A 56,246-nucleotide genomic window follows, 5' to 3' on the forward strand; every position below is an offset into this window, starting at 1 on the left:
TGAGCTGGGAGCTGGCAGGTCATCACCAGCTTCTGGTCACCGCTTTGAATAGTCTTTGGTGAATTTTTATATTTTCAACATAATTTGTTCCGTCTTTAAAACAAATCTTCCATTTGGGTTTCCTCATCAAAGCAGGTGTCTTTATTTGTCTATTGGATTACTTCAAATTGAATTTATAATTATAATATTTAGATTTTAGTATTATTTAATTTAAAAAGGAATTAGACTTGGACTGAGGTAGTTTTATTGTATCTGATAAGCCTTTTTGATGTTGTTACTTATTTTGTGAAATAAATCCATAGTTTAAGAGAATAAGAGTTTTTTATTTGTCTAGTTTCATTAATGCAGTTTTTACAATTTTAATGTTCTTTCAGATCTTTCCTTTCAGCTTTTTCATTTTTCCTGTGTTAATCTGAGTTTTTCTTTTTCTTTTTTGGGTCTTTCCTAAATACAGTTTATGTCTTTTACTGATCTGGTTCCTCCCTGCTTCCTTTCTGTCTCAATTAGTGTTTGAAGTCCTGATTTCTCCTTTCATCTTCTGGTTGAACTTGATCTTTTCTGTTTGTTCAGTTACATCTTTATCTTTTTTATGGCTCCTTTTTCACTATCTTCTTCTTTTCTATGCAGACTTTCCTGCATGCCTCAATTCTGTTCGTTCATTTTTTTTGTGGTCCCATCTTCTCCAGTGTACGCTCATTCTGTTCTGACTTTCATGGTGTTCGTTTGCCCCATCTCACCCATACTGCAATCATCTTGCCCCCTCCTGTTCTGCCCCCTCCCATCCTTTGTTCCTGTCACTCTTCCTTCTGTGTTTGCACTCCTCGTATGTCTGCTTTTGTCTTGTCTGGTCGGCTTCCATCTTCTCCTGTCTCATCCTCATCTATTCTCTGCCGCTCTACCGGTTGCATGTTCTTTGACAGCACAGAGGAGACACCAAAGCAGCGGGGCACTCACATTCTGAACATGCATCTTGTTTACGAGTCCTAAACGACAGACAGCCCCGCTGGAGCCTCGTGTGTCAGAGGAGGGGAGCCGCCGATCTGCTTGGTTTGAACGTAGGAACAGTATCACATTGACAGCACACACGAACACACTCCAGACAATTCATTACATGAAGGTGCACGCAGGTGCAGATGGAAAGGGAGGCTCTCTCCATCTGGTCACCAGTGCCAACGCACAGCAGTGAGGAGGCCTCTTGAACATGTTTATACACACACAAGGGATTATAATCCCACGGATTGTGTTCATTTACGGGTGAGGAGCTTCACTTAAAGGAAGCTGTGCATACTAATGAAGTAAATAATCACCAAATTTGAACCTTAAGGACCAAAAGAATCCACAGGTTTGCATCCAGAAAGACCCTAATCTGCTTTCAAAGTAAAGTTACTCCAAATCGTCATTATAACCACTTGGATCATTTGTAACAGACTTTTATTTGTAATGTTTGTTTTGTAAAATCTGTATTACTTTTGTTTATAATCTTGAAAAAATGTAACAATATTTTTGATCAGGCACTTGATAAAAATAAAAACTTTAAATTGTATGAATATATGTAAGACTCCATTATTATTGGAACATTATTGCCCCAAAAACGGGTCTATTTTGTTTAACCTGGCGTAAAAACTTAAAAATGTTTTTCATTAAAAACTGTGAGATCTTTTATTTATTTATATGTTTTTAGTCTCTGACTGCTTTCATCCACTTTTGCTTTAGAAATATTATTAGTATAAATTTTGTGTTGGTAATTTTATTTCAATTGTTTTCGACCAATTTCAATGACATCACATCACAAGTTACTAAGCTTGTAAAACCCAGACTCTCCATCTGCCTCTGTACATTGAGTTATTTCTATAGGATTACCTGAACATCCTCTGATCTCACTTGATATAAGCCTGTTTTAATTTTAAAGCATTTTGCTCAACCCTACACCATCACAGTAATAAGGAAGGAGGCATCTTAGTGAAAGACTTTCTGAAAGCCAGAGCCCCTTTTTAGTCATTTTCCGACTAAATCTCATTTGAAGTTACAACCATTTATTTCACTTTTTGTTCAATATCATTGTTCAGCTCATAAAAACCAAATAGATCAGAAAAATTATTTGTTGTGTGCAAATTCAATAATTTAGAAATCCGTCTATCTTCTTCTCCCGATTTGTCCCACGCAGGGGTTGCTGGAGTAAATCCCAGCCCCCCTGGGGCAAAGGTGAGGTACATCCTGGACCACACATTACAAAGAGACTATTCAGAATCACCCAGCAACCTATAAAGCGTGTTTTTGGGCTGTGGGAGGAAGCTGGATTTCCCGTAGAAATCTCACACATAGATGAGGAGAAAATGCAAGCTCCGCACAAAAAGGACCCACCGAGATTCAAACCACGGCCTTCTCACTGTCAGGTGACAACGTGCTGCCCCAATTTAGAAATTATATTAATTTTTTAATTGAAATTGAAATTTAATTAAATTGAATTTATGGAGTAGATAACGTACTTTGCTAATTCTTTCTTTATGAACTTGTGAATACGCGTATATCTTTTGGAACTAACTTTATGTCCTTATAAGCTGTCTGCCCACTTATACCTTAAATGCTTTTATTTCTGGCTCACTTTTTTTTCTTCCTCCTGAATGTGTCTGAACGTGTTTTGCACACTTGCAGATGTGCTGATAGTTTTAAAGACTCAGCGTTGTTGGATGTCCCAGACCGTCTCTGCATCTCCACAAGGCTGTTAATTAATGCTCTTGTCTCTGCTCGGTCTTCATGACGCAAAAACGCAAATGCTGTCACTTCTCAAACCGGCGTTCCTCAGCAGCCATTCTGCTTGTTTACGGCTTGGTTTCGAACTCGTTAATGCTCCGGATTTCTATGGGAGTCTGTGGTGCTTTAAAGCTCTTGTTAAATGTTGCCGAGACAGGAGCGTGGAAGAGCAGGACGCCAAATTCACTCCACAACCGAATTAGGAAAGGTTGCTAATGGAAGAATTGTATTTTAAAAAGTTGTAAACAGAAAAGTTTAAAAAGTCAAGTCCACAAAGCATGAAGTGGACTTTTATTTATTATACACTGAGTCCCAAATCTCCTCTAATAAACTGAGATGTTATTCCGATGGCTCAAAAATTAATAGACGTGAACTTTTTAACATTGTGCTGTTGTGTTGTGGAATAAGTCAGAGCGGATGTTGAGCACAGAATGAGAATCATATGCATTTATGCAAGTGCGCAAACATGAAGCTTGAGGAGTGTTTTGTGAATTTGTCTAAAGGCCAACATTACCATACAGCGACAGGCCGACAGAGGCTTCACTTCAACTTCAAATCCCCATCCCACAGCAGTCTCTCTGGTGATAGTCAATCACTGCCCTCATGAAATGAACCAAGGCGCTCATGAAACGGACCTTTCAAACCTGGGTGAAAGGTTACAACCGTTCTGCCACAAATCTCCTTGTATCGTAGCAGTCAAGCTTTGAAAGTGGAAAAACAGGAACAGGAAAACTGAAAAAAAAGAGGAAAATAAGTTTAGACGCGGAGCAAGTTTTGCTCCAGTTCACCCAACCTTTAAGCCGAGCGTCCCCCCGTGACTCCAGTATTCCTGATTAGTTTACAGTATACTCCCAAATCAGCATAATAAAGTGTGTGATGAGGCTGATAAGATCTAACAGCCTGCTCTTGTTTACCCTGCTGCAGCACCAGCTCCCTCTGCATGTGTGTGTCTGACCCCGAGGCGCCGAGTCACTTGATGCGTCTTGCATCTCTGTCTAACACACATTTACATGCACACATGTGCACATACACCCACATAAGCCCCCCACTGGTAGAAATCCTGGTTGTGCTGCCATATCTCAGCGGAGGCCGGGAATCCACATCCCCTTTAGGCTAGTCCTGGGGTGCATTTACTCCGAACACACACACAAACAGCCAGATCCGACACAAGCCCACATGCAAGAGCCAAACGCACACAGACACACAACGTATCTTAATGAGAGAAGGAGATGGTGCTGAGACGGCGACAGCAGAATGAAACCTCCTCACCAAGGACTGACCTGTGGTTCAGGGGCGGCAGCAGCTCAGTGGGGAGCTCCTCTCCACAGCACTGATCAGAGGCCTGCAGCGTTGAGGCTGCTCACACTGACGGCGCTGCAAAAAACCAACTGATTAAACGCCACTGTCGCCTCAGCTCTGCTGCTATATGGAAAGAAAGCTTCCTCTCTTTTATGTTTTTTTTTTCAGTCACTGTTTGTTTGTCAGTCTCCTTTGTTTTCTTTGTCCTCTGCTGAGACAGCGGTGCTGGTGGATTGGAGCTGTGAGCGTGAGGGATTTGCGCGTAATTAGCTGAAACGTTCACCCAAGCAAGCACAAAAAAGTTGGGTTTTAAACTTTTTGAACTATACTCCTTTTTAGCCGTATTTCACTGACACTCTGTTTCAATTCCAAGATCAAAACCTTTCTTCACGGTGGAAATATATTTCATATAAGTCTTTAGAGTGTGTGTGGACAGAAAAACAGTTTTGCCAACTTGCAAGCCCCATTAACAAGTTGTGCAAAGTTAAAATTGTGCAACGTATGCGCTAGAAGAAAAGTAATGACTGCATGAATACAGAAATATGGAGACAAGTAAGAGACAGATTAATTGGATGCATTGACTCCTGTTTTAAAATGACCCATATCCACTTAAAAACTTCCATTAAGTTTACTGCACTCGAAAACAAATTTGTCTCCACGTTAGTGAAATGTTCAAATGGGATATATCTGTGAGTCTGTCTGTTAAATCCGAGGAGCAAACTAACAAGTAAAACTTCCTTCCGACGCACAGGCTTTATTTGAACAGGAGAATAACACAGTCACATAAACAGGTCATTGGAGATGACAGTTGGTCTACAATAGATAGTGCTGCACTGGGTGACAGGTTAAGGGCAGCTTGATTTGGCCCGCCTCTCATAGCCTCCATCTGCAGCCAAATCGCCGTTTTCTGGGCCTGATAGTCGCCATTCTCTGTCTATCTGACCTCGTTAGGTGCCGATGTGACATTGTTGAATACAGAGACATTTTGGCACAAATAAAGTGAGGGGAGACAACTCTGCCCAGTAGTTGTGCCCTCTGGCCTGGTTACACAAGTCAGCCAAGGATGGGTGGCAACTCTGCCAGACTTCAATGACTCCTAGTCCTCTGATGCCACATGCTTTACCGGGGGCCTTTGTTTCCTGGTCCTCATGGTGTCTATAAAATACTTCTATTAAAGACCCACTCCAATGAAAACTGTTTTTAACCTGTTCTTGTAGCATTTTTCTTATGATGGAGCACATATATGAACAACATTAAACAAAAAATTAGATTTCTGAATATTTATTCATTTAAATTGCTGTAATTCAGGAGCAGACGAAAAATGTCATTGATAGACGACCTACAATGTAGGAGCTACAATGGCACGCCACAAACTCCCTGCGCCACTCCATTCTGACACATCCACTTGTAGACAACTAGATCTATCTACGTTGGTTTTTGAGACTGTGGAGGTTTTTAAGAAGAGGCTCAAGACCCACCTTTTTAGTCTGGCTTTTAGTTGATTTTGACTGCTAATTTATTCTATTAATTTTAGTCTAGGCTATTTTATGTATTTAATTTCATTTTATGCATCTTGTTCTCAGTTTTATTTATCTTTAAATAAATTTTATGTCTTTAATTTTAGTATCTTATCATGATTTTAGCCCCAGTGTTTCTTGTGGGGATCTTTTCCTCCAGGGCTTGCCGGCTTGGTCAGCGGTTGTTGCTGCAGTTGTCGCCCTTGCCTGGGCGGCTGGGGTCTAATTTTGCAGCTTCACGGCTGTGAAGTGGACCCCAGTGTTGTCCTAATATGGGTGGGCGCTGTGGCGATGCTCCCGTGGCTGGGCTGGCTCCTGGTATGAAGAGATTCCCAAATACCGTTTCCTCACAGCAGAGTCAAGTTTGTTTGTTTGCTTATTTATTTATTTATTTATATTTTTTTTAAACTTGCATAGTCAATATTCATTGTCGTGGGTCATGTGTTTTAATGGAGGGGAGTGGGAAGGGTGAAGGGTGGGTTGGGTTTTTACAGTAATGTTGTGTTTTTGTTTTTAATGTTAAAGCGCTTCGAGCTGCACAAAATGCATGATAAGCGCTAATTTATAAATAAAGTTTGATTTGATTTGATTTGTTTCTTTTACTTGTCTGAGGTGGGATCTGGCTCAAAACTGTATGTCTGGATCTCTCTGATATTGCTCGCCATTTTTGTGGCACCTTTAATGTTAGGGTGGGGGTGTGACGGGCTGTAAGCTAGTAAAGAGAGTGTCAACAAAGGGATGATGGGAAATGAGGGGAAGGCTTACTCAACGGTCCCACTCATAATTTAGAGGTGAATTCCTAATGAACTCCTGCCGCTCTGCAGAAACTATATCCTTGAAAATGACAGATTTCTTTATTTTGGCTAAAAACGGCATAATCATAATTAAAAGATCCATGGAAATATTTTTACTATAAATCAAAAGATGATTGGACTGAGATTTTAATGTTTTCATCTGATGGTTTCAGACAAAATGTGTGCATATGAGGCCAGAATGTAGAGCAACTCTAGCTTAGCCCCTTCACTCATGGAGCATCTCTGGCCAGCAGATCATGGAGGAGCTGGAGGAAATACAAGACGGGGGCAAACAAAGAAGGAAGGTCAAAGCCATGCCCTTGAATGAGCGAGAGGTGGTGCTACAGATAACAGCCACCTTGCAAATCCAGCCAAGTCAACTATTCATTTATATCCTTCAGTTGTGTATGCCCCTCTTTTATTTGCCATTTGAAAGTTACTCCTTCTGTTTCTCAGTCACTGTGCAGCCTTTGCCCCCACACGAACTGCCAGGAGAGGAGTGAATAAGTCAAGGTAAAAGAGAACCAAGCTTTTTTTTTATGCCGCCTCACCCATAGGAGAAGGATGGAGAGAAAAGAAAAAGAAAGAAAACGCCAGGTAGAAAAATAAAGTTAAACAAAAAATAAATGAATAAAAAAAGCTGTGTGTGAGCTGGGGGGGGGGGGGGGGGGGGGGGGGGGGGGGCAACGTTAGCAGCTTACTGAAAAAACAGCTAGCAGCACAAAGGATGCTTCTCTTTTTGTTTTCAGCTCCAATAATATCGGAGCTGAGCCTGCATGCTTCCTCATACATTATTCATGAACTGGCCAGGAATGAATGCAAGCAGGGAGGAAGGTGTGGAAGCAAAGGCCACAAAGAGCCCCAATCAGACCTGCTTTAAATGACACAACCTGGGGTTTTATAGCCACTCGTGCCAATGATGTACTGTGCCGATGTAAAAGGTCCATGCTGGCCCGCCATAAATGACTAGCAGTACATATTAGAGCCTGCACCACTCATAAAACCTAGCTACCACACTGAGCAGCAAATTTCCCCAAACAAACTTATGGTAGTTCCACACAGCAGCACTGTGTGACACTACCACATACGGCACTAACCTGCTCCTGACCCGAGCCAAAAAGCAATTATGGAGGCTATCAGGAGGGACTTGATGCTTGTTGTGGTTATTCACTCAGATGTGTTTGAAAAAATTTAGAGAATGTCGGTGGCTCTGAAGCGCAAATCACTCAATATAAAACATATCGACAATTAAAAACTAATAGTAATAGAACTTTACATTTTAAAATATGAAACAAAATTCCAAAGACCCAAATGTGGAAAAGAATTTTTGTAAAACAAAAATAATTTCCAGAAACAAAATGGAATTTTAATAACATGAAACAAAAGAAGTACCTAGAAAAGGTAGTTTTTACAGAAAACGCTGGTTGGATGATGAGGTTTTCCACCAAATCGCCTGGAAGTTATTTACCATGGCGATATTTTCTGCCAAATGTATTTCTTTAATTTTCTGGCCACTGCCACTGATATAGTTTGGTGATTGCTCAGTCAACTTTACCAAAGTTCGAGCAAAGCATCCTACTGCTTTTCCTTTTCTTCAAAACTTAAATGTCATTATCCAATCAGCGATGTCCTCTAACTACCTTTTCCAGTTTCTATTTTTCATAACATTTCTTTTTGATCTTTGGAAATTGGTTTTGCTTTCCAAAATCTTTATTTTTTTTACATTTTTGAAATTTTGTTTTGGTTTCCAAAATGAAATGTTGTTTTTAACTGTGGTTATGATCTTTATTATGTTTTTGCATTGATGATGTGTAAATGCCACTGTAGAAAACAGCTTCAGAAATTGGTCAAACTAAATATGAAATTTTGTACAAAGATTTTAATAAGTGTGGGAAAATGACAACTTTAGCTATCTGCAAACATTTTAAAGTTCAACATTTTATACCATAGAATAGCCAACAGTAATGTACATTAATTATATCCAATATATTTGGTATTTATGTGTAATTACAGTTTTAAGTTACTACAATCTATAAGAAGTTCAGCAATTAGCTTGAAGGTTTCTGTTCAGCTAACGTGAACTAGTTTAAAAAGACAAATGTGCTCCAGAAGGATCTTTGAGTTGGAGAGCTTAGGATGTACCCACCAGTTCAGTCACACAAATAACTTTTAAAAATTAGAATGACTGTAAAAGAAGATGATAAAAATATTTTCCAACTGATAAACTGAATGATAAAAATGAAAGAGATTTTTTTCCTATGAAATCACACAAGAGGCAGAGGCATATAGAGTTTTATAAACTAGTATTTATAAGATAAAATCTCTTAACATCTTCAGTGGCAACCTTGGTGTGTTTGGCATTTGGTTCATTTAGTCCTGTTTAGTTGATTCTGTTTTTTAAATGTTTTAGAACCAACTACTGCAGCACTTTTATTTTATATATACCCTTCATCTATGATAAATAATACATACAGTAATCTGGGCCTATAAAGTCATATGTGATAAATACTTTAAATGCATGGAGAGTTTACGGAAAATAAAAACAGATTAGGTTTATTCGTGAGTGTGGAATCTCAAAAAATTGTCAAATTACCAATCCCAGAAAGTTCTTTAAATGACATGTAACCCTTGTGCTATCTTAGGCACTTTACCATTGGGAGTTGGGTCATCTAGACCCACTAGACAGTGCTCTGAACCTTTTTTCTTCAATGATTTGTGAACCTCACTGGTGTCCATGGATTACATGAAATCTTTCCACCTTTATCCACCTTTGTCATGGTAGGGAGAACACGTCAATGTAAGGGTGGGGTCATCTAAGATAGCACAAGGGTTAAACAGGAAACATTTGAAGTTTTGGAAGCCTCTTTGGCTGCACATACTGTATCCTGGTTCTGAACAAAGATGTATCCTGCATATGGAACACCATATTCTGATGGCTGTAAAGCATGTGTTAATGAAAAATGCATACTAAATAAATGGAAAAATCCAACCATAAACCTTAAGACGATGCTACAAACCACCTGTGTAAATATATGTCAAACAATATCATTATGAAGACCTGTAAATATTAGCAGATGGTGTTTCCTCTCCGTCTTGTTCCGTGTAATGCACTCCAGCAGTATTGTGTACTAATCCCTTCATGATTATGCATTCTTCCACTTAATATTAATATAATTCCCCTCTGCCTCTTTGTGATTGAACATTCTTGAGCTGAACTGGATTTGGTGCTTAGTCAGATCTGTGAAGTCCCTGTCCCTCAGGCGCTGATGTCACTTTAAAAATGGCGCACGCCCTCCATGATCATTGTTCTGAGATTAGTGAACAAAAATGAAAACAAGCCTACGATGAATACGCTACACTAAAAGGGAATTTTCCAGCAGGATGTACAGTAAGCATTTTGCAAAAGACTCAAAAATATTTTATCATCTCAAGGGGTATCTGGTGAGTATTCCTTCACTGCGTGTGTGCCTGAGTGTGTGTTTATGTGTGTGTGTGTTTTCTGAAGTCTCAGAAATGGTAATGCCCCTAACCCCATTGCAGGGGAGACTTAACAGTTGGTATTGACTTGCGAACATTTACCATCGAGGATTCAAACTATTCAATTCTATTTCAACTGAGGACTGCAGACGGAGAGGGAGGAAGTCCCCAGGCTCCATGCTGCGCACACACAAACACACACGTGTACACAAGCCAGACACACTCACTGCACACTGAGCAAGCTATTCTCCAGTGATATCGACTCAATCGGATTTTAACCCCTCTCCGGCGTACAGAGACAAATGCTCTCAACATAACAAAGGCTGTGTGTGTGTGTGTTTCTGTGTGCGCGTGTGTGCTTTTTGTTTGTGTCTGATGTGCAGCTCTTTGAACGTTTGCCACACAGGGGAGACTAAATGACATTTTCATTTACACTAATCAAACCGAAATGATGATTTGCATTTATATCCACATTTCACTTCATTTTCAAACACTTCAGAATTAACTGCTGATGACATTCACATCAGGAAAATGTATTCAGTTCTAAACGAGAAGACTGAAAGTCAATCATTGTGCTGTGGATGCTAAGGGATGCAAACTTGTCTCTAGTGAGATTACTTCTCTGAAACTGGAGGTCATCAGAACAACAAAATGTTGTCTGTCATACCCCTTTGATCTTCAAAAAAAATGCCTTGCAGGATAAATTTACCAAAATTAATTTCCTGGAGTTTGCTTTTGACTACTTTGAATTGAAGCCAGAATTATCCATGGACCCCCTCCTCAGCCCTTTGAAGCAAATCCTGGACAGACATAAAAAATAAAAGTGTGAAAAAATGTTGGGACTTTACTTGAACCACCTGTAGCCCAGCATTTACTGACACTTATGAAGCTGGCAGGAAAACAGGTCAATGTAAACTCTGACATTTGCCTTTTTGTTGTGTCTGACTCCTTTCACTCTGTATTTATGCATTTTCCTTAAAGACCCACTCTGATGAAAACGGTGTGTTAAGGCTGTGGCCTGTTGTCGAGACCAAGAGCTTTTTGAAGGAGCAGTTGTTGTTTGAGCAGGGAGTGCTCCAACCCTCAGGCAGACCTTGGCTGGAAACATCAGTTGGAGGTGGTGTAGGTGACAGTGTAGGAGTGGAGGCTGCTCCATGCAGTGGAGGGAGCTGTTTTCAATGCCACTAACTCCGATCAGGCGGAGGCAGGTGTGGAAGTTCCTCCAGCCGTAGCCGGTGCAGGGGCTCACCCAATTGCGTTGCTCCAGGCTGGGGTTACCACAGAGGACATCCACTGCTCAAAAAGTTTGTGAGTAAAAACATTGCTCTTAAGTTGGAAAATCTGAAGGATTTGAAACAGTTTTTGAGTGCATTGTGGCCTCTTTCGGCTGGCCAAAACACATGTGCAGTTGGTGCTTTGAACACATTGCCAACATTTTCGTACTGGTAGATGGTTAAAAAGAAAAAAAAACTGTTAACCAAACTTATGTTGAGCTCTGTTTGCAACATTAGTTTTGTGTAGTTTATTTTGAGTAGTTTTATGTGACTAGACTTGGGTGACTAGTCTTGAGGGGCGTGTGCCTTGAGGGGCTCGCGTCCTGAGTTTGTGTGGCGTGTCTTGAGGGGCGCACATCTTGAATTTGTGTGGTATTTAAAGTCTTTTTGCTTCACCTTCTAAGTTGCTGTTGGTTGTTATTTATTAATATGTAAATAGATTTGTTGTTGTTGTGTGGAGACAATTATTTGGTGTTTTTGTTGCAGTCAGGCAAAACTTTACTTGTGTTATGCTCCTATAGCGTGGAATGTTACACGGTGAAGCAAAAAGACTTCAAACGCCACACAAACTCAAGATGTTCCACACAAACCAAGGACGTGCGCCCATCAAGGCATGCGCCCCTCAAACTCAAGAAGCGTGTTTCCCCAAAGCCTCAAGACTAGTCACCCAAGTCTAGTCAAACAAAACTACTCAAAATTAACTACACAAAACTAATGTTGCAAACAGAGCTCAACATAAGTTTGGTTAACAGTTTTTTCTTTTTCTTTTTAACCATCTATAAAAATGTTTTTACCATTTCAATAGATCAAAAGATGATTGGAGTGGGACTTCAATCTTTCATCTCTTCCTCAGCCACTCTTTGTTTTTCATCTAATTTTTCTGCATGTGATTTTTTTACACATTTTTTGGCCTGTTCCTGAAAGCCTCCCATGATCTCTGAAGACTGTGTCCACTAACCACTTGCAGCCACTCATCCAGCCACATCCTTCAAACATGAGAGGATTAGAACTTGTCACATCCTCTCAGTCAGACCCTTTATCAGCTCAGGCCATAGATTCTCATTAAACTAGTGAATCCCCAGTCCTTGACACTTGGGCCATCACATGTCCCCCCGTGCCATCTCTCAGCACTGACCATTCATCCAACATCGTACAATCACAGAGGATTGTTTGAATCTCAGAATTAAAGTAAGAGATTTGGTGCAAGCAAGTGGACAGCTTTAAGCAGTTTGTCCAAAATATTTTTCCCTCTGAGCCTAGAATGCCCTTCCCTTTATCTTTGCTTACTGTAACTTGACTGGACAACGGGCTAATCAATTTAACCGGGTCAACTCCGGTCAGTAGATAGACAGAGCTGTGTGGTTACTAGATAAGAGGCGCTACTCCTCAAAGGCCGGGGTTGCTGCCTTGTTAGTGCTGGGTCAGTGAACTGCCGTGCAGATTTCTAAATGGCCACTCAAAGCTCAGAACTAGATTTGATGTAGTTGTGTGTGTGAGATTGTTGTTAGCTCAGTCTCTCTGGACTTTCTCAGGGAAGGACGTTCTGTTTACTGCAGTTTTTAAAGACGTGCATGTCTTCACAGAAGAGAAGTGATTAACAGGAGGTTTTGCATCCACATCCTGTTACTGACTTGTGATCAGAGTCAAAAAATGTTCACCTTCCGTTGCAGGTGGACATACAAACACACAAGCACACACAGTCCTAAGGTGTTTTGTTGCTGCACCGAAGCAAGTCAATATCAACGGCATATAGTATTTAGTGGACCTGAAGTCCTCCCCCTTGCCCAGCCCCTTGACCCCATGTTTTTCTCAGAGCACGCACACATTCAAACAAATACCTCCAAAACCTGACCTCCGCAGTGGTGAGGCGGTGAGGTCTGCACTGATCTGCTGCTGGATTGACAGCAAGTTCTCCTGGGAGGACCGGATGTTGGGTCAGCATGAGAGGAAAACAAGAGCCAAGGAAAAGAAAGGAGGTGAGGGAGCGATGTACATGGAGGATGTGTATCGGCTATTGTAAATGCATGCGTGCACGTGAGTGTGCGTAGGTCCAATGTAAAAAATAGATTCATTCCCCAGCTCCTGCAGCAGCTGTATGCACGGGGAGCAGGAATCTCTTGCACAACAGCATAGAAACAAATAGTTTATGTATGAATTTATGTGCCTGGTGAGTGTACTGTGGCTCTTTATCTGTACATAAAAACACATAAACCTATATATATATATATATTCCATATGTTGGTATTTTTTCTTTTAGTATTGTACATCAACATTAAACAGTAACAGAAGGGTGGGAGCCTGCACATTATTCTCCTCCTCTTCAATGCACCAGATCTGTCACCTCATGGGGGGTAGAGAGAATGTCATGGAGGAGGTATGTCTTTCTACATCGTATCCATCCACATAGTATTTTAATTGGGTTTTCTCTCCTACACCAAAAAAAAAAAAAAAAGCTAACAGAGGTGAGAGGAGGGATGAATCATGGTTGGGGGGGTGTTGCTGCTCTGGGCTTCCATTCTCACCACTCTAGCTATGCTGCTTCACCATTGTGGCCCTCTCAGTACCTGCACCACGCGTGCTGGTGGACTCCAGCTCGCCCTTTGTGGCATTGTGCGATGCCGCAGCCTGTTTGCATGGAACCTTTTTGAACAATGGAGCAGCTGACATTCTTCCTGTGTTGTCTCTGGCTGCTTCATAGAAACATAATAATGCTGCTAAACCTGAACGTCTCCCAGTGACTGTCAAACATCCGCTCAGCTATGGATCGACTGAATGAGCCTCAGAGATGGGACGGAGAACGTCTGCAGAGAAAGCCACCGGAATCCTGTGTGTGGAATATGTGTGGGTGTGAGTATAAATATGGTAGTGAGCCCGCGTGTGTGTGTGTGCGGGAAAGCGTGTGCTGTATGTTGATGGTTGATGTACAGGCCTGGAGGGCAAACGCTCGAGGCTGCTCTCGTTAAGAACCTGTCAGTCATCGACAGAGGGGAACCAAAAGAAGTCCAAATCGCAACATTGAGCGGGTGTGCATGTGTGTCTATGTGTTTTTGTGTGTACATAAAAAGCATTCAGCCACTTGGCTATTCGAGAAAAACAAGTCAGTGGAGGAATATGTGTGTACGGAGGGAAGTGCAACATGAAGCCAGACTGCCCTCCAGTGGTTGTTCCCCTCCTTCACCACCAAAGAAACAACCAGGTCGTAAAAAACTCAGAAGGCTTTGTTGCTTAAACAACATGAGGCCCACGAGTGCACTGTGGAGATTTGAGAACCTAAAACATAAAAAGATTCTTAATATCCTCACAAAATTCATGGGTGGCATACCAAGCAAGGAGAGATGTGTCATGAAACCTCAGTTGTGTCTCTGGGTGCACTTCAGAGTTTAGACAGGAAGAAGAAGGGGGAAGTGTGAAAAAAAGTTGCTCTGGCAATGATCTAGCCACAAGTCTTGTCTCATTGATCTCCTTTAGTGCTAAATGAGTGCAGAAGTACATTTTTGGATGTGTGTTATTGCTTTTAAGTTTGTTTCTTGTGTCTCTTTCTCCCACTACAGAAAACTGCCTTTGTTGTTTAAAAAACAGCGAGCATTTTAAGAATGCACTTTTACTCTTCAAGCTAACAAACTCTAATGTTTTTATAGGCTGTGTTTTTTTAAGTATAGTTAAAGCCTCCAAAGGTGGTCAAATTCATTTCACCTTTCTCTGGCTTCATGTTAATAATTTTGATCTTCTCACAATGTAAATGTCCTTAAAAAATGGCCTTTTGTTTGAATATGTATTATTTTTCTAAGAACCATCAAACTCTATATTAAGTCTATAGGACATTCAATCCCAGTTCTGAACATAGTACAAAAATGCACTGAATAAATCTTTTTTTTTTTTAAGTTTGACCAAATTAAATTTGATCTTTTACTAAAATGTTGCTTTAATCTTATCATAAATTCCCATCTCAAATGTTACCATGTTGAAAGAAAAGCATGAAATGGCGAATGACTGAGTCTGAAACTTTTCACCTACACCCAGTGTAGGTGCAGTTTGCAAAGTGGAGGGAAAATGATGTGCATCAGGGTGTAGCGCTTACAAATGCAACGCTTGCACTACCTCCCTGTGGTCACAGCTGTGAGTGCAGAGGGGAACTACAAAGGCAAATTTCAACTGGATTCTTCCTCTCTTGTCTTTTTTTCAAACACTAAACATCTGCAATGATAGCACACGAGGAAAAAGTATGTGGCACAAGGAAGAAAATGTGAATGAAGAGGAGGAGAAATGAAAGTAAACTTGGGAGGAAGCTCAAACAACAAAGATATTTAAGGCAACAAACCAAGATGTTTAAACTAATGTTTAAAAAAAAGGGAAACTGGTGACACAAATTCTCTGACAAACCACTCCTTCTTGTGTTCCTGTGTAAGTGTCCAAGTTTAAGCACAGATGTCAGGCAAGTCTTTACTATTAGCAACAGCAAACATGTTTATTTTATTGCTATTGTTGGATTTAGTGAAAACCACACATCCTCTTCTGTGAGTCTGTGAATGACATAAACTGAAAAGGTAATGGAAAATGTTTGAGTAGATCTAATTGGCAGTTTTGGTTTTAACAAGTTTTGGGTTTGAAATGAAGAGGTCTGTAAAAAAAAAGCATCCTTTCTCAGCTTTTAAACCTTAAATGTCAAAAATAGTTGATTTTATCAGGTTGTTGTAACTTGGGAGCTTAAATCATAAAATGAAATAGCAAAAAGTAACAAGTGAACCAAAATAATTCCGGTATTTTATAAGAGAAGTTACTGTTTCCTGGCAAAGAAAAGAGAATAAGTGGCAGAAAGGTGCTTTGATCATCAACAAAAGGGACTATCCCTGTCTCTTTAAAATTTCAGGTTTTCTGAATTTACTGAAACATTGATACAAGTGATAATGCAAACAGCAATACCACTGGAAAAAGAAATGGTACCACTGTCTCTGAAAGACCACAAAGCTAAAACCAAACTATGTGTCCTTAATTCTGCTGTGAAAAGATCAGTAAGGCAAGGCAAGGCAAGTTTATTTGTAAGCACAAAATGCATTAAATTCACAATACACAACAGTGCAACGATTAAAAACATAAATCATTTTAAAATTTACTTTAAAAGAAAGGAAAAGATTTGACGTGCTGAGGCCCGTCAACAGATTTGCCCATCGTTCAATGTATTTAAATCACAAAACCCCATGTATAAGTCTGTGTCCTCACTGTGCAGCTCTTTCAGCGTCAGACTGAGACATCCTAAGTGTCTGAAGGAGCGACACCGCAGGTCGTTTCTACCTGCTGCCGTTAGACTGTACAACCTCAGCTGCTCCCAGTGAACCACGTTGACCAACATCATCGGCTCTGTCATATTTGTTTTACCCTTCGCAATAACCGAAATATGGTCATCCTGTGCGATTTCTTGGAAATGTACGTGTATATTGTGTATATATGTGTGTATGTTGACTCCATATTTTTTCTTTTTTCTTTATATGTCGCTCTCTGTACCTGTACTGCTGCTGCAACATGGAAATTTCCCCATCGTGGGACTAATAAAGGAATGTCTTATTTTAGGAATATCTTATCTTAATAGCACAAAGATTAAAAACATAATCATTATAAAATAAGCGGAAACCCTCAAGACGGTTGCTCCTATCCTCTTCCCCAATTCTTTCTTTTAAGTAAAAACTTTGCTTAGCTCTGATAAGCTGAAAAAAGGCTCCGACTTATGTTTCAGTGGCTTTTGTGAAGACGTCAATGCTCCTTCATACAAGTTTGGATTTGTTGTTGTTCAGCCTAACAACAAAACAGCAACAAAGATGAAGTTAACAAAAAATACACGACTTTTTATAGAATTGGAGAAGAAACATTGATCTGAAGTTTTTGGGGAGAAAAAAAGCCTAAAAAAATGAAAAATGCATCAAATAAACGTTGAATAGCACCCGAGAGCTAATGTCGATAAAAGCATCTCAAAAGAAGTGGAGATCTGTTTGAAAAGTTTATGAACGTAAATCATAACTGCTGACCTCAGAAAACTGAAGAACATTTGTCATCAAGGACAAAAAACATATATTTTCTTTTCTTTAAGTAATGTTTTGCTCTTGAAGCACCTTAACTGTAACTACCTCTGGAACCACTGAGTTAAAGTCTACATTTCCTCTAAATATTATCATATCTACTTTCTCTAAATATGTGGTGTGGAATTTATACAGTTTCTTAAATCCAATGGTAACCTGTTACATCCTTTATATATTTCTGACCTAATAAAGGAAAGTGGTTTATTTTTATGTGAGTGCGTCTGAAGAAAGATCTGTATTTCCCCTGGAATCGGATCAAACAGAGGATGTTCTGTTGTGTGGGAGGAAAGACAGCACTGAGTTTCCCTTCACTGCACAGCCTTGCATGTTTTTCTCAGATGGATGAGACACAAGAAGCTACTGAAGATAGTTTACTGTGCCTAACTGAGGTTAATTCATCTGAAATTATGAACTGAATTGTTTTATAACGCCTCAAATCCTTTGGTGCATCACTTTTGCTATGAGTAAGGTGTTGAGAATCCAAATGCATTTTAAATAAAATACAAATAAAACAAAACAAAAAACATTGCATTACAAATTGAGGTGCTTAAAGCTTGACACTTTCAATTCTATGAGAAGAGAAAATTCAAGATCATGCCTGTAGTGTGCTGTTTCCTAGCACTATTTTTAAAAAGGTGTCCAGCCCTTTCCTCAGTCATTTACTTTAAATGGGCATTTCAGATGACTCTGCCACAACATACAAATGAAGAGAGAGGGGGTTAGTGCAATGGCTTAAGTGTTCAAGGAAAATAAAATTGTCTATCTTAAAAGAATACCAATGGGTACAAAATTATAATGCTCTCCAGGTCCAGGAAAAGTTAAAATATGCCTATTTTATTTTCAGTAAAATCAATATATTTTCCCGCATAAAATCCATTAGTTTCTTAAAAACCCTCTGTGATGAATGTTTTGTTTTTGGAGTTTTCAAAACGTTCTTGTGGCATTTTTCTCATGATGCAGGACACACATAAAGAACGTATAACATATAAAGAACATAGAAAGAAACTGCATTTCTGAGAATTTCTTTGTTCAAATTATTGTGAATCAGGAGCAAACAAAAAAATGCTGCTGATAAAAGCTTTTAGGTGTGACTTGGAAGCTGTGGCAAGCCACACCGCTCCACCTGTGGACGACTAGATCTATGCACGTCTTATTTTTTCTTGTCTGAGCTGGAATCTGGCTCAACGCTACGGCTGGATAGCTCTGATATTGCTCACCAGTTTTTTTGCCCTGGTAATGTTAGGTTGGGGGGTGTGAGGGGCTGTGGGCTTGCAGGTGAGCATGCTAATAGATGGATGATGGGAAATGGGCCCAGGTTTACTCTGCATCTACAGTCCCTCCCACAACCCAGAGGAAAACCTCTGATAAACTACTGGCACTCAACAGAAATTATGTCTTTGGAAACGACACAGGTTTTTTGGTTTTGGCTTAAAACAGCATCATAACTAAAAGACCACTGGGAGATCAAAAGATAATCAGATTAATACTTTAAACTGTTGGTGGATCAACTCTTTGCAAAACTGCAACTGCAACCTCTCAGACATTTAACCAAGAAGTTTAACGTGTTCCTGAACATATCCTAAGTAAGTTACTTTACACAAGAAATAGAGCATTCCCCTTTCAAAAGATCTTGAAAGATGCAGACTTTTAAATTATTGTGCCATTGCACATAAAATCTTATGTGATATCAAGCTAATCTTAAACTTTAAAAGGTTTACGTTTCTTTCTTTATGGTTATGCAATTGCTCTGTCATGGTGCCTCTGGCAGCTCTCCTCCCCCTCCCCTCTCTGCATGGTTTCTGATTCGACTCAGCTGTGACCATTCAACTCATCAACAACCTGCTCTTCTTAACCCTTGTGCTATCCTATGGGGTCAAGATGACCATTGACGTGTTATTCCTTCCATGACAAAGGTGGATAAAGGTGGAAAGATTTCACGTTATCCACGAACACCAGTGAAGATTACAAGTCATTGAAGAAAAAGGTTCAGCGCACTCTCTTGTGGGGTCTGGATGACCGCACTCCCAATGTTAAAGTGCCTAGGATAGCACAAGGGTTAAGGAGATCCAGCTCCAGCATTCTTCGTCAGTTTGTTGCCCCTGATGGTGCTTAGTCTGGTCACTAAGTTATTCTTAGCTCATTTATTTTTGCTCATGCCTAACTCCCTCCTATGCCTCGTCTTCAGGACATACAAACCATGAGTGGTCACCTGAGTCTCCTGTCTATCTGAGTCGAAGTACCTCACGGAAGTCCAAGTACCCTCTAGCCACTCCACGAGCCAATACTATCCTCCATGCGTACCATGAGCCATTACAAACCTCCAACGACGCCACCAGCCGCTTTCCAGCCTCCTGCCCCATCAAGACATCACGAGGGCAGCCTCTGTCAAACAATCCTGATTCATTTCGCAAAAACAACACTCTGTTCACGAATTATGCACACTTTATATGAGAATATGACTCATTATGCCAAACCTTCCCTTCTTACACAAAGAAATATAATCCATCAAAGCTCCAGTAAGCATCCAGGTTTTTTAGAGCATGATGTTGGAAAATATGCATAACAATTTCTATAGGGTCAGAAAACTACGACCGTACTAATTCCAACCTTGGCATGTATCGAATTATTTAAAAAATATTATTTTACCACTTTTTTTAATTAGTTTAACAGTAGATTATATAAAAATAAGGAAGTTTGTACCTATCTGCAGGTTTTCATATATTTCTACCCATTTTTTTTAACTTTAAAAGATGTAAAACGGTTTCAATGGCTTTGCAAGTGAAACCACAGAGGATACAGAATTATGAAACCACAGCATTGCCCTGATCACTAAAGCTCGTTGTCAACCCTGTACATCTTAAAGCCATGGTTGCCCAATAGTTTCTAATAGAAAACACAAAGCTGTTGGCCTGACATGACTTTTTCACACGACCTTTGCCATCAAGGTCAACACTGGACCCAGCAGAGACTGTTTGCATGAAAAAAATGTAGTGTCTTACATGCACTTTGAATAAGAAACAAGAATCCACACATTTTTAGGGTGCTGTTTTGTTCAACACAACAAGAAGTATGTGTTTTTTCATGCGTCTACACCCACGTTGCAATATTTGTGGGTTTTGCAAGGGTTTTGTATGGGCAAAGATGGGGGAGGACTGGAAAATTGCAGCCTGTATTTCTAAAATAAAACAATGATAATAATATGAATAATGATAATAACAACAATCATGATCATAATAATCATAAAATACTTTATTTATAAAGCACTAGAGACCAGAAGTGCTGTACAGTGACCGAGAGAGAAAAACGATTAAAAGCATACAAAGAAATGCTAACAAGATTGTATGATTAGTGATTTTTTATTTATTGGTTGTCTTTGTTTTTTTTTTGAGGAATTATAGTACTGTATAGTATTGTTTTTTAAGGCGTCTAAGTAATGTATATTATTCTTAAATCTACTGTTGGCAACTTGAAAAGAACTGCCCTCCCAAAAACATTTTTTTATTTCAAATGATCATATCTAAAAGTACTCTACAGGTAACGTATTCTTGGGTGCTGTATATCATGTTTAACTCTTTAAATGTTAATTTGAGTCTGTTTCTGACTTCATCCTTATACTCTGTAGTGAAACATTTCCATGTGGCTCCACTTCACCCCGTAAAACAACATGCACAGCAACTTCCATAGATTATCATCTGAATATTAACTGCTCATTCCTATTATTCACCTCTGAAGCTTAAAAACATAAACATTTTCCTTACAAACAATATTTTGTAAATGCAAACACATTCCCTGGCTTTAAAGAATCATGCTGCACTCTCTGTATTATCCATTGTATTACCGATCCTTCATTCCAGCTGTCAGAGGTTGATGCTCTACCTCTGTCCCAGAAAAAGTAGATTGCTGATTCCTATTTTTCGAAGTTTGTGTATTGCAAAATGCTTACATTGTGGATTTTCAAATTAAAAGTTTTAGTGGCTCAAAATAGAAAGTGGTTTTGACTCACTAATGGGAGAAAGCTGTGCTAAGAAACAAAAGGTAGAGACCCAATTTGAACTTAATTTCCACCTTTGTTAGCCTCTGCAGCATCTTTTAACTCAAACCAGTGGTCTGACATTCTTGCAGAAGGAAACATAGATTGTATCAGATACTGAAGTTACTGAGGAACTTTTTTTAGTTAGCAGCTTAGTTGCTCTACTTAAAAACTTGGAAATTAATGAGTCACAGAACAACGGCTGAGACATTTTGTTTACAGAGCTGACTCGTTTGAAACCACCAGCACTATGGAAATAAATTCATACTTTTTTATTGATTTCATATGACAGAACTTTCATTTTTACTTGTGATGATGAATGGTGTATACTTATAAAGTGCTTTACTACCTTCCTTGAAGGCCCAAAGTGCTTTTGAGTCACAATTTACTTATGCACACATACACTAATGACCAACACTGGCGCCAACTTATAACCATCAGGAGCAAGTTAGGGTTCGGTGTCTTGCCCAAAGATACTTTAACACATGGGGCGGGCAAGGCAGGAACCAAACCTGCGATCTTCCGATCAGAGGTCAAACAGTAAAACAAGTACAGATAAGATTACATAAAAATCAACATCAAAACCAAAACCGTGACCAATCATATTATGTCCCTCACCGACTAAATAGCCCTTTATTAGAGCTTCATAACATTTTCACATTTCTTCCTCTTTGGCTTTGTGTTTACTTTGATAAATTACTGAAGTACTACTAGTATTACTAAAATGTCATCCAGTCTTAAACTTTAGCTGGTTTTCAAAAACCACAGCTAAAATTACATCAGCTGACTTATTTTCTTAAATTACCATTTGAAAAAAAAATACTAAAAGTGCTAATAATGGAAAGATATACCCACATTTATGCAAAACATGCAAGAACGTTACTCATATATCACTGACTGATATCTTTCTCATGCTAGTGTTATTTTCCACTGCATCAAAATTTAAAAACGTTTTTTAAATTACATCTATACCTCTTTATAAATGTTATTTTCAGAAAGCATCGGTTAAATGTTGATGGTAATGTTAACAGCATGACTGTATACATAGCTATTCAGATTTGACAAAGATTTAGTAAAAAAATAATTCAAAAAGAACAACACATGCCTGCAAACAAATACCTACACCAAGAAAAAAATCAACAAGAAACTGAACGAATGTGTGACAACACCGTCATTCAGGGTTCAGGAACCTGTTGCCGCTTGCTTCAGAGCCATTTCCTGATTACAACAACCTAAAATTTTCAGAAATGGTAATAGCCGTAAAGCATATGTCTGACAGGAAATCCAAATTTAGATCTTACTCAAAAACAGTAGTTTTAATGGAGAAAAATATTCTTTGATAGAAAATTTAAAAATAACAGATGGAAAATGTGTTGGAGATTCTGTCATCTTGGTCCCATGCAGAGCCTAGTGTGTAACCACAGCAGGACTCAATATTCAAAGCCAATTATATTGGCTCAAAAACAAAACCTGCTTGGTTTTCAAGTACCATGGCTTTTAACAGCATGAGGAAGCTGTGTTTCATCTGGATCCACGTCAACTCACCACCCGGTGTGCCAGCCTTCCTCCCCAGGGAGTTTTTTTTGCCTCTCTACTTCTACATAGATGAGTTATTTCTTGTACATGTAAGCAGAAGTAAAGCATTTTGGGATCTAATCTGGGGTGTCGTGATGTCAGTGACTTCGGACACATCGGACATTACTAATACATGGTTCTCAGTCTGAGCAGCAGCCAGGGGTCACATGTTTTCTCTTTTTGGAATGAGAGTTGAAACTAAAAAGAGGGAAGAAAGTTTAAGAAAGGAAAGTTTTCAGCTCTGCTGGCTCCATGTGAGCTCATGGACAAATGGCGGTGGTGTGCAGGGAGGAGTCAGTGACAAACAAGAGGAGTTCTAAGAAGTTTCACTACTGTATGTCGACTGAGAAGTGAGCCAGGAGGGCAGGCTTTAGTCTGAAGGCCTTGGGAGGATCTAGTGTCCATTTTCCTCTATTTAATTGTCTGTTCGCACAAAGTGAACTTCAAAATGGTCAAATTATGAACACATCTTCCAAAGCCGAGAGCCACTTTTCTTTCTTTTTCGATGACCGTGAGTTTTCACACTTTAGCAAAAGCATCTGAAGACCGAGAAAAGGCTTCCTGCTCTTGGTGGCGTAGCTAAACTCGAACTTCCTGTCATCAAGCTGTAGCTAGAGGCAGTCTCTTTTGGTATGTGTCATTACTCATGCTTGCTTGACTTGAAACCACAGGCGAGGTTCAGGGTTTGGGGAACAAGTCCAGGAAGCTGCAGCAGCAGATAAGGCAGACAAACGTATGTAGCTTGAAATAAGGTAACATTTTTGTTTCAGTTGAGAACGGGAACCACCACTTCAATCAAGCTGCCTTGTTGGTCCTTGATAGGGCTGTCCTCCAAAGGTGGCTGCACCCACCCTAACTCCTGACCATGGCAGGTGTCCTTGGTTTGAAGATCTTGCTCCTCTTGGGTGGGATCATCTCTTTGGTCAACTGTGAGTAACCATTTGAAATGATAACAGATAGGTTTTCTTTCTTAGGAGGGTGCAGCAAGGAAGAAGTGTATCCCAGTTTCTCATTGTCTCTGTCGGTTCAAAAAAAGTACAAAAAATGTGTTCGATTTTTTGCAAAACATTCAGAAGCTGATACCCACCACCCCCCCTTAAGTTTTTTTGAAGTTAGTTGTTGAGAGAGTGATTGTGTTTATCAGGAAAAAGTAAGTTATTTTCCATGTGTGAGATAGAGACGTAAATCTGTCAGCAGATGAACTCAGAGGTATCCTTTTTTTTGTGTGTGGAAAACATCACCCCACAAAATAAATTCATTTAAACCGAGGGCAGAATTGACAAGCTACAGTACATCAAGCCTTTGACTCGCGCCCTCGTTTGTGCTGCTTCACGTTCTCTTAACGTTTCCGAGCCACTCAATACGGCAGACGCGTGTGATGTGAGAAGCTGAAAAGTGACAGGTTTCTGAGCCCCCTTCAGCAAAAGAATAAACACTGGTGTTCAATCAAAGCCGACTCTTAATAAGAAGCTGCTCTTTAAAACGTGCTCCTTTATTTGCTACAAAGCGGAGGGAATTTTTGCAATCATGTTTCTGTTCTGCTTTAAAGTTGTGCATGTGTGCAATGGTATGAGTGTGTACTGTACATGTGGAGGTGTAGAGGATGGGGGGGGGGGTAGGAACGCGGTGGGGGGAGACGTCTGTCAAACATTAAAGAGAAAAAAATTTGGGGTGTGTCCCTGCAAGCTTTCCATTTCAACCCCAGCGACTTTGGAAGTTGTGTTAAGATATATGTGTGCGAGTGTGTGTTCGCTCCGAGTAGTTGTGCACCTCACCGCCTGCAGCATCGCTTGGAGTTCAGCTCCTGTTCGACACCTCAGACATTTCTTTTTTATTCAGCTAGTCTGCAGACATGAGTTAAAATAATTCCTTTACTCTTTTTATCGGTGGTCTTCAGTCAGGGTCAGTTTTTGTCGTTTTTGTAACACGTGTGAGGTGATTCACTGTTGTGTATCAACACACTAGCACACAGACACTTTCCCATTCATTTTGGATGTTCCTTTTCTTCTCAAAAGAGCCAGTGTTGTTTTTGATTTTCCGTTTAATGGAACTTTCCATTTTTTAGTTAACTTTGTAGACCAAAAAGGAAATAAATGGTCTATAATATCTGTTTTATGTTTTTTAAGCCCTCCCAATTTTTTTTTGTGGGGGGGGGGGTCTCACAAACCTTAAGGTCAAAGGTGAAAACCTTTGTGAGTGTCTTTAGGGTTTAATGTGCGCCCTGCTGCATCAGGTTGGAGTTTCAGCATCTTCTGTGTTCCACCCTCTTTGCCCTCACTTCCTGTTAGAAGAGTTTAGCAGCGTGGGCAGACAAACACTACACAACTCCATGACTTGAGAATTCGTGACAAACAAAGAGGAAGTGTCCTGAAATGAAGAAGTTGGGTCAGATTAGTTAAGTCTGAATAAATTAAGCTATGAGATGGGTTTGCCAGTCAGACAGAACTTCTGTTCTCATGTCAATGCAAAATGTAAAAGGACTAAGAAAACCGATGTGAAGACAGCCCCAGAGACACATCTCACAATGAGGTTGATGTGTTTTAAAGGTGGAATTTGTACATTAAGTGTCTGACTAGATTTTATCATTTTTTGTTGAAATACATATCAAACTTATTTGTTAGTTTTTTGGGAACTGCTGGTTAGCAAGGCTCCTGTACTCTTCTCACTGACTGGTTGAAGATGGGTGATGCAACTACATGAAAATCAACCTCCTTTGCATATTTTATTCATATATTTTTTTTGCTCTTGCTTTGGACTGATATTCACTGAGAACAGAGGCCAAAAGCAGCAGGAGAACCAGGCTGCTCTAACTGGACGCACTCGACCGGAGCCAGAAATTTTCCCTCATATAGCTCAAAAATATGGGGGGACTTCCATGGAGACCCTCCATATCAGTCAAAAAAAAAGTAACTGGCACCACCCTATATCGCTTTAGAAACATACTTTATTTGAACTGTCGGCCTCCTTGTTTTAACGTGGACGCTAACAGTTATGTTGGTTTGTTTTTTAATTCTACAATTCTCAACACTTTTGGGTAAGGGTTAGGGAAAACTGTATAATATCTGAGTCCGATCGATGATGTCAGGCGCCATCTTGTCTGCAGCCATGTCCCTCTCAACAGTAGGGCTGAGGGGGGGAAGCTGACGCAATATCTTTGAAGTGTCAGAAATGTCTGAGTTAGCATCATAAGCAAAGCCCCTGCTCACAGCAATGCTGTCACTCAGCTTCTTCTCAATCAAACTTCATTCTCAGTGGCTCTAACTTGACTTTTTCAGAATAGGAATGAACTTAAATTCTTTTTAGACTGAGAAATGGGGCTTTGCAGTTTTATTTCCTTGCTTGCATATCTAACAAGCTAACATTTGGGGTTAACTCTGTACCACATCAGGTTGTTAATATCACAGGGTCACACCTCTGCACATCGCATAGTGTGATGACATGTAGTCAAGACATGTGTGATGACTTGTTTTGTGTGTGTGTGTGTGTGACGTCTGCCTATAATACTTACTTCTTCCTATAATAGTCTGTAATGTTCAAAGGCTTGTTACTGCATAATTCCTCTTTCTTAACCCCAATCAAACAAAAAGATAAATGTGACTCGACCATTTCAACCTAATTTAATTAGATGATTTCAAACTCATTATTAATACATTTTTAATGTATTTTGTGTTTTAAGTATCACTTTTTGGTGGGATCATTGTGATCATTTAAAATCGAAGCATTAAAGCGAATGAGCTCAAGCATGACACTGAATAACTTTTTACCCTTTAGAATGCTGGAAGGAGCTAAAAAACATTGAGCGTTTTATTAATTTTAAAATTAAACAGCTAATAGTAGGACATGGGTTAAAATGAAAAAAACTGCACTGAATTGACCTTTTTAGGAAAACAGTTTTGATAGAGAAAAAATCAATTTAAATGAAAATTAGGGTAGATTGAATTAAAAGGCTGGGAAATCATGTTTAATGTAGTTCATTAAAATTTACATTTTAATTTTAATACAAATAACATAAACATGTGTAGATTGTATATCAGTTTTTTTTCCCTAAAAAATTAATGCTCAATTCATTGCATTACAAATTGAATCAATTTTTTTCAAAACCTAGACCTTTTCTATGAATTTCTTTTTTTTTAAATCCAGATTTTGCAAACATTTCAATTAAATTTCTTTCTGTTTCAGTCACTGTACTTCGTTTTACAACATGTTAATCCCACTTAATCTTGAAATGTTCATTTTTATAAATGTGTGTTTTCATATCTTTTAACAAACAACTTTGGTAAAATAAATAAATAAATAAAAATTAAGAAAATCAAAACATACATAAAGTCAAGACTAAATAAATTGGAGAGAATTTAAGCTTTTTCTGTAAAACTGACCACTTCTTCTGAGACATGTGAGAATATGAGTTGTGGCCATTTTATAATTAGTTCTGGTATGATTTAGCTGAATTCAGTCACATGCAGGTTTCAACTTCAACTTCAACTTTCGATAATTCCACCAATTTTATTTTTTTAATTACAATATTTTGGTCAATATTTTCTCTATTTATTTTTGTAACTTATTCCCAAAGGTGTTTTAATTCTCTTTTTTTCTCATTTTCTTAAATTCATTGATGGAGTACAAAGGTTCAAAGTTTGTGCTTTGATTTGATTGATTGAAGTCAATCAATCAAATCAAAGGTTCAAGGTTATGATGAGTGTTTGCTCTGTCAGTTTTTTTTATGCCATACATCCTTTTTATTCGTGAGTTTTTTTTTACCGCCTCTTTTTTGCTAAATGGAACATAAGAAACCAGTGGGATCAACATCCAAAATCCGTAATGAAAATGTGTTGTTTATTACCAAATAAAAATGTAATAGGTCTCTGTTTGGGGATCTAATAAAGCATTAGTCATGGGGCTTTATAGTGTGGACTCAAACCACTGGTCATGTTGCAATTTCTCTGTCTGTTTCATAAAGTATTATTTGCGAATTGAAATCTTTGTTAAGACCTCAAACTAATGTCTTTATTAGTAATACATTCTGAAAGGTGAAGGGGTTCTTCTTTGTTATAAATATTTGAGGTTTTATCAACTATTTCCAAATATGGTCTAGGTAACGGCGAAATAACAGACTTTGTTGAGAACTAACTAATTCTATAAAGCAGTTACTTCCCCATTCATTTCCCACTCAAAGTTCTTTCGTCCCTTTTATCTATATGATGTTTTTTTTTTATTGTAAAGTCGGTGAGGGGTCCAGCCATCAGTTTCTAGGAAACCAGCAGGGAGCACGTTCAGACATGGGGGCTTGAAAATATCATTGCAGAAAGCGTGCATTGCTGCTTAAAACTGTGAAACGAGAACACCCAAACCACATCCTGGCACAAAGAGTCTGGCTTCGTCCTGATCACCTCCATCTTCTTTTTGCTCAGCATCAATAATATCAATCTAAATAGTTGCTACAATTACTTTTTTATGTTGTTCCAAATTTTCTAATTCAGTTTTGTTCTTTTTTTTTTCAATGTGCCTAATTTATTTAAAAAAAAGAAGAAGAAAGACAGAAAATGGCGGCTGAGCTGAAAGCAGCTCTGTAAGTCTGTGTGGCTTCTTGTTCTGTACTGCAAGGCAGGAAGTAGTGGTTTGCTCTAAAATAGCAAGTGCTGCTCCTTGTCACACTGACTTAACAACCAGGTTTCAGACCCCTTCCTCATCCAGATAACTCAGCCGCTTCTTCCACTGCACCCCTTTTGCTGTCATGTCATAATTCAATTAATAACAAGCTTGAAGGACTGATAAAAGGAAATAATGAATTCCTGGCTCCATTCACCAATAACAATATACACTTTTTTGTCCTGTTTTTATAGGCGACGACCCTGTAGATAAACCCAAAGATGATCAATCAGGTGGGTGATCATTTCTACCTTCGAATCATGAGAATCACAACTTCACATTTCACTAAAATGATGACAGATGTTGACGTCTTAGATTTAGAAGAGAATGAACCATCTGAAAGAAATTAGCTTCAATTTGTACAAATCTGCAAACACGCTAGATTTGCTGTAGTTGTATTATATTTTCAGAATTGTCTATGAAAAGAGTTGCATAAGCTTGTCTATTGATTTTAGAATTTTTGGTTTTCACATAATTGTCTTTATATAAAATTGCATAAAATGAACTATTAGTTTTAAATGTGCAACAAAAGTGATTGAGGAAGAGAACTCTGTCGTTATGTTTCTAGATACAGTCTTGACTTGTTAACAAACTGAAAATCACCCTTTAATTTGATAAACTCGCTAAGACCAGGAGGCTTAAGAAATACTTCATTTTTCTTGAAATAAAGCAGTAATTAGACAAGAGTTATGGAAGAAATTCCAACAACTGTATTTTGTTTCTTTTCTCTTCTTTCTTGGAAGGATAAAAAGAAACAATGAATTCTTTGCTCCCTTAATGACTCACACCTTTTTTGTCTTTTGTTTTAAAGGTCCTATTGCAGGGAATCCTACAGGTGGGTGATCATTTCTACCTTTCACCCTAAGAATCATGAGAACAAAAGCTTCACATTTCACTAAAATGATCTCAGATCTTGACGTTTGCCTGATCTGTGAGAGAAAATCAACCATCTGAAAAAAAATTGCTTCAGTTTCAATATATAAATAAATATAAAAAATATTTAAAAAATTGCTGTTGTTGTTGTTTAGAATAACTAAACAAAAAGAGTTGGGTTGAGTTGAGTTGCTGGATGTTTATAATCATTACTGTCAGGTTTAGAAGTAATACAAATCTAGACGGGGCGGGGCCTGTCCACGCACACACGTTCAAATGTTATAAACAAACCTGTTGGCTCCAAAAATGTTCACATACACACATGTCAACATGTACATGATACAACTAATGCTCACACATGTATACTTATGCATTCAGACCAACACATGTAAAACATTTTATTCAGTCACCTGTGCTCCAGTGAGTGTTTATTATCTTCTAAAATGGATGATGGAATGTAAAAAGAAGGAGGAGAGTACCAAGTCATCCACCGCAGCAGCAGCGGCAGCCAGGACCCCCCAACACCTGCACGGTAGCAGATAGAGAACAACCACCCGCCAGGCGAACGCATCCACCACCCGGGCCAGGACCAGCAGGACCGCCATAAGGGGCCCCCAACGCCAGGGAGCAGGGAGGCATAAACGGACAGAGAGTGCAGCTCCAGCCAAACCAGAAGAGCAGCCCCCCCGACACGCAGGGAGGGCCCAACATGGGGCCCCGCCCTAGGAGAGCATCCCCACCCCCATACGACCACCCCACCACCACCAAGGAGTTCTGAGCCCCCCCCCACCTCACCCCAATCCCAGGAACGGGCCAGAACCCCCCAAGGGAGACCCGCCCCACACTCCAGGAAACCACCCACCCAGCCCATGGTTGGTCCAGGAGAGAGCGAGGCAGGGGCCGGTCACCCCTGCCCAGATGGAAGACTCCCAAAAGAGGTGGGGTCCACAAGGAGTGTTGTAAATATGGCCTTACCTGGCTTACCCACAGTTGGAATTTTGGAGAAGGCCGGCGCAAGAGGGCAAGGACCAGAACCTACACCACAGGGACACTACACACCTAGGCTCAGATGTGATGTGATCACCAGCTCCTGGTCTTACCTGAAAACTCAGGGATCCCTCTCCCTGGGTGGAGAGAGGGCCGCCGGGCCCAGGAAGCCAGCACCCAGGGAACACGGCCAGGGCCCGTGATGGAGTAGGGGACAGATGGCCCGAGGTCCCACCTTCCTTGTGAAATGTGTGTGTGTTTGTGAACGTGTGTGTGTGTGTGTGTATGTGTGTGTGTGTGTAGGAGTGTATATTTTGAGGGGTAAAGGGTAAAGGGCACTGAGAGGAAATCTCCTGATTACTCACAGTGATGTCCCATCACCCTCCCCAACAAGAGGCCCTAAATGTCTAAGGTGCAGTTAAAATTGGCGGGTAGGGCGCTGAGAGGACATTTGCTGCTTGCTGGCAGTGATGTCCAAACACCCTCCCCTACCAAGGGTCTTACATGTCTAAGGTGCAATTAAAACTGAGGGAGGGGGGCCCGTTTCCATACGACAACCATGGGAGGGGGACCACTGCCAAGTAGCTCCTCCCCCCAAGGTGCATCGCAGGCTGACCCCCCCCCCCCCCCCCCCAACCATTAGTGTTAAATGTGTGCAACAAAAGAGATTGAGGAATAGGAAGAGAATTCTGTCTTCATCATGTTCCTATACGCAGTGTTGACTAATGGCTGCTTTTTGAAGTGTTTGTTTTTGTTGTTTTTTCATTAAAGTAAAAATGACATTTTCATTTACAGCTTTATAAACTGACCAAGACCGGGAGCATATAAAATCCTTACATTTTCAGACAACAATAATTCTATATTTTATTTCATTTTTCTTCATGGATCCACTATGAAATAATGTATTGGAACAATAGTTTGTGTTCGTTTATTATTAATATTATGAATTCTAAAGGTATTCGTTTTAATGATTACCCTTTTAAGTAAACCAATAATAATCTGTCACATTTTTCTTAAAGTGCTTCAGTATTTTCAGTTAAATAAAATGAAAACACTTTTAATATTTGTATTTCCCTTCTGTCTTTAACATATGACGCATCTGAGTTAATTTTCTTGTTCATCTTGAAATTCTGATGATTTAGCTGTTTAAGTTACACTTAAACGTAAAGTTTCACCATACTTCTGTTTTTAATACTTATTTTACATTATAGCTGTGTGTTTCAATGTAAGGATGGTGGGTATTTCTATGCTATTGATAAGTTAATTGATTCAGTCCTGATTCCTTCCATACATTTTTTCATTGCAAAGCAAATGGATTTATCTGTCTTTCTTCTAATGAGTTTCCAATTATTTTCTTGTTACTTTTTATAAAATACATTTTAAAGGATTTTGAAATAAAAGGAAGAGTGGCTACATTTGTTTTACAGCAGTTGCAGAGGAAATCCTCCTTATTAAGAGCATTGTCTCAGGATGCATCTCTAGGATTTGTCTTGATTCTTGTGTTTTTTGAAATGCAGAGAATTCGATGACCCCCTCACCTCCACGCACTGAGGCAGCAGCTCCTGCCACAGTCTCCCCCTCTTTCACATCTTCACCCAAGTTGCAAGGGAACCCTTCAGATTCCTCTTTTCCTACAGCTAATTTAGCCACCATCTTTGGTAATGTATTCTTGTGCTGTCAGATGACATTTGGAGTAATGTAAGATGATTGCTGTAACTGAGGCATTGAGGATGATACCTCTTGAAGGTGAACTGACCAAATGACAGGATCACGTAATGGAAAACAACAGATAAATTAGTGTATGCCACATTTTTTGGTTTTGAAAACTAGTGTTGAAATATATTTATATATCTTTCAGTCTCCTCACCTCCACGCACCTCCAGTAAACCTCCAACTATAAAAACAAGTCCATCTAACTCCACCTTACCTCCACGCACTGAGGCAGCAACTACTGCCAAAACTAACACCACCACTGTCCTCACAGCTTCTGCCACCTTGCAAAGCCTCCTCTCGTATTCAGCCAGCACCTCTGGTAATGTATTTAGGTTTTGTCTGCAGCTCAGTGCTCCATTACCTGTGGGGGAAAAAATCCTTAACGTAGGCTGAGTATTGTATCTGCTAAGATGCTGCTAACTTTTGATACTTTAACTTTAACTTTTGATACTTTTACTTTAACCACAATTGACCTCCAGTTCTTCATCCTGCAGACACCTCAATCACAACCAAACCCACACTCAGGCCATCCTCTCAGTCTAACAGCACTCAGAACCAGACCTTACCTACAGTCACCCAGAACAGCATCACAACCACAGCCCCAGGTTGGAAACGTTTTCTTTTTTTAAGGGACAAGCCAGTGTCATGAAAAAGTACAAACCGTTGTTTTTGTAAAAGAAGCACAGAAGAAATGCACTCTGCTGTGTTGAAAACTATGAAGAGAATACATCTGACAATGGGATCAATAGAAAAGATGTATGTTTATTCTTGCCTAATCATTTAATAACATGTTCTTTCTTTTCATCAAATTTAAATGTGTCCCCCAGTGACTGCAGCACCCCCTGACTGTGAGTAGCACTTAAAATATGATCTTTTTTCTGTTCTTGCAAAACATTTACTTTGCTTCTCAATAGATACCATAAACATGTATATTTTGTTGGCAAGTCGAGTTTTTTATAAAAGTAGTTTAAATTTGTCTGGGGTTTTTTTGGAGTGAAGATGTCATAAAAACTTTGCTAACTTTCTGTGCAGGTTTCTACGACATCACACAGATCAAGTTTGGCCTCCAGATTCAGATGAATAATACCATGAATAACTACTCCATTTCTGTAACTGATCGAAACCATTCCAAAAGTCAGTCCTGCAATTCAAACACAACCTGTAACATCACGGGTCTAAAGCCCTGTACTGAATATACAGTCACTGTATTTGACCTTAATGGTAATAAAATCTGTAAGAATAATGAAAACAAAACTACCACACAAGCTGCTGGTGAGTACAAATACTTCCTATTGCTCTGCTGTGTATCTATACTTCTTTGAGTGCTTAAGACACATTGTATGTTACACAGAGAAACTATTCCTCCATCATTTTTGTGTTTTAGATGATAGGGACATTGAAGTCACCAAAGAAATCCCTGGATATGTTTGTTACCGAAGTAGTTGGAACATTAGCCCTTTCCTGTCAAGACAAGCCAGAAATGAGACTAAGATACATAATGGATCAATCTGTTTGGAACTGAATGATGACGACTTTTGCTCAGATTTCACTGTGGAGTTCAGCCGAAACAGCTGTAAAAACTTCAGCATCACCAAAAACATCACAATTGGTGTGTAAAAGAGATCTAATTTTATTTTGAAGTGATTTTATTCTATTTTAATTTCTTTTCTTGTCATCTATTTTTAAAATCTAGATTTCATAAATCGAGATCGGATAAATCAGACTGAAACCAAAACACTTCCTGCAAAGATTGAGGCAAAGTTACCTCCAAAGTGTAAAAACCTAACAGTTGAGTACACCTGTTCAGGTGAGTGGGCACTAAGCTGAGACTGTGACTGCAGAATTATTAGTAAAAGAGTTTGAAGAAGAAGAAATGTACTCATTGATCGTTAGTCTGAATTTATAGGTGGTGTTTTATTTTAGTCAAAGAGGTTTTGTTATCTCTCTGAATTATTTTTAAAATATTTGTTTTCTCTGAATGTGTCCAAGTTTAATTACAATGGAAACCCATTTGTTCCCATAGAAATAGGAAAAAATGAAAGCCATGTAAATCTGTCTGATCTGGAACCATACACTAACTACAGCTGCACTGGAAAGATCGATGCCTTCGAACTTCTAGCTGTCAACTTTAGTATTGACTGTGGTACGTGGACGTTTACTTTATCACAGTGGAATGAAAGCTTTTCTTCTTAAAGCCCAGAAACATCTGCTAGAGGATTTGCTGATATGAACTGTGTTCCAACAGGTTTTCAAATCAAGGGGGAAAGCACATCAAATAACGAATCCATTAGTATGAACTGGACATTTACTAATACGAGCTGTAAAATTCCTCCCATAAATCTTTCCTATAATTGTTCCTGCAAAAGAACCGGTAGGTGAAAAATGTTTTCAGTTGCACTTTTCTTAGCATTTCTGTTGCTTTTTAGACTTTTGGTTACAAGTCAAAGAAAGATATGAAAATAAAACTTTGAAATAAAGGCAAAATTTATAGCATTTTTTTAGAACAATATTTTTAGAAACTGTGATGTCATATTTGACGTGTTTTATTATTTCTGCAATCAAACAAAAGAAAAAAAGATTGACATAGATGTTTTCATATTTTAATTTGCATTGTTGCTAATGTTAAATGCCTTGGTTTTTTTTAATAAACTAGAATTAATCAATTTGATGTAAATTATGTTACAGAAGAAATTGATGAACGGGTTGTAAAGATTGAAAAATGTCAGATTGATCGACTGGTACCGTTTAGCAGTTATACTTGTGAAGTTCAACCAATGTACAATGGCAAGAAAGTTCCTGGACACTGGAGGGACACTGTAAAAACAAAGGCTGGAGGTAAATGAAGAATTTTATTACTAATTTGTTTAAACAACAGTTTGTTGTTTATTGGTTTGTTTTTGTTTTTTTAATATGAATAAAATGCCTAAAGTTGTTACCAATTTGATTAGTTGTGTTTTTCATATGATTAATGTGAATTAATAATTAATGCAGTTTGAGTTAACAAAATATTGTATTCAAAACAGAGAAAACAATAAAACTCAACAACAAATATGATAGAATTTATGGAATATGCTTTTCTTAAAAGTTGTTTTAATCAGATACAAAAATGATAATCATACCTTGATGTTGCACTAATTTAAGTATTTGATCAATTATAGCTACATTATAAACTAACTTTTATTCCTTTTTTATTTTCAACTGATTTTGAGCTATATCTAACGTTTTAATTTAATCTAAAAAAAACTGGTTCAGATGTGGGAAGAATGGAGGAACTTTGATGAAAAAATGTCTCCATTAAAATAATGAGAATACATGTCAATAAAGGTGTTGATTTATTCAGGAGGCGTCTTGAAGTTGAAGTCATGGCATCTGGACTTAAAATCTTCGATCTATATCAGACAGATGAAGCCGCTTGAATTTTTCAAGAAAGAAGATTTTAAGTCCAGATGCCATGACTTAGTTTTAAGACCATTTAAATAAATGTTTAGCAATTATTCTGTAATGACAAAACAGAATTTGAGTTTGAAAAATTATGATTTCACATTAATTATAATTAATTTCTGTACGCAAGTGCTGAATAGTGTTGTAATAACAAAACTGTGTTTTTTGTGGGTTATTTTACACATATATGTTTGTATCCAATGATTTATTTCTGTCAACATATATTCTTGAAGCTTCACTCTGAAGGGATTTTTCATGCTTCTGTTCTTCTTTTTCCAACAGTCCCGTCAAAAGTTAAAAATTTACACCTTAATGTTAAGGAGAATAACATCATTGAAGTCAAATGTGATGCGGGAGAACATTGGCGTGGACCACAGAAGAAGTTCAAAGCACGACTTAGTTCTGGAGAGAATAAACCACCCAGCCCAACGTGTACATTTACATTCAAAGATTTGAGTTACTCCACAACCTACAAAGTAGAGGTCAGTATGATTCTGCTTTTTATTTTTGCAAATTTTATTTGTGTGAAAGACCAATCATAGAGGGATTCCTAATCTGGAGACATTTTCTGTCTGTTTAGGTGACCGCCTACAATGGAGAGCATGAGAGCCCCGCTGAGACGGACACAATTGACACTTTTTGTATGTGCTTTCATCAACTACACTGTTGTATCTGTGTTCACTCACCCCATGCAGACTTATTTCTACTTCCTTTTTTATTTTTTATTTTTTTAAATAATTATTTTGCTTGTTTTGGTTTTTGTGTTTTTTCAGATAATGACAAAGCTGTTATTGGATTTCTGGTCTTCCTCATCATCGTCACTTCTGTCGCTCTTCTTCTGGTCGTCTACAAAATTTATGTTTTGAAACGGAAAAATTCACAGTCAGTATACCTTTGTGCAACATCCATTAATAATCCCTTCTTTCCTCTATTAAAACGAGGCTTTCACATTGACAGAGAAAAGATTCTTGACACAAATCACATAAATTCTGATTTAAACATTTCATCAATCTCCCTCTTTCCTACAAATCTCTTTTGCAGTGACATGGGTGAGAGCATGAGCCTGATTCCAACAGGAAGTAAGTGGATGAATGTTATTTCTCATCTCAATATACTTGCTTTCAAACTATTCATGTGCTGTTAGATCTTAGCAAATAATTTCACTTTGTCTCCCTTTTTGTGTCCATTTATTTTTAATAGTCAAACCAGTGAGTCACTTTTTATTTATGTACCATAATTTCCGGACTACAAGCCGCTACTTATTTCCTGCGCTCACAGCGCACATTCAGTGACGCAGCTAATTTACGGTTTAACTAGGCGGCCTACGTACTTTCAGACTCAAAGCATAATTTGAATACTCTATCCAACTCCACGCAATAAGCCATTAACTTTTCAACACACCTTTAAGCAGCCAAACAGCATGGACTTGACTTCAGGTCTTAGACACTTCAGTCATGATTCAACAAAAAGAAACACGCATGCCCGGCCGCATCCCAGAATCCTTTGGTGCCATTAGACCCAACGTGCACGTGATCGCCACTACAATATGATGCATCTTTCAAGTTAAAAGCAATCGTTAAAAGCAGCGTGAAAAAATCCACCATCACCAACTGGTTTGGAAAAGCCGGTCAGCTGCGTGATGGAGAGAATAGCGCATGCTCCGGAGTGAATTTACCTCAGAGTCACAGTGACACTACTCCATCTATTAGCAGCTCCGTAATATACGAGATGATCTTTTAAACGTACGTTTATTATTGTCATGTTATGGTTATTATGAAGTGCCTGTTCGCTCATCATTTTATTTTTAATCTGTGTGGTCAGTGCTTTTTTCTGGCAGAACGTACGGTTAGGTGAAGGCTAACATGCACTAACAACGTTTAGTCTGGATGAACATGAGTCGATGCGGGAAAAGCTGCAATCTGCAGCTTGGCTGCACGTAAATATGTGGGAATAACATCAGCCCTTATTTTGTAGGGATCCGACTGGAAACACAAATTGACGTGGTCGTTTTTAACGGTTTCTAAGGACTGAGCGTAATTTTGCATTGAAAAGCTCACAGCCTCTGTGTGAGCTGGAGACATGTTCTCCTGCTGCTCGTTCACATAGAGCTGCGGGGCCGATGGCAGTCTGATGGCTCCCACACGTAACAACGCATCCGGCCCTCATCCACAAAACGTTCAGTATTAAGTCCGATTGCTCTGAACAGACACGATTCGCTCGGTCCACCGGCGCAATGGGGACGAAGCGTTCTTCCCTGGAGCCGCCCTGGCAAGGGGTGTCGGAGAATACTGACCACTTTGCCTAATACATGCGGCTTGAACTCTTATGTGGCTTGTGTATGTGCAAAAGAAGTTGAAGACGTGAAAATGGGTGGGTGTGGCTTGTAATCGGTTGTGCTCTGTGACCCGGAAAGTACGGTAAGTTTTTTAAATGTAAATTCCCATAATATACTTAGGTAGTAAAATCCAAAATCTTATTAGTTATTGCTGAGAATGACCTGAAACAAAATAAACATTTAAAGTAAAAAAACATCTGAACACTTCCTGCAAAAAGGGTGTGGCATTGAGTTTTTTTCATCGGAGTAAAGAGAAGTTAGAAGAAGCTAACTTAAGCAGATTCCCTTTTAAGTTATGAGACCCGAGGTCTCCACATAAATAAAATGCATTTTTTATTTACATTTCCATTATACACGAGGATAATCATACACTCATTTATTTGCTGCATATGTCACACATTAAATTTGTTTAAAATGGTGAACATACAGAGTAAAATCTAACACAAATAGAATGATTTGATTATTTATTCATTGTTAATTTTGGTTAGATATAAGATGAGAGCAGAATCTGGGTATTATGGTGTTTATTTTTTTATTCAAAATCCATAAAACACAATTCATCCAAGCATAGAATTTAGAAAAAACCTGTTCAGCTGTTTAAAGTGGTATGGGTGACTCACCAATGTAATTCACTTAGAGGACAAGGTGTAAGATGGACCGTTTGTACTTAATCCGTTTCTTTACTGCATCAGGTGATGAAGAAAGCTTGCTGCCAGTCGATCCAATTGCCGCCGAGGTCCTGCTGGAAACCTACAAGAGGAAGCTTGCTGATGAGGGACGACTTTTCCTGGAAGAGTTTCAGGTACAAAATCTCTATTTTAATCAAATATTTAATTCTATGGTCAATGATGTGTTGTTTTTGTTTAGAAATCAGCTTTTTATTTAATACAGTTCAAAAACTAATCAAAAGTCACCTAAACATGACGGACATCTTCTAGCTGTGTTGTAGGCAGATGTAGGCCTTTATGTTACTTTTTTTTACCACTACAACCTCAAAATGTAGTTTTTGGTAGTGAAAAGACTGCAAAACATCAGAGTTTAGTGACCTACCTCAAAGAAATAGTGTTTTGGGAGTTTTTAACATGTTCTGGTGGCATTTTTGATGAATGGGAAGATGCCTAAAGACAATTTAGTTTAAAATTGCATTTCAGAGTTTTTTTTTTTATTCAAATCATTGGGAATAAGGAGCTGACAATAAAAATGCCGTTTGAAAAAGCTGTGACGTAGGTACTACAATCAGCAGGCCAAGAGCTCCCTGCCCCGCTCTATTCTGAGGGATCCACTAGTAGAAAAATAAATCTATGTATGTCTTTGTTTTCCTCATCTGAGCTGGCATCTGGCTCATAACTGTTCCAATATTGTTCACCATTTTTGTTGCACCTCTAATGTTAGGTTGGGGTTGTGAGGGGCTGTAAACTAGCAGGAGAACGTGTTAACAAACGGATGATGGGAAATGAGGGAAGGCTTACTCAATGCAGAGGCGAACTTCGGCGCCAACAGTCCCACCCACACCTCAAAGGCAAATTGCTGATGAACTCCTGCCGCTCTGCAGAAACTATGTCCTAGGAAATGACACCGTTTTTTTTTGTTTTGGCTAATATAATAATCATAATTAAAAGACCACCAGGAACGCTTTTGCAATAGATCAAAAGAGGATTCGAGTGGAATTAGAGAGTGAAATGTGTGTTTCATTTGTTTCTGTCTGATACATTATTTGTTTTTCCTCTCAGAGCATTCCAAGGATTTTCTCAAGATACACTGTAAAAGAAGCCAAAAAGAATTGCAATGCCCCCAAGAATCGCTATGTGGACATCCTTCCATGTAAGTGATCCACAAGAGATGGTTGTTAGAAACACAAACTATGGATTTTTGTGTTGAGTTGTGTAAAAATTGTTAACATCTCATTGGAGACCTTTTGTCTTATCTTCCACCAAAGACGATCATAACCGTGTTCATCTGAGCACAGGAAACGGAGAACCAGGATGTGACTATATCAACGCCAGCTTCATTGATGTATGTGAGCACCCTAACCTCTGTCTTTGAGACTGTTACAAACATGTCAACATAGTCACAAATCTGAATTCAAAACATGTTTTTTTTTACGTTTTAAAAATATTAATCTTTTATGTTGAAAAAAAGCAGAACATTGTTGTTCTTTTTTTTTGCAGGGGTACAAAGAACCGAAAAAGTACATTGCAGCTCAAGGTAAAGTCACATTTATTTATTTTTTACCCAGTAAATGTACTTGCATGTGTACATCTAAGATGCACGAGTGTTTATTGTTGCAGGACCAAAGGATGAAACAGTGTTGGACTTTTGGAGGATGGTTTGGGAGCAGCAGTCCTCCATCATTGTCATGGTGACACGCTGTGAGGAGGGAAACAGGGTAAAATCCTCACTTTACTTTTTTTGACATTAGTTAACTGGGTAATAATGAGGAACATACATTTTAAAATCAGAATCAAAAATTATATTTCTTTACTTTGTTTTCTTATTTCCCGTTGTGTGAATTTTCTGTAGATCAAATGTGCTCAGTACTGGCCCTCTCCAGACCGAGAGACTGAGATCTATGAGGAGTTTATTGTTAAACTCACCTCAGAAAAAGAATTTCCAGATTACACCATCCGCCATCTGTCCCTGACTAATGTGAGTCTGCACTGAAAACCATCAAAACACATGCTTTTGTAAAACCTTTAGCAAGCATGGTTGGTTTTAGTCTAAATAAGTGGTTTTATGTTGTCAGTCTTTGAGTATGAAACCTGTGTTTTCGTGTCTTGTATGCAGAAAAGAGAGAAGAACTCAGAGAGGGAAGTGACTCACATCCAGTTCATCAGCTGGCCAGATCATGGCGTCCCAGGAGAGCCGCAGCTCCTCCTGAAACTGAGACGGCGCGTCAATGCCTTCAAGAATTTGTTCAGTGGTCCCATTGTTGTTCACTGCAGGCATGTGAAACCCCTATACAATGGCTTACAGGGAAAATGTTCTTACTTAAGAGGATAACACTACTAAAGTGCAGCTTAAGTAGGAAAAAATTGACTCTTTCTTTCTTGCCATTGATCATTTAATAGTTTAAAACAAATAAAAAGCTTCTCAGTCCATCGCAGTTCCATAGAGACATGCACTTACACTCTTTATAAAGGCAATAAACTCCCAGGCCCAGTCCTGTGGGGCAACTTCTTCCTAAATGTAGTTTTGTGTTCAGATTGAATCAAACACTACTTCTCCTTGTAAACTGTGTAGTGCTGGAGTTGGCAGGACAGGTACGTACATCGGCATCGACGCCATGATGGAGGGTCTGGAGGCGGAAGGCAGAGTGGACATCTACGGTTATGTTGTCAGACTGCGCAGACAGAGATGTCTCATGGTTCAAGTTGAGGTAAAAAAAAAAAAACGTCTTGAAGATTACAGAGGGTTTGAAAAAGAAGGAAAGTTGTCCAGGCATAAGGATAAAAAGCTGAAAAAAGAAAATAAATTTGATACATTGTGTTGCCATTTTTAGTCAGACATTTTTGCCAATTTTTACCAACATTTTATGTATATTTTATGTTAGATGAAATTGAGAAGCTGTTTATCTGTCTACAGCATTAGAATGTGAAAACTAAAAGCATTTGAACAAAAGTTAAAAGTCTGGTTGAAAAAGAATGCTTTTCCCCATCTTGTGCGTGTGTCATGGTGTAGGCACAGTACATCCTGATCCACCAGGCCCTGCTGGAGCACAACCAGTTTGGAGAAACAGAGATCAGTCTGTCAGAGCTGCACAGCACACTGAGCACGCTCACACAAGGCGCCCCGGACTCTGAATCCACCTTAATGGAAGAGGAGTTTGAGGTACGTTCCCTTTTGTTTTCTAACAAGTCTGAAAAGTACATTATAAAAGGGGAAAGATTTCAGAAATATAAAAAAAAAACGTGTCTTAAATATTCTTTTATGATCAATTTTTATAGTTGTTGTACCCTTGTAGATGGTGAATAATGATTATTTTGTCCTTCAGAGACTTCCCTCCTTTAAAACCTGGAGGACATGCAACACAGGAGTCACGGAGGAAAACAAAGCAAAGAACCGCTGTGCATCTGTGATTCCATGTGAGCCTCGGCTGCACGCGTTCACACCCTCACATGTCTGCGATTCATTACACCTCCCTACTACCTGTCCACTCTCCCACCCTCAGACGACTACAACCGAGTGCTACTGAGGCTAGATGAAGGGCGGAGCCATGACAGCGCCCCTGACGATGATGAAGAGGAAGAGTCATCAGACGAAGAGGAAGATGATTCAGCTAAATACATCAATGCCTCTTACATGGATGTATGACAATGTCTTTGTATTCCTAAAAGTATCTTCTTTTTTTATTGAGCCCTTGTTTGATAAAAATGTAAACTCCAAAGAAATTCTCTTTTAGATTTAAATAAATGGACATGTTGTGTTTTTTGCACACAGGGCTACTGGGACCAAAACGCTTTCATCGTGGCACAGACCCCCCTCCCAGATACCGTGAATGACTTCTGGCAGATGATTTACCAGCAGAAAGTGCCAAACATTGTCATGCTTTCAGAGTGTGAAAAGGATGATAAGGTAGCTAAAGGAAAATACGCAATTAATAATCCCTGCAGTGATGACTAATGGTGAATTATTTGCGACAGGATTGTATGTACTGGGATGAAGACAAAAAGACTTTTGGATACTTTGAGGTGGAAGTTACAAACACAGAAACCTTTCCAGCCTTCATCTCTCGCACCATGAAAATTTACCACATTAAGGTAGCACAACTGAAAACTATTCTGTAAATGAGGGCATTTTAAATTCAATGAAAAGTGAACCATCACATCTGTCAACAGAAGGCGGAGACTCGGCAGGTGAATCATTTCCAGTTCCTGAAGTGGGAAAAAGAGCTTCCAGAGAAACCTCAAGACCTCACAGACATGATCAAGCACATTAGGAGCAACTGTGGCAATGGGAAATTACAAAAGGGCATGCCTGTTTTAGCCCACTGCAAGTAAGACACAGAGTTCTCTTAGTAAGGAAATCCTTGGTTCAAGTCCCAACTGCAGCTTGTCTGAGTGCTTTCTCCCCCCTCCATTCAATGATTAATCACGTGTTTTTGCTGCAATTGTATGTGATGATGGAATGAACAAGATTATTTTTGACTCACACACGTTTTTTTTTCTCCTGCCTAAAACAGAAAGTGTGTTGGAAAGAGTAGAGATAAACTAACGCTGGTGTTTGTTGTAAACACTTATCTACAGAAAAAAATAACTTTAAAGCTACGAAACAGGCTGTAAGACAATGAGTAACAGCAATTAGATCAGCAAGTGACTGAACGCATGTGTGAAAAACAATGCTCAAATGCTTCCTTTGTTTTGAATTTTCCTCTACATTTTTTCCTCCGCAGTGATGGCTCCACCCGTTCAGGGGTGTTCTGCGCTCTGTGGAACTTGCTTGATAATGCTGAGACTGAGAAGCTCGTAGATGTTTTCCAGGTGGTCAAAACTCTGCGTAAAGAGAGACAAAAAATGATCTCCAGCCTGGTAAGAGAACCCTTATGAAAGCATTCACGGTTTTTAACAGAATTAGAAAATTGTTTCTAATGTTTATTTCAGAAGGTAGAAACTAAAAGCAGGTTAATCCAGATAGATTGCTGGCATGCTATAGGTCTTTACTTAGATCAGGGGTCTGTTGCCTTTCGGCCTTTTGGCTCTGGAGCCACATGCAGCTCCTTTATCTCTCCCTTGTGATTTTTCAGCTTTGGAAAAAATGCTGACAATTAAAAAAAAAGAATGTATTTGTAGTTTTGGTTAATTTGTTTGTTTTGTCTTTCCTTTTTATATTCTAACAAGTCAGATAACTGAGAAATTATGGCAAAAAGGTTAAAATACTGTCTCAGTGGTATATCTTTAGAATAAACTTAAAGGTTATATTCTTACCTTCTGCTGCACAACAGTGTCTAGTTGCTGTTCGGATGCAAAGTTATTTTTAAAAGGTAGTAAAAGGAGATAAAGGATGAAGATGCTCTAAAATGATGACAGAAAATGCCACGTCTTACTTGGCCTTGCTGCAGCAGGAGGATCTTATTTGACACAGGGTGTATAATTTAAATAGAATGCCCTGCAGTCAAAAGTAAAAGAAGTTAAAATTGTTTCTACAGAAAGATATTACACTGTAATAATTCAACTATTTTAAATATTTGAAAACTATTTTTTTATGAATGGCTTAGTGGCCACAAAAACATAAATAAAGTGTATTTTTATGAACAGTAATGTAGGACTGTGGCTTTCGCTGGTTAAGAAAAAACTGGCCCCTTTTAGTGTTGAAGGTTGCAGACCCATGACTCAAATTGTAGTTGTGTAGTTTCTATCTAAAACAATGACAAAAATAAATAAAAGTAAGAATTTTCATGAAAAGACTGGCAAACAATGATGCATTTTGTAGTTTTTCAAAACATTGTTTTACAGGAATATTTTTAAGCAGTGATCCGATCAAAACTCAAAATAAGCAAACAAGAATAGTTTTTTCATGTTTGACTAAATATTTGCTTTATGTTAGTAGAAGGTCTGAGCTTATTAAACTACAAAATAGTGACTTAGATTACCAGCCAGAAGAAAAAAATTGGAAAGAAAATAAAAGTATTTTAATTTACTAAAAGATAATCAGAACTTTATATTGTGAAGTACAAAAATATTGCAAAATGTGCAATAAAGTTTATTTAAAAAATGTAAATAGTAAAGAAAAACAAAGACAAAAAAAAGAAACAAAAATTAAGCTTTGACCAAAATAAATAAATAAATAAATAAAATGTTTTAAATTCATGGATGGTTAAACAAGCAGGAATATGTGACTAAAAATAACGTTTTTCAGTTTTTCACAAAAAACATATCTATGTCTCATACAGGAACAGTACACGTTTCTGTATAGTGCTTTGGAGAGTACTTATCCCGTCCAGAACGGAGATGTGAAGCCAGTCCAGGCCGCTGGGGGCGCCAGCGTTCAGATCGTCAATGAAACCAAAGCGGAAAAGCAGCCCAGCGAAAAAGCTGAACGACCTGCCAGCACTACCAGTGATAACCAGCAGGTGGCAGCAGAAAGCAGCCCTGTGGAGGTTGAAGCAGTGAAGGAAGACAGAAAAGAGGAGCCTTCCAATGGTCCCACAGAGACAGCCCCCCCAGCGGAGGACAACAGTAACGGTCCCACTGTGAATGTGGAGGTCTAACGTGCATTTTTTTTTACTTTTTTTTGAGGAAAACACACTTGCTTTAAATTTATGCTTTCTTAAGTTCCTTCATGAATGTAAAAAAAAAAAAACATTGTAAAGCTTTCATAGTTTAACAGTTTGTTCATCTATTTTAATAGAATGTAAGTATGGATTTCATTTTAAAAGATGTAATCTCATATTTATGCAGTTTTCCAAAACAAAAATCTAAACATATATAAGTTATAAATAGTTTTTGAAAATACAAAGCTCAAATTTTATTTTTGTTTACCGAAAGGCTGTTGTCAAACTAGGGACCTTGGATTTATTTTACAGTTTAAAAAAATGTTCAAAACCTAACTTTCTGATACAGTACACAAGAGTGTTTCATATGCAAGTCTTATTTACTGCTGATTTGAGTTTTTCTAATGTTTTCCGGCTTACTTCTGTACACACATGCAACGGTCTGCATTTTTATATATCAGCTAAATCAAAATAATTGAGTTATGTACCACATTCATTATGCTCTTCTGTGTCTTTTCATTAAAAAGAAATACAACATGTGTTTATGTATACACATTAATTATTGTTTATCATATTTACCAGCCCCACCCAATCTGTCTGTATCATGGCAGCAAAAAGCTTTTATTTTTATTTTTTGTCTGCTTATACCTGCATATAAATATACCTGAAATGAAATTACAACCCAACTCAAAATTTCCTTACACAAAAGAAAAGGTTTTATGCAATATTTTAACGGGTCTGTAGCTCAAGACAGCAATCCATCCATCCATCCATCCATCCATTTGCTTCAACTCATCTGGGTCTTGCTCACAGGGCAGGTCTAACCAAAAGTGCCCAGATTTTTCCCTCTTCTCTGTCACATTCTGCAGCTCATCTGGAACCCTGAGGTGTTTCCAGGCCACCATTTTCACTTGTCATGTTTAGCCCTTGTGCTATCCTAGGCACTTTAACGTTGGGAGTTGGGTCATCTAGACCCACTGGACAGTGTACTGAACCTTTTTTCTTCAAAGATTTGTGATCACCACTGGTGTCCACGGATTACATGAAATCTTTCCACCTTTATCCACCTTTGTCATGGTAGGGAAAACACGTCAATGTAAGGGTGGGGTCATAGGATATCACAAGGGTTAGGGTCATGGGGCAACTTCAGTGGAAGGCAGGAAATACTATAGGCACCTCACCAAAATCACCACAGAGCGGAACCTTCACTCCTAAAAGGAAAAACTTGTAAATTTGAAATCAGCAGATTCCTCCACTTCGTAACATTCCTACAGTAATAGTGAGCTAATTTTTTTCAAAGAGCAATTCAGCAGTTTTTCTTCAGTTTGTTTAAATTCAAAATAAACATAAAATATCATAGTGTAAGAACATGTGTTTTTGTGATTTAAAAAAATCCACACAGGTTTTACCAGAAACAGTGATATTATGAAAATGAACGTACAAAGAGTTGTAGCTCAATAATCCCAGATTTTAAGATATTCTCTTGATGGTCGTTTCCTCCACCAGGGTGTTAAAGCACAGATTTCCACAGTAAACTGTTGAATGAAAGCTAGTGAAGAAGCAGCAGCAAATGATTTTACAAAGATCAGACTTCTTCAAACTTCACTTAAATAAAAACAGTTGTCCCCATAAATATGTAAAGAAAAAGACTTCAAAAGTAAATGATAAATGGCATACACTATTTTACCTGTTCATGTTTTTGGTGTTTGAAATATGTTCTTGTAGGATTTTTCTCATGATGGAGGACATACATAAAAGAATTTAGCTCACAACTGTATTTCTGAGAATTTTGTATTCAAATTATGGTGAAAAATGGTTTAAAACATGCTGTGACGCAGAAACTGAAATGGGTGGGCCAAAGTCTCCCTGCTCTGCTCCATTCTGATGCATCCACTTGCAGACAGTGCCTACTTTAACGTCATTGTCTTCCTTGTCTAAGCTGACTTCAGGCTCAAAACTGTACATCTGGATAGCTCCAATATTGCTCATCATTTTTTTTGTACTGCTAATGTTAACTTGGGGTTGTGAGTGGCAGGAAGTTAATAGGAAAGTGTATAAATAAAGGGTTGATGGGATATCAGTGGAAGCTTACTTCCACACTTACAGTCCCGCCCACAACTCAGAGGCAAATATAATGAAGTCCTGCTGCTGTGCAGAAACTATGTCCTAAAAAACAACACAGGTTTTTTTTATTTTAGCTAAAAACTGCATAATCATAATTAAAAGAGTACTGGAAACGCTACCACGGACATATAGATTAAAACATGATTGGGGTGGGACTTTAAGACCCAAAGTGTTCCATTCACATACACACACATACAGATGGTGGCTCCACTGTACGACATTACAGCCTCAACCACCAGGAACAATGTGATTCGGTGCCTTGCCCATGGAAACTTCGACACATGGGCGGGCAAGGGGGGTACTGAACCTGCAATCAGAGGCTAAGTGGTCTACGTTTACCCTACAGTCGCCACTTACTAACTTTTTTCTAAACTTTAAGGAAACAATGTAAGATTAATATGTTGTCAATGAAGTTACAACATTGAATATTTGTGTGATTGTGTGACACTGCAACAGACTCAATGTGTTCCCCACTTTCGCTCAATAGTCGCTGGGTTGGCTCCAGCAACCCCGGAACCCCGAAAGGGATTCAGTAGGCTGTGAAGATGGAAGGATGAATAGAATAATTAAGTTTTGGCTACATTTCCTGAAGTCTTCTCTATAAGTACATAGTTGTACCATTATTTAATACTAGATCAAGTTGAACCAAATGAGAATAAGATTAGCTTTTTTTTAATCTAAGAAAAAAAAAAGAAAAAATAATCTAACAAGAGAAAAAACATGACACGTTAATTTAGGCTGGCAATGATCAGAATTACTCTGACAAATTAACTAATTCATTTTCCTGCTGTTTTTTGACCGGTGTATACTTACAACATTAAGGTTTTTGGCATTTTCTTAAAGTATGTCAGTTCGGATGTTCAGTTTTAATGCTAAGTAAGTGCATGTGAATCGAGTGCTGTCCTGACATGTCTTTGATTTATTTATTGATTGATTTATCCCAAATTCCGCCAGATATTAGATCACACTTGACCGCGAAGGGGGGTCTAAGGGCAGGTATGTCCAGTTTAGTTTAGTAAGTTTGTTAGTTCAATTTAATATTTTCCTATTGAATTCTATGTATTCATGACCGTTTTGATTTTATGTTTAACTTTTTCAATTACCTATACGAAGCCCATCGAGATGACTGTTGTTATGAATTTGGGCTATACAAATAAAATTGAATTGAATTGACTGAATAATATTGGACGTTGTAAAACAAATAAATGTAAACATTTCTAATAACTGTCTAATCCACGTCTCTGTCTCGAAACGCTAGCTGTTAAGGCTCCAGTTTTATTGTTTTTGATGCTCATGAACAAATGATTATTTGTTTTAATAAGGAGAACCAGAGTACTATAATCTGTTCAAACATTTATTTTTCTTTAACATTTAACAAACTTCTATCTAATTTTTTTTTTTGTATTTTGAGTTCTTTTTTTCGCATCTTCATGAAAACTTTTACAAAAACAATGGTTTGCATTTTGTGTCTCAGCTTAAAATTAAAAGTGCTAACACAGTAGGTTTCTTTATAACCTAGAAGGTTTTAATCACTTCTTTAGGAGTATAAAATACTCTGACTGTTCAGCTTTTCCATCTTACAGGATGTGCAAAGTTGCACAACTTTCTCCTCTTTGCATCCGACTCCCATCCGGTGTTTCTGGTGGCTTTCGCTGCTGAATTGCTGTGTCTTGTGTTCATGTTTGCAGAAACCATTAAAGGCACAACAAAGTATTTCCCTGCAGCATGTTTGTAACCAAAACGGTTTGCTGAAGACTGAGTTCTTCTTGCTTCAGCTCTGGTGTTAACATGCTGTTATGGAGACCGCAGAGCTAGAAGCTCAGTGCGGTCATCCTGCCACAAATCTGACATTCAGACTGAGACAAACCAGCTCTTCTGGCTCCTCATCAGGTTCAGATGCTCAAACCGTCTCATTTTCTCAGAGACTGCTTGGACCAGCCTTGGTTTTGCTCTGACAAACACTGTTTCAGTTTGACCAGTCTGAATGAGCTTATTCCTGACTTATGTTCTCCCCTCGTCCCACAGATTAGGTTTGCCTGGCAGTTGCAGGCCGGACTGTGGCGGGCTCAGCCGCTGCTTTGTTGTTGTCAGTTTGAGCTTTGGCCGTCTCCGGACGAGTTTTGCTCTCCTTCTTTAGCGGTGCTGGGGTTGCCGGTTCCCAGAGGAGGAACTCGTGCAGGAGTGTGTTGATGGTCTCTGGACACTCCATCATGACCATGTGACTGCCATCCTCCAGCACCTTCAGGAAAGCCATCAGGAGGATCTGATGGAGACAATAACCCATATCACGAGGAGAAGGAAAACGTTCATTTTCTTTTTACCATTCAGACACCAATCAGATGTGTGCTACATTTTATGATAAACAAAATGAAAATTTGTCTTACTCATTAAAACTGCTCAATTCAGTCACCTTAAGTTTCACTTTCAACTCTTAACTGCATGATATTGGAGGAGATTTCCTCCACGGGCTTCAATTTACCTCTGCCATGCGCTGGTCCTCTTCAACCGGTACAAATTTGTCGTGCATACCATGAACAAGCAAGGTGGGCACGGTGAGCTCAGCGTGGTAAACCTCGTCCCCCTCAGGCCAGTACTGCCCGCTCATCATGGCACGCAACACGAATGACGACACATTGAAGGCATTGTTTTCTTTCAGCAACTGCTTCTCCCTGGCACCCTGCCGAGCAAAGCCAGCCCTGCCGGGACAGCACAGAGGAGGTTGATGAGGATCAAATGTGTCCAAAATAGTATTCATCCCTCTGTACTTTTGTTGTTCAAAGTATTCCAGTAAAGAGTTTAGGTTTGAGGCTGACGGAAAAAAGAAACAAGCAGAAACAAACGTGTTTGTGCATCAGGCAGAACAAAAATAATCTCTTGTTAAAGATCTAGTCACTTCGACATTTTACAAGATTGGGAATTGGGCGATGATCTTAAGGGCTAGGAAACCTTTTAAAATCAGTAACAAAGATGGCATTCAACCATTGAAATACTGTCATTATTAGGCTTTATTTATTTGAAAGCACAATTTTTTAGGAAAAAAAGTCACAAATTGTAAATATGTTTGTGATTTATTAACTGTATCATCAACTGATATTTTATCAGAAGTTGGGTAGTATGGTGGTGAAGTGGTTAGCTCTCTTGCCGCACAGTGGGAAGACCCTGGTTCAAATCCCAGCTGAGTCCTTTCTGTGTGGACTTTGCATGTTCTCCTTGTTAATGTGTGAGTTTTCTCCAGCCACTCCTGGTTCCTCCCACAGTCCAAAAACATGCTTCACAGGCTAATTGGTGACTCTAAATTGCCCTTATGGTGTTCATGTTTGTGTGTATCTCTGCAGCAAACTGGCAACCTGTTCCAGTTGTACCCCACCTTCACCAAAAAGTAACTAGGTTGGCTCCCCAAAAGGGACTCCATGGGTTCTGACAAAGGTTGATGGGTTTTTAGGTTAATATTTCCTCTCTTGTTTTGGTAAACCTTACTTGAGAAAACTCCAGGCCAGCAGAGGGGAAAGGCAGTGAAGCACACAGGTAGGCAGGTTGAAGATGGAGCAGAGGCTGGGCTCCAGAGCTGTGGGACCACCACCATTGATCATCACCATCTTTTGAATTTGATCTGGAAACTCGTGAGCCAGGAATGTACAGAAGGACACGCTGGAATAAAAGAGACAGGAATAACTTTATGCTGATGCCGTGTAACTATCCAGAGAAGTGCTATGATTCTTTTATCAGTTTTTTGTGCTGGCATAATAATTGTAAGTTCTTTGCGAGTCAGAATGCTTTTAATAAAGTTTTTACTCCTTACCCATAGGAATGTCCGATGAGAATATTCCTCTTCTTTGCATATCTTTTGAAGATGATCCTCATATCCTCAGCCAGGGCGTAGAATGTGTAGGCAGCAGCTATCTGTGGAGCAGAGCTGGCTCCATGACCTGCCAAGTCTGGAGCAATCACCTCGTAGCCCAGGCGAGAAAAGAAGTCCAGCTGGCTTCTCCAGATATCTAGCGAGCCGCCCACCCCGTGAATGAAGAACAGAACCACGTCTGAATGCGTCCCTTTACAGGCTGATATCTTCCTCTCGCAGTCGATCACTACGGTGCGTTTGGGCTTCCTCCTGCGCATCCTGGGCTGCTGGGACTGGCCGGGGTGCGGCGCAGCAGGTGCCTCACCTGCTGCACCTGTCTCAGGTGTCCCATTGTTTCCAGCTGTGACAGACTCTGAGCGGGACTCAGGAAGGCTGACAGGTGGAGAGGAGTTACGAGATTCTGCCAGTTCCACTTCTACAGTGCTGTTAGGTTCTGTCTGTCCGTTTTGGCAGGACCTCAGCTCCGCACTCGCCCTCTCACCCAAATTCTCTATGAAGAGCTGTCCGTTGCGGTAAACTGTGATCTTTCTCTTGCAGCTCACGCTTGCGCCGTGGGACGGTTCCTCTTCTATCGGGCGATCTGGGATGATGTGTCGAACCCGCAGAACTCTACCTGGTTTCACCTCCACAAACTCATAGCCGTCTGCGAGTTCTGAGGTTTCAACAGGGACCACAGTGTTGGCAGATTTTGAGGTGAGGCAGCAGAGAAGACCTTCTATAAAGCTGGTCAGCATGGCTGCCAGTCTGGATGGGATGTTTTGTGGGGGGGAAAAATTAAATTAGTGCACAAAAATAAAATAAAAAACATTTAATATACATACAAGGACATACATAACATACAAATCAGTGTTGAAGGCCTTCATGCCCCATGTCGCTTATTTGCAACGTAGCATTTAATCCAGGATTCCACTTAATTTAGCTTCACCTTGAACAGAAAAAACACTGAAAGATATTTTTTATCTAATTGGAAATAAATTCTGAAATGAAGGGATTCAAAATGCATGAATCACAAAAGATTAAAAGCAACAGTCAAACCCAAAACGATTCACAAATGCTGCCAAATGTTGTTATTAAACCACAGTAAATGTTCTTTAAAAATCATGGAAAAATCTTAGAAAACAACATATGAAGCAGCAAGTTGATTAGGTTGTCTCTCTTTTTAGGAGATCTATCCCAGGAGCCTGCAACTTTCAAAGCTAAAAGAGCCAGTTTCTTACTAAACAAAACCCCACAAGAGCTGCAACGTCCCACCTCACAGTTGAGAAAAACAAACTTTATTTATGTTTTTGTGGCCAGAAAACTATTAATTTATAAAATTTAGCTTTTAAATATCAACAATAATTGAAATATAACAGTTTTATGTTTATATTTTGTTACTTTTGACAGCAGCACATACAAGTTCCTTTCACAATAAATATCCACCCTGTATCAAATAGGATCCTGCTGGCGTGGATTTACTTGTAAATGTATTCTATTAATAAACCACTTTGACAATAGATGAAACCTTTGACCATCATTTTGCTCAGTTATCTGATATTTTTCATTTCGGAGGAATGGTAAAGCTTTTAATGTATCTTGATGTAGTATAAAACCAGCAGTGGTTAAAAGAATTTAAAAAATATATCATTATTATTCATAAAGGATCTTTAAAAAGGATCTTTAAAAATCTAAAATTATATGAAGAAACTTTACTAGCAAATCTATTCTTTATTTATATTGTTAGCATTTTTCCTCAAAGCCAAAGAGCTGCAATGGAGGGATAAAAGAGCTCCATTGCATCAGGTTGCAGACTCCTGATCTACCCAAAACAACGAAGGCAAAAGTGTGAAACTGAAAGCAGTAGAAAGGTTTTGTTTTTATACCAAAGCAACACTTTGGTAAAACCTGCCACACAAACAAAAAAATGCAGGAGACAAACAGCTCTGTAAGTTGGTATTCATTAGCAGCGCCTGTACATTTCAGTTTCTACCACCCACATCACTGTGTTCGACTACTGATATTGGGTTGCTATATTATCATCTTTAAAATAACAATAAAACTGTACAATGTATATTTGAGTAACATAACAGTAACAACACACCTGGTAGACAGGTTTTGTGCCTTTTACAAACTTTTTTGAACTCAAACTCTTGCATTTTTTTAAAGCATGGCTCCGCAGCACAGCCTTCAGCGGTATTAATAGCAGCGGACCGTTTTAGCTGCTTGAGTTAAAGCTGTCTGCCATGTGATCACTCCGCAGGAACACACACTGCTGTCCTGCCAGACCCCAAACAACAAAACCAGTAGCTAATGATACTCTTTGAGTATTTCCAACACAGTTATTAACCCACTCAACGAAATGTGCAATGATATTGAAATAACAATCATTAAATCTGGACCTTTTCTGAACAAATCAAGAAAGGAAGAGACTCCATAAACACTGCAGGTACAACACAAGAACAGACAGCCAGAGCTTCAGCTGAGTGCGAGCCATGGCAACAGTGCAGCAGCCAGGCATGGTGAGCCACCGTCTCTGCCAGCGGCATTATCTTAGCTTCCTGCTGCTCCCCTCCTTACTCCAGGGGATTAAACCCTGTCATTCTAAATCCACAAACCAATCTGTCTATATACTACCTTGATAAAAACAATACCACTGTGCTGCAGAAGTCCTATACACAGTGATTATTCTTTATTTGGACTTATCAGCTAATGCTTTCATTTGGGGAGTGTAGAGATTGCTATTCAGATGTGTGTTTTGCTTACTTGCAGATCCTTTGTCCACACAGCTGTGTTATATGGTGATACATTTAAGTAGTAAAATGCTGAGTGGAAGAAGCTGAGCAGTGTAGGGGAGACACTTCCAGCTGTATTCAAGCATGAAAAGGCAGTTTGAACAAGAAAATGTGTGTCTGCTTCTGAATGATCACCGAAACATCATATGCATGAATTCAGCACTAATCACTGAATCATCTTTAGAAAGAAACAACATTTTAATGACTTAACTTATATTTTGTAACTAAACACATCCAGATGGTAGTTCAGGGTTCATATAAAAGCATTTTTGGTTTTAAGTAATAAAAATTGGCCAACAGTGCATTTATAGCAGCATATTTCGAATCTGCAGCTCAATTTTAATCATTACACTCTTATAGAATAATTCCTTGGATAAATTTAAGCTACTTTTGACATTTGTGTTATTATAGTTTCTATCATTAAAGTCAAATACTCAATGTAAAGTCTTATAACTTAGTTTCTAATGATTTAAAAGTTGGTCTCATGGTCAGCCCATGTCCAATAAGAGTCCAAACTTTCTGAGCTTTAGAATGAAACTTTAAGAATTAGTTAAACATTTTAAAAGGATTTAAATGTGCATGTCACACATATAGTGCATGTCTGATCAAGCGGTCCAGTCCTGTTTGTTTACTACAGGAGCTGCAGTAGAAGCTGCTTCTGCTGAGATTATTACATAACATTCACGTAAATCAGACTGAATCACAGTGGAATTGTTTTCCTGAAAAGAGCAGAAGCAGAACTGTGGGATTAAGAGACCCACCAAAGATTCCCTGGTCCTTCTAGACCAAAAATGATAATTTAAGATGATTTTGCAATAAACTTTTTGAATATTTTAACTGTGATAGTTTTTATGAGCCATTCAATAAGCAAAAACAACAACAAAAATGAGTAATTTAGATTGAGATTACGACTAACTGACACAGTTGTGCACAAAAACAGCTTTACTGGAAACAACAGCACTGACCAGAACAGCGCAGTCATTGGTTACAACACTGTAAATAATGCAAAACATGCCAGAACGCTTCGTTGTTTCAGCTTCAATCCAACGACTAAGTAAAACGGGGTTGTATATCAAACGGCAGGACCTTCACTTTGTGTCTCTTCGAGAACTGCAACTTGATGTAGCCGCTTCCTCCTCCAGAAATCCCTAATCCAAGTTCAAGTAAACATCAACTGACCAAAAAAAAAAAAAAAAAAATACCCCGACAATCAAGAAGACCGCTTACCTTTATCAAGGTTTGATATCCCAAAACCACCCTGTATGATCAGTTTGATACCGTTTTCTTTGGAAGCATCGAGGATGAAGGACCTATAATCTGTTGCAGTCAATCCAATAATCTAATTTATCGGGATTTCGTTGTCCTGTAGCCGCCACATGGCGGCCGGCCAGTATTGACAGGCTCGCAGCGTAACTGTGTGTCATGTGCATCCATATGAGTGTTTGCCCTGAAAGACGAACAGCACCTCTTACTTTTTCCTTATTAGTTGGAGTTTCTGTGAGCGAGCGGACTGAAGCACCGCTGACACGGAGTTGCCGTCCGCTGCGCGCGCGCGGTCCCTCCGCTGCCGCGTGGCCCCAGGTTGGGATGGAAACAAGGAGCATTTGTTGTTATTTTTTCTTTTTTTCATTTAAATTGAGTGAATACATGTTTTTTTTTTTTTTTTTTTTTTTAAAAACACACACATATAGTCTTCTGTAGTTTAGAGGTTGGAGCTGCTAGAAAGACCTAGCCCAAGAAGGAGGATCATAAGGAGAACATGAATGAAGAAGATGCTGAGGAGAGGTTTAGATGATGCTCTGTGACGTCATGTGAATAGACAGCTCGAAAAAGGGAAAGTAAACAAAAAAAAAAAGAAAAATAAAACATATCATCAAGAGTATTATTAAAAGACAACAATCACTGAATTGTCTGTATTAGTAAAAAAAAGACAAAAATACGTTTGTTAGTAATACCAGAGTTTAATCTGAAGTTTATAACACAAACTATTAAAATATAGATTGAGAAAATCAAAGTACTATTCCAAAACCAAAGCTGTTCAGTTATGAAAAACATTTAGGAAAATACAGAGTTAGGGAAGCTAAAAAAATGGTTTGACAAAAATGAACTCTCGCTTAATGTTAACAACACAAAATTAATTATTTTTGGAAATCGCCATATTCCTGCAGATTTAGAGACAAAAGTTGCTATTGATAATCATGTTTTGGAAAGAGTGACTGAAATCGAGTTCCTCTGATATGGACCACAAAATGAGCTGAAAGCCACAAATATAAAGCAAATCAGAGCTAAACTTGCTAAAAGCAGCAGTGTTGGGAAAAACGCTTCATACACTCACTTGTAAGGCTTGTTTACTAATACATTCATCAATAACACTACCACATTTACAATGCAGTGTAGAAGTGTGGGGAAATACTTACAAATCTACAGTATATCTATCAGTATATATTTGTATATCTTACCCAAAAAAAGCTATTCTAATAGTCCATGTTGTGGATTAGGACACAT

The 56,246-nt window shown here is 38.8% G+C and overlaps 2 protein-coding genes across 9 annotated transcripts; one reads left to right on the forward strand and one right to left on the reverse strand.

Annotated features, from left to right (window-relative positions):
• Positions 1-23,121: 23,121 nt before the first annotated feature.
• Positions 23,122-45,526, forward strand: ptprc (protein tyrosine phosphatase receptor type C). 6 transcript variants are annotated; one of them, XM_023954267.2, is made up of 34 exons: positions 23,122-23,415; positions 23,556-23,714; positions 28,626-28,664; positions 29,243-29,266; positions 31,809-31,949; positions 32,150-32,323; positions 32,499-32,609; positions 32,832-32,852; positions 33,037-33,276; positions 33,389-33,613; positions 33,698-33,811; positions 34,028-34,147; positions 34,250-34,375; positions 34,690-34,839; positions 35,728-35,927; positions 36,026-36,086; positions 36,219-36,327; positions 36,487-36,524; positions 38,473-38,582; positions 39,511-39,601; positions 39,717-39,793; positions 39,949-39,985; positions 40,069-40,166; positions 40,301-40,426; positions 40,565-40,722; positions 41,021-41,156; positions 41,459-41,608; positions 41,772-41,862; positions 41,949-42,085; positions 42,218-42,352; positions 42,421-42,537; positions 42,616-42,773; positions 43,170-43,305; positions 44,667-45,526. In XM_023954267.2, the coding sequence occupies exons 2-34, from the start codon at positions 23,651-23,653 to the stop codon at positions 44,982-44,984; spliced, it is 4,032 nt and encodes a 1,343-aa protein (XP_023810035.1). In that variant the 5' UTR covers positions 23,122-23,415; positions 23,556-23,650; the 3' UTR covers positions 44,985-45,526. The 6 variants fall into 6 exon arrangements, with proteins under 6 accessions (XP_023810035.1, XP_078802742.1, XP_023810034.1 ...); XM_023954266.2 differs by having other exon boundaries at positions 23,396-23,518; positions 23,608-23,714; XM_023954268.2 differs by lacking the exon at positions 32,150-32,323 and having other exon boundaries at positions 23,396-23,518; positions 23,608-23,714.
• A 3,088-nt stretch (positions 45,527-48,614) lies between these two features.
• On the reverse strand, positions 48,615-55,372 carry abhd8b (abhydrolase domain containing 8b). Of its 3 annotated transcripts, none has more exons than XM_023954272.2 (5): positions 55,214-55,372; positions 50,911-51,714; positions 50,589-50,759; positions 49,591-49,807; positions 48,615-49,374 (listed from the first exon to the last, which is right to left on the reverse strand). In XM_023954272.2, the coding sequence occupies exons 1-5, from the start codon at positions 55,369-55,371 to the stop codon at positions 49,138-49,140; spliced, it is 1,587 nt and encodes a 528-aa protein (XP_023810040.2). In that variant the 5' UTR covers position 55,372; the 3' UTR covers positions 48,615-49,137. The 3 variants fall into 3 exon arrangements, with proteins under 3 accessions (XP_023810040.2, XP_011472354.1, XP_078802745.1); XM_011474052.4 differs by having other exon boundaries at positions 54,969-55,330; XM_078946619.1 differs by having other exon boundaries at positions 55,207-55,311.
• Positions 55,373-56,246: the final 874 nt, after the last annotated feature.

This window comes from Oryzias latipes, chromosome 4 (genome assembly GCF_053564925.1).
Source record: "Oryzias latipes strain Hd-rR chromosome 4, Olatipes_Hd-rR_3.1".
In the NCBI taxonomy this organism is placed as follows: Eukaryota; Metazoa; Chordata; class Actinopteri; order Beloniformes; family Adrianichthyidae; genus Oryzias; species Oryzias latipes.

What these genes read in the sequence shown, in the direction of transcription:
- abhd8b (XM_023954272.2), bottom strand. Translation starts at nt 55,371, where the DNA reads ATGAAAAAAAGAAAAAATAACAACAAATGCTCCTTGTTTCCATCCCAA. An exon ending in CTGGCCTGGAGTTTTCTCAA is followed by an intron (nt 49,808 to 50,588) that starts GTAAGGTTTACC and finishes CTGTCCCGGCAG; the next exon opens with GGCTGGCTTTGCTCGGCAGG. An exon ending in AGGACCAGCGCATGGCAGAG is followed by an intron (nt 49,375 to 49,590) that starts GTAAATTGAAGC and finishes TGTCTCCATCAG; the next exon opens with ATCCTCCTGATGGCTTTCCT.
- ptprc (XM_023954267.2), top strand. Translation starts at nt 23,651, where the DNA reads ATGGCAGGTGTCCTTGGTTTGAAGATCTTGCTCCTCTTGGGTGGGATC. An exon ending in CATCACAACCACAGCCCCAG is followed by an intron (nt 32,610 to 32,831) that starts GTTGGAAACGTT and finishes TGTGTCCCCCAG; the next exon opens with TGACTGCAGCACCCCCTGAC. An exon ending in GCTGTGAGGAGGGAAACAGG is followed by an intron (nt 40,167 to 40,300) that starts GTAAAATCCTCA and finishes AATTTTCTGTAG; the next exon opens with ATCAAATGTGCTCAGTACTG.